Raw genomic sequence first — 72,089 nt, forward strand, 5'->3', positions numbered from 1 at the left:
CTGCTGCTGTTGCTCATATTCAGTAAATACTGAACTGTAATAAGCAGTGCACTGTAGGCCCTTCCGTTAAGTTGCTGCCCTGCAGTCTGAAAGGCATATTGATGAGTAACCAAACTGTTACATGTAAGCTGGCCATATCATTTCTGTCTCTGATGAGTCAAAAGATTTTAAAAGCACCTCTGGAAAGTTACTGTTAACAACAACATACTTTTACTTTTAGTTCAACAAATACTGGGAAGATGGTGGTAAAAATAAGCCACCATCAGAACTGTGGTCACGACCGTTTGTCAGCCATTTCCTGAGCAATTTGAAAACTGGTAGGATGTGAGTGAATCATGGTTTCTGTTAGTTACTGCTTCCCTTACAGTTGCAGTTTCACAAAGTACCGGTCCTCCTTACTTCTAACCAAACTTATTTGATTTGATCTTTGGAGAAATTTCCAGATCTTCCAAAACGTGTCGGTTAAAAAGTGCCTGCTCACTGCAGCAAAATAGATTTTCACCCACTTCTCCAGCTCATTTAACCGTACCATACAAAAACTGGCAGGGATGCAGCTGTCTTATCTTGTCTTTTATTACTTGGAGTTAAATGTACTGCAAGTGTAATGCACTGCTCAGCAGCTTTTGACAAATTGTGCAGTCATATGCAGGAAAACTCTGCAGTCCCGTGAAAAAATAAGTATCCCGTGATTTTATCGTTATAGAATCACATTTAACAGTAATAACATGAAGCAATCATTTTCTATATACACTGTGGAGAACTTTGGCCCACTCCTTTGTGCAGCGTTGCCTCAGTTCATTGAATTTGCAGGCATTTGTTCATGCACAGCTCTCTTAAGGCCCCACCATAGCATTTCAGTTGAGTTGAGGTTTGCAACACCTTGATTCAAATTCAAATTTCAAATTCAAATTTCCATCCATCCATCCATCTTCATCCGCTTTGTCCGGGGCCGGGTCGCGGGGACAGCAGCCTAAGCAAAGAGGCCCAGACCTCCCTCTCCCCAGCCACCTCCTCCAGCTTGTCCGGGGGAATACCAAGGCGTTCCCAGGCCAGCCGAGAGATATAATCTCTCCAGCGTGTCCTGGGTCTGCCCCAGGGCCTCCTCCCGGTGGGACATGCCTGGAACACCTCACCCAGGAGGCGCCCAGGGGGCATCCTTGTCAGATGCCCGAACCACCTCAGCTGGCTCCTTTCGATGTGGAGCAGCAGCTGCTCTACTCTGAGCCCCTCCCGGATGGCCGAACTTCTCACCCTATCTCTAAGGGAGAGGCCAGCCACCCTTCGGAGGAAGCTCATTTCTGCCGCTTGTATCCACGATCTCGTTCTTTCGGTCACTACCCACAGCTCGTGGCCATAGGTGAGGGTAGGGACGTAGATCGACCGGTAAATTGAGAGCTTCGCTTTTACACTCAGCTCCCTCTTCACCACGACGGACCGGTGCAGCGTCCGCATTACTGCAGCTGCAGCCCCAATCCGTCTGTCGATCTCCGGCTCCCTTCTCCCATCACTCGCGAACAAGACCCCGAGATACTTGAACTCCTCCACTTGGGGCAGGAACTCATCCCCGACCCGGAGTGGGCACTCCACCCTTTTCCGGCTGAGAACCCTGGCCTCAGATTTGGAGGTGCCGATCCTCATTCCCACTGCTTCACACTCGGCTGCGAACCGTTCCAGTGCGAGCTGGAGGCCCTCACCCGTGAAATTTCAAATTTCAAATTCAAATTTTATTTGTCACGTACACAGTCATACACAGTACGATATGCAGTGAAATGCTTAGACAACTGCTCGTGACCTAAAGAAAAAAAGAAAAGGCTATGAATAAGATAGGAAATAAATATGAAAATTAAAAAGGGTAAATTTAACTAGGAAGGAATAAAATAAAATATAAAAATTAAAGTTAAAAATGAAATAACTGTACAACACAAATTAGACTGAAGGGTACATTTAACTGGGAAAGAATAAGATAAAATATATAAATTAAAGTTGAAAATAAAATAACTGTACAACAAAATACACAATACACAGTATAGAAATATATAAGAATGTATGAAGAAATATAAATATTATATACACAATAACAGCAGCTGTACAAGTATTAACTGGAAATGAAGAATATAATGACCAGTGTTGTGCAATCCACATTATTTAGTGTCTTGTGCAGTGCAAATATGCTTAAAGTGATTCTTTTCTTTTTGAGCCATTCTGTTGTAGATTTGCTGCTGTGCTCATGATCAGTCAGACAGATTGCTTTAAATTTGATTCTTGAATACTCCGGTATGCATACAAGTCCACCACCGTGCTTGAAAGCTGGACGAAAAAATTTGTGCTGATATGCTGTGGTTAGTTTTCTCCAAACATGGCACTGTGGATCGTGGCGAAACATCTCCACTTGGATTTTTTTGCAGTTTGTCTGCACGCTCTAACCTCAGGTGAGGGTGAATACTGAATACTCCAGACCAGCAAACTGCCATGTCTACAGAGATGCTCACACTTTCTGATAACCAGTAAGTCATTATCAGCACCTGGCAGCTACTTATCCTGTTAATTCCAATGGAAGCAGTAAAAGTGCACTTAGTTTTACACATGGATGGATGAACTCCTCTTTTTCACATGACTGTGTATAGTTTGAATGTTTAAATCCACGAGGTTCAAATGTTATAAACCATTAAATTATTTTTTTGGTCACAGTGCTCGTTTCTTAACTTTTATGATGTCAAGTGGACTGACTTTATGGCAGCTTAGCTTCGCATGGTTATGATGACCTTTTGGGGAAAACCCTATTATAATGACATTACTATTACCAGAATGGGCAAGCTGGTCATCACATCAACTAAAGGTCAAAGTAAAACTTGCAAGTGCAACTTTTTTTTTTTTTTTTGACATGCTGTATACGTGTATAGCAGTCACACACTTAGCATCGTTTTAATAGTTTGACTAAATATAGTTTCAAACTAAACATTTGATGAGTATTAAAATATGACAACATGCCACAGAGGGACTCCTGGCAAGAAGATGAGCCTGGCAGATGACCCAGTCGATCATGACAATGAATGGATTTCCTTCAGGATTAATAGAGTTTTATTAAATGAAAATGAAATCAAAATATAAACAGGAGACCTTTCTTTTGCTGTAACTTGTTCTGATCAGACACTTTAACCGTTACTTAAAATGTACTTGTGAAATCAGATAAAACACCCAGGGCACCAGTGCTTTTTTCTGTTAAATACATCGCAGACATTGAAATCACGGAGATATGCCATGGTACTGGTGGTCAGGTACGCACTAACCTCATCCGGCTCACAATCTGTCACACCTCACAGGTTAGTGCACATGAAAAACCGCACACTTTGGCTGTAGACCAACTTGGTGATCAGTGTGTTTAAGTTTGATTAAAGTCTGACCGACGCTTCAGGAGGAGGAGTGATTCTCACCGTGGCATAACCTTGTCGGTCCTTCAGGTGGATGAGCTAAAAATCGTGCTGCACAAAAGATTTCGTCTTTCAGAGGTGACACTTGAAAAAGGTCTAAAACTGATTTGTTTGTAGTTTTAAACTGAGCTTTAATGTGTTTTTCAGCCTTAAATTTCTAATGTACATATCAGTATTTATGAACTTATGATGGCTTAAAAATGCAAATTCACCCCACCCCTGTGGACTTCCCTGTAAGTCAAACAATTTTCATATGAAGGTAAATAAAGTATCAGCTGATTGTCAGAGGATCAAGTTGGAGCACCTCGTTGTTTGGATAAAATTTAGAAGAATAGATGAAAAAATGCCATAATCGCTCTCGCTGTTTATTAATGCTGGCCAGATTTTCTCAACACACTTGAATAAAAAGCTCAAGCTTTCAGGTTTTAGCTCCCAGTAGCATTAATGACAAACCTGCCACTTTCTTCAAAGTATGTGTTGAACTTGTGAGAAGTCACACAGCGGTGCTGCTGATCGCGCTGCAGCTGGTGACTGCAGCTCACGAGGTGTGAATGAGACGCAGCTCCTGGTGTGGAACTGAAACAATGGCCACTGCCCGGTCAGAGTGAGGGAATTAGCAGGAGGCAGTTTGCTGAATGGGAGAGAGCAGACTGCTGGCGCTGGTGAACAAACAGAGCAGCCACATCAAAAGACGCAGGGCGTGAACATACAGATAAGGTCAGACTGCCAGATATTTCCTGACCTGAAACACTCTGGATGTGGAGAATAAGGAAACTTGTTATCATGTAGGATAACATTTGTGCAGATTTAAACAAAAATATCTCTGAGAAGATAAGAAGGTCCTGATAAAGACAAAGGTGATTCTGTGTCTTTCATTCATTCACTGGTTTGCTTGTTCTAGATCTAAAGCAGTGGTTAATGTGTGGTTCCTGATGGGTTACAGCATGAAAGTGAGTGGCTGCAAGATGTTAACTGGGAATACTTGGGAATTCACTCTATTTTATAATCAATTTTAAATAAATGTAATTTCCTCAAGACTCTCAAAAATGTTCAGTTCAAAGAAGGAAAACGTTTTTGTAGACATATTCGTCCTTTAGCCAAGAGCCACAAGCACTATCTTTAGAGCCCTTGAAAAATGGAAAGAATGCATGCTTTTGTTGAAGGTATAGAAAGCAAGAAGTCATTGATTTAACTATGTACGTCTCTTTTCTGTATGATTTAAGTCATGCCTTGGGAAGGTTTTAGGGAAGAAAAATCATGGATTTACAAAGATTTTGTGTTGTATGAAGTAGAGATGGCACGATACCACTTTTTTTTATGTCCGATACCGATATGAATCCGATATAGTGTGTTTTTTAATCAATAAAAATCTTTTTTTTACATATCTTGCTGCTTTTTGTATAAGTTCATGCTCAAGTTACAAAAAAAACCCCAAACACTAAAGCTATTCTGTTATACCTGTATGCAAAAAATATACTGCACCCAAAATATTTCATAGTTCAGCAACACTGATCAATCTAATGAACTTAAACCTACTCCATCCTCCCTATTCTGGTATTTTAAAGGGTAAGCAACCTAACTAATAGGGCTCTAAAACTCCCAGCAAAAATAATAATAATAATAGGGAACCACCCCCCACCTCATGATGCTTAATCGACATAATCAACTTTAATTTGATGCAGTGTGGGGAAAAATGCACAGAACTCATTTATTTTTCAAGAATAATTAAATAGATTCAGCATCTTTCTTCAAAAGTAGTATAGCTTACTAGGGTATATATTAGACTTAATAGTTACTATATACAGTAATTGACTTCTATTCATTTTACATCAGATTAAAACTTTGGGTGTAAGATTCAGATAATTATTTAATAAAAGCTAGACATTTTAAATGAGAATAAGAAAGAAAAGTATGTCTTTGTGCCCCCTTTTCCCTGTTCATGCCCTATCGGCCCCCCTGGCTAAACTTTGCTAGATCCGCCCCTGCACAGTTACCAGCCGTCAGCTACGTAGAAAAAGATCCTGGTCTAGAAAGTAATATTAAATAAATTCTAACAACAGATTTTCAAGCTTAAACGTGCTGCTGTTATTCAGCCGCTGGTTTCCTCTGTCTGGTGCAAAGTGGGAGATAAACAAACAAGAGAGACGGACTCGCGACAGAAAAGCCGATCAGCTGATCATTGATCAGTTTCATGATTGAAGTAGCAGCAGGAGAGGGAGGGGGAGAGAAGAGGCAGTCGCTCCATATATCGGTTGTTAAGCTTAATGCGGGAATGCTTTACAAACATTCAGAGATGGACTTACACACTTGCTTTACTTCTCTCGGGATAACTTTGTCGGAGATGAAATGCGGGGTTGGTAGCGAGGCTACAAATGCTCAACCAGACCACTGACAGGTCTCTCACGCCACAGCCGCTCTATCACGTGACACATACTGCTCCGACGTGCTACGGTTATGAGGCGAGTTATGGCGTGTCGCAAGTTTTGTGAGGTGCTTTTTTGATATTTAACGGATCGGATTACATTTTTTATTTCTCTCCGATATCTGATCCAGTAATTTAGGTCAGTATCGGACCAATACCGATACGTAATATCGGATCGGTCCATCTCTAGTATGAAGGTATCGTCTTGTCAGTTCGGTGATAAAATGGACAAATTCCTGAAAGCTTAATTGTGGTTGAATGAACTGCCAACAGGCTAAAGAACAAGGACTGGGGTTTTTATAAGGTTTTAAAAAAGAGGAAACTTGCAGTGTATTGTCAGAGAGCAGAAAAGCTGCGAGGTCCAGATACTCAGAATGAAAAATACTTACCGTAATTGTCGGGCTATAAGCCGCTACTTTTTGCACAAGCTTTGAACCCTGCGGCTTTTAGTCAGGTGCGGCTTTTCTATGGATTTTCCATGATTTTTGTGATATCGTAAGACGATTTGTTTTGTTTGTTCCGCTGTTGTACGGCACTACGTTGCCTGGCGGAAGGATCGGGGTTCAAGAGTGGTATGTTAGTCACATGTCCGTCCGCCAGGCAACGTAGCGCGAAAAACAAACTTCAAAGTAGCGGTACGCGTTCAGCGGGAGGCGTGGATGATGAGCGGCGATAAACTTGCGAAAAGCAAGTTATGCTCAACTCCACCGGTGGATTCTGACAGCGTGGAAAAGTGTGAAAACATCCACGATCACCAACGGATTTTGAAGGGCTGGACTGCTGCATGATGGAGAGGAGGACACCGCCACGGCCCTTCTGAGGGTGTTCGACTCCGACACTGACAACGAGGATTTCTTTGGTTTTGAAAGTGACAACGAAGGAGAGAAGCGGAGAGTGGATGACGAAGCCATCCTGAGCCTGTTTGTATCCGACACTGGAGGAGAGGACTTTGGTGGTTTTAGTGCGCAGAAAGATGGTGGTGAATGACTGACTTTTCTTCTTGTTAAAGCCGTGTCACTCCACCTGAGCCTAAAAGGTAGGCCGAATCTATTTTTCTGGTGTGCTGTAGGCTACTGTTATGTACTACATGTGCAAATATGTACCCATAACTTGTTTTTCAAAATATTAATAAAAGTGATGTCTCCAAACAGCCATCTCTTTCCTGACAATTCCCTTTGTGCATATTCTCTTACATATGATAAGTCAACATTGAAACACCTGCGGCTTTTAGTCAGGTGCAGCTAATGTATGTACAAAACAGGATTTTCCCCTGATTTTAGCTTGTGCGGCTAATATTCAGGTGCGCTTTGTAGTCCGGGAAATACGGTAAATAGCAAAGATCAAAGATAATGGTGCACACCAGCTGATTTCTTAGGCAAACCTGTTCAACCGCTTGTTAAGACGAATATATAATCAACCAATCACACTGCACCAACTCAGTGCATTTAGGCGTGTGGACATGTTCAAGACAGCCTGCTGAAGTTCAAACTGAGCATCAGAGTGGAGAAGAGAATTGATTTTACCAACTTTGATCGCAACATGGTTGTTCGTGACAGACGTGCTGGTCTGAGTATTTCAGAAACTGCTGATCTGCTGGGATTTTCCCATACAACCATCTCTAGATTAATTCAAAAAACCACATGCAGACGAGCTACAACAGTAGGAGACAACACCTCCTGTCAGCTATGAACAAGATACTGAGGCAACACTTAAAACAAGCTCACCGAAACTGGACAACAGAAGACTGATAAACGTTGTCTGGTTTGATGACTCTTGATTTCTGTCTGGCTGCTGGTTTAATGCTGTAGGGGATATTAGTGTGCATCACTCTATGACAAAAGGAGGATAACGCACTATGTGACAAAACTCAAATAATCTAAAAATGGATGCCTGAGCATGACAGTGAGGTTTGCTTTACTCAAATGACCTCCACAGTCACCAGATCTCAGTCCAATAGAGCACCGTTGAGATGTGGTGGAACAGGAGAGAGTTCATCCCAAATAAAGTGTCCAGCAAGTGTACAAAGGAGTTTTTACACAGGATGCTGGGATCGCTGTGGGAGTTGAGAAAAGTGGGCACACAGGATTTGTTTTCTGTACCTTCATCATTACCTCAAGAACTGTAATAAGTCTGATGAGCTACTCGTAGGTTACTTATAACAAATCTGAGATGATTACACATGTTGCTGACCTTTAGTGTTCAAACACACGCCTTACATATATACTTACACAGAAACGTGTTTCCAAGAAACAGCTTTGCTCCACCCGTCTCAATATATACTCATGTTGAATAAATCATTCAGTTCAGGCGTGTGATGTTGACTTTTCTCTCATTTTGCCACCCGTCTCTACAGGGTGTCTGTTCCTACTGGCTGCCGGGTGGCAAGACTTTCTCCAAGAAGGACTTTTGGTTTTAAAGAGACACGTTAAAACATGTAGATGAGCTTTTAGAGGGAACGGTAGGGCTGTCGCATTATGTCCAACTATTCACATTTCTGAGACCGTCGTTCTGTCCTTTACTTCACCTTGCTCCCTTATTGCGACCTAGTTAAAAAATAATAATCACATGTTAAGCAGGTTTCCATTAAAGTTTAGTGGACTGTAAAACAAGTGCATAAAATGCCACTGCAGCTACTACCCATCATTTAGATTTCATATTAAATGATCCCGAATACTTCACATCACACCATAACCATTTTTAAGCAATCATTATTAGACAACCTGTACTCACAAATTTATTTTAGATACTTTTTCAGTTAGAAAAAATTTTTATTTTAAAATTTAAGGGATAAATTTCACTATTTAATGATTAAATCAATCAGTATAGATCTCCACACTGAAGATGAATAACGGGCAGTAAACATGCTGACAAATGACACGGTGAGGTTACACGGTGATGGGAAACTCAGTCATCCTTTACCAGTCTGGGAGTGAGTGTGCCCACTTTTCTTTGTTTGGTGGTTGCTGGGTGGGCATCCCCTGTTCATTCATTACCTGAAGGCCTGCAGCAATTCTGCGTGGGATGTGAAGCGCAACAACAGCGCATTCCTATACTCAGAAACAGGGAGTGGGAGTTGACAGAGGTTTATTTCAATGAACTTTGAGTTTGTTTAACCTCCTCGCTTTTCTTCTAGATCCAACACCTTGACAAGAAGAAAAAGAAAAATCAGACAACTTGACCCAGCACAGTTTATGGCGGCAATCGCGCATAACAGTCGACTTAGAACGACCAAAGCTGCTTCGGAGCGGTTCAAGTGAAAGCTGAAGTAGGGAGGTCTTCATGCAAAACAGGGGTTCGGTTACAAGATAAAAGTAAAAAGTGATGGTGACAGAAGGATATACAGTCTACTGAGCATGACTCATTACTTAGCTGACCACATCCAAAGATTTCTGAAGGGCAGAGAGAAGAGAAAAGGATGTTTTGCTAAGATGATCTGAGCCTGACGTACCTGCTCTCCAGTCAAACCTGGAGAAGGAACTGGAAGTGCTGGCCATTCAAACGAACGTGGCACTTCACCTCCAGCTGTGCGGTTTAAAGGAATAGCTCAACACATACCGGAAATAAAAGCCAGTGTGTGCTTTGATTCTGACGGTAAAATGAGGAGATCAAAGCCAGCGCTCAAGTCTGTACAGTAATTGTGACGCGACAGCCATTAAACTGTTAGCTTAGCTTAGCTTAGCGTTAAGAACAAAAGCAAAAGGAAAGTAGTGGTAATCATTTCCTTTTCAAAATGAAAGGTTTAAATAAACATAACACATGGTGATTAATTTTATGTTAAGCTTCAGTTGTTCAGTTTGTTATGAACTACTAAAAGGGGAATTCCCCCTCGGTTTTTCCCATTTTAATCCTACTAAAAGATTTCTTTTTGTTTTTTGGGGAGGAAGTTCCTTTATTCAAGTGAGTTAATATACTACAGACATTGTAATGTGCTAATTTTGGGCAATAAATATAAAACTGTGCAACAGTCTGAATCCTTTATTTTGTAAAATATTTTTACTCCAAGGATTTAAATTACAAAAAAGTACTCTTTCTTAAGGTCTTTTAAAGGGTTTTTTTTTTTTTTTTTTTTTTTAACATTTGCTGCCTTTTCACCCATTTTCAGTCCAGTCCTTGTACCTGACCATTTTCAGAGGAATGCTTTTTTTGTTGTTGTGAAGCCACTTATATCTGACCTATGATGACTCATTGAAGCATTAAAAAGCCATAAAACTCAAGTAATGAATCATTGTTCTTTCTGTGCATAACTTAGCAAAGAGACAGTTTTTTTCCCCTATCTTTAGGAACTTTGTTACTAGCCGCCTGTCAGAAAACACACTGCTTCTTTACTTGAATCTAATACCAAACAAATAGCAGTTTGACAAACATAAAATAGTATTTTTGACAAACACGGTAATTCCTAAAGAGATAGCAGAAAATGGGCCATGTTGCTTAGTCTGTCCTTAAAGTTGAGGAAACTAGACAAGTGGAGAACAAAGGAATAGGTAGCACAACTAAAAAACATATCTACAGCAGATTAACAGCATGTGAAAGTCTTATCCTTAAGAAACAGAAAAAAATCCAGCAAAAACCTGAGAGATGCATCTGGCCCTTCATTTGATCCATCACGGGGAGAACATGCAAACTCTGCACAGAAAGATCCCCACCTGATGGTGGGATTGAACTCAGGACCTTCTTGCTGTGAGGCTAACCACCATGCCACTGTACTGATCCATCTACTGTTTGCTAAAAACTCATCATAAATGGTCTCAGTGGTAGGGTGGCTGTCAGGATGCCATTCCTAAGGGTAAGAAATGTGGGAGAAGACTGAGGTATGCCAAATTCTAACAGGTCTTACTGAGTAACTAACTCCAATCTGAAAATGTATCTATAACCATCTGTAAAGCATGGTGGAGGGGAAGTCATGGTTTGGGGCTGTGGTGTTGGAGATCTCGTAATCGATTGGCTTATGAACACAGAAGCATATCATCAGATTTTGATCCACCATTTCACCATCCACCACCAGTTGGCAGTGGTTTCACTGTTCAGCATGACAGTGATCCCAAACACACTGGCAGTTACAAGCATAAAACACACACAGGAGCTCTATCAATCATCTGGGCCTCCCCAGATCCCAGACCTCAACATTACTGAAGCAATGTGGGATCGACTTGAGAACAAAAGGCAGAAAAATCCAAAGAAGAGCTTTGAATGTCCTTCAAGAATGAGAACAGGCTGTGCTGAAGAATAAAGGTGAAAAAACAATGTGCATGTTTGCACGTTTCAATAAGCTGCTGTACCAATTTGTCATTTTCCTAGTAGCATATTTTAAAGATTGAGGTATCTCGAGACTTTTGCACAGTACAGGACTCTTTTCTTACCAACGTCTAGGTGCTTCCCATTCAGATGTTTAAAGTCTGTCCTACTTATCTTAAGCATGTTATTGATGACAGTAATTTTCTCTTGTTTTTTTTTTTGTAGCGTTCAAAATGATTGTCTTGTAGCGTAAGACAATCACACAGACTGAAAACACATTTAGCCAGATAATTATCGCTCCACTTAAGAGGCTGAAACTGAAAGTGAGAGTGGTTGTAATGTTTAATAATCACTTGCAGCATGAAATCTAAACATGGCTTCGACAATTGGTGCTCGGTAAACTCTATGTTCTTTAAACTGGAAAAAAATGTTCAAATAGACTTTGAGTCACAGTTTTACCATCGCTATCAAACTGGTTTAAAAGAAACCTTCAGAATTTCATAAATGTGGTGTCGTGTGGATTCAAGAGGCAAAGCTATCATGGATCATCTGTGGTGTACCGAGTCAGACACATTCTTTGCTGCTACTCTGTAAGCACAGACCAAGCATGTAGCTTGCAAAATATTTTTTTAAAAAGGAAAAGAAATAGGCATTTGTATGGTACAGTGGCAACAATCTGCAACATTTATCGCGTTTTCCTGAAGCACCGTTCATGCTTCGTACTTTTAATAGGAATGACCACCCCCGACTTAAAAGCAGCCATAGAGGAGAAGCAGCACCATTTGGTGTCATTTTTGGGGTTTACTCCATCAGAGATGATGAGCATTTGCTCTTTTTATACTATACTACTATCAGGAGATGTGTTATCTATTAGGTGCCAAGTCTTTAACACAGGAACTGTTTCTGGCCAGGTCCGTGTGTATCGTTTAGGATTTTGTAGTAAGTGCTGTCACAGTGCCCGGTGTCCATTGTGTGTAAATGACCCTCATGGTGAAGTTCAGAGAGTTCATGTACAGATTAAGTACTTTCACTCTCTGCAGCTGTAAACAGAGGGCAGTGATGCAGAACACCCAGGACGGGCATCAATGTAATGAGCGCACTCAACTCGCTTTTATGGACTCTGCCTTCATAAACGCTGAGAAATGTATTCAGACAAAGTGTGCAGCTTTTTCCTACCATTCAACAGTGTGAAGTGCCAGAAAACACTTGGAAAACACATATTTGTGATTTTAGAAATGATTGCATGGTAGATTCCTTTTCACCTCAGAATGGTTGGATTTCATTAAGAGTTCAAAACAAATCCACTATGCATTAAGACTAAAAAGAACCTGTAGAGCTGTGAGTCTTCTCTCTTTCGTTTTTCAAAAGCAGGAAACTCTCACACCCCATTCAATTCAACTTTTTATTAAAGACATTCTTTTAACAAATATCAATCAGTATTTTTATGCAGTGCTTGATGCAGAAAACGGCTCTTCTGACTGCACATTCCTCACACATCAGGTGACGACTCAAACATCCATGTGACCCCCTTGTTAGGGTGACTAAAAGACCCCTCAATATGTGCTTCGAATTGATCAGCACTGTCCCTTTAAGCAGGCCAGCATGACAGTTGTAAAACTAGGTACTTCCCAGCCACAATGTAGAGCACTACAGGGGCCCAGTCAGGGTGTATCCGTGTCCTCTCAAACAAAAAAAAAGAAAAAAAAAGGGGGAAGTAGATACTACTGAAAACCTTGCAGTATGTTGTGTGTGTTTGCTCCAGTAAGATGCTGTGAAACTGAATCCAGCACGGTCTGCTTCCACCTTTGCATCCTTCCTAGTCAGATCATGTGTCGGTGCAGAAGCTGCAGAAAGATCTGGCCGGCATGGGGGGTCTGCAACACCACCATCACAGCAGCAGCAGAAGCCTGCAAAACACAGGGCAGACAGGAGCGAGTCAGAGTCCCGATGTGACTGTTTGTGGACAAACCTTAGTTTCATAATGCAAGTTATCAAAAAAAAACTTTCAACTCTGTAAATGAGCTGTCCTTTCATTATGACTCGGGAGTCAGTGCTAAATTTGCTGTGAAATTCAGATGAGAGCGGGGAAAGTTTAACACTCACACATTTACCCAAAGCTCAGTTTATCTATCAAACAGTACACAAGATTAAGATCGAAGCTTTAAGGTTTCCAGTTAGCACAAGTAAATGATCTAAATAAAGTTAAGCTCTACTCTTCTTTTTGGGAACTATTAAAGCTGCATTGAGCTCAAAGGTGGGGTCACAAAACTGCCAGAATTTGAAAATAAATAGCCTCCTTTTGCAGGTGTCACCTCTTTGTTTTGAGCGGGTTCTTCACACAGGTTAAAAATACATCAGTTCTGACTTCTGGTGAACCCAAATCACCCTGATATGCTTCCTGCAATTAACCTGTCGCACCGCCACATCTTACATTTTATGTCCACAGTGCCCCCTCATGAGTTTGACCCTCCAAAGCCTGGATCTAGCTCATTACACTGTAATGCATTACATACAGGATTGCAGTGTGCTGACAGATTGCTGATGTTTCTGTCCAGACGAGCCAAAACCCACATTAATCAAATCGTACCTGCAATAAAAATGCATAGAAGCAAGTAAGCAGAGATAATCGGCCAATCAAATGACTCAATTATGTCAGCTGACATCAATTAAACAGCGCCAAACTTGAGTTTAGCTTCAATCCCAGACATAAGGAAGTTTCAGTGGCTGAATGTAATCAGTTGTTGTTAAATCTAGGCCCTTTAAAATTAAAAACAAGTTAAAAGTAATATAGATCTATGACATGCAGGACTTGGGTCTCTAGCGTGACCTGCTACACCACCGTGGATATGAATCAGTACAGACGAGAGATAAAAACTAATTTGTGTTCAAGGACATGCAAATAGGGTGGGAAATTCACGTCTTGACACTCAAATCAGTAGATCAGAGGCTGTGACTACTTCACAAACTACCTTGAGACTGTGTTGAAATGATTGTATAATGCTCTTGAATCATAATTTAACCAATACACTGAGATCTGCTTTTTATTGGCCGGTTATTATGAACATCAAGCTCAAACTAATCCAGTCTAAACAATTTCAAGCCCCTAAACACAGCATTTTCTATACGTTTTGGCCTTTACTTCACATGTAAGGGCATGGAAAATGGAGCTTTTTAAAAAATTCCTGCATTCACAGTGGGTCTTGCAATGTCAACGGTACACTACTTTATCGCCTTTTTGACGTCAGACTGTCCTCTGTGTTATTGTTTGATTTCTTCTGATTGGCCAGCGTCTTAAAATGGTTAAGGTTGCTTTGGCATCAGATACATTAGTACAGTACAGTCAACGGCGGTTATGGACCACAACCACTCGTGAATACTTGACATCCTCTCTAAAAACGCGTAGAACCCAGTGGCGCCAGTGTCCAGCAGCCTCGCCTCTGTCAGTGCGCCCCAGGGCGGCTGTGGCTACAATGTACCTTGCCATCACCAGTGTGTGAATGTGTGTGTGAATGGGTGGATGATTGTGTATAGTGTAAAGCGCTTTGGGGTCCTTAGGACCAAGTAAAATGCTATACAAATACAGACCATTTACCATAGAACTAATTAAATTTTCCTGGGAGCTCTGTGTTTGGAATTTGCAAATTGGCGAAGGTTTTAAAGAAAAATAAAATACATTTTATTTCTATTTTGCTGTGTTTACATTAATATTAATATTTGATCATCAGTAAATACATCAGTGCATGTTTGAGGTATAGTTTTAATTCCTCCCCCAAATTATTAATTTATTACAGTTCATCTGGCTACCTACAGAACTTAAGCCCCTTTTCTATTAGTACCTACTCGGATTGACTCTGCACGGTTCACCACGGTTTTAAGGATTTTCCGTTAGGTCACAGTACCTGGTATCAGGTACTTTTTAGTACCTTCACAATCTGGGGTTCCAAGCGATTCAAGCAGGTACTAAAATGTGAGATTCGGTCAATGACGTCACTTGATGAGTCATGAGAGCGTCTCGTTCATGAAAATAAAAACTGTGGTCCTCCGAGTCTGACGAAAAGCCACAGACCGAGCAGCAGGTATATCTCTACGTCCAACTTTGTTGTAGCGTTTGTGTTGCATACATCACGGGACGCTCAGCAGGATTGCCATGATGACATCCACGCACATGAGGTAGTACTAGATTATAACGGAAAACCAGCCGTGGCGAGTCGATCCAAGTAGGAGTAGATGCTAATGGAAATCGTCTCTAGAGGATAGAAACAAAGTATTGTGATAGTATTGATCCAGTACCTTTACCAGCGCTGGTATCGATCTTATAAATATTTGGATCAATCCGCCCATTTTTTTTTCTTATCATGAAAGTGTAAAATCCCTGCTTAAAAAAAAACACCTGTAGACAAAGGTTTATTGATTAGACTGTGCACTCCTTTGGAGGCTTTCATCTTTGGTATTACTAGACAAAATTACATTAGGTCCCTAAAAAAAACATCTGCTTTCAAGATTTTGTCATTATAAGATCATTTAATGCACGATTTAATCAAATGTGATAGTTTAAATGGCATTTGCATCATTTTAAATGCATTTCTTTAAAGTTCAAAACACGTTTGCGACTTTTACGAGTTCAAGGATCAAGTGAAACCGAAGCTCTTTGTGTTTGGACAAAGCTTCTAATAAAGTTTCTCCAGCTGTAACTAAATAAACTAATGAATTTGGCGAACAAGCACTCAGGCAGGCAGTTTAGTGTAGCTTCTAGGTATAAAGCTGAAGGCAACATTATAAAAGAAGCAGCACAGTGTTGCTGGGACTGCCACAGTCTTCCTCCACTTCCTGTCACTGCCCCTGATGGGGCATTTACTCAGGAATCTAAATCTGCCAATCACATGATGAAAGCGTTGAGTCACCTTAAGCTTGAGTAGGTTGCTTAAAAGAAAAACAAACCTCCAACAACAACAGTCTGGGACATCACCTTTTTTCTTTCGAATGGAAAAAGTAACAATAAACGGTTTTGCTTGTCCATAGAGGGTGTTTCACGAAAACAACTGGTGTAAATATGTCTCACACATCAGAAAACCTTAAAATAATAAAACCGACACCACCACATGATTGGTTGGTGTTAGACGTCAACGCGGCACAACACTGGTGTAATCATCAAAGGTCTGGCTCTAACCTGCCTAACCACTTTCATCACTACAGCCCACAGACACCTGCCAAATTAGTTTTTTTTTAATAAGCAGAAAGGAAATCAAAAAAGATGCAACCAAACTCTAGGTTGCATTTTCCCCTTATCTTTTTAGTTTTATCTGAAATGATAAGCGAGTGAATGTGTGGTGACATCAGATTAAACTTATAGCTATGCCTTAAAAGCACTTAAATAACAGAGGATCTTGTCACTCTGACATATTTGGTGCTTCCATCATTGCCCTGTTATAGAAGCGTTACACGGTTCACACAGTGGTTGGCTCCCCAGGCAGCTGAGCGGTTGCTAAAGCAGGAAAGCCACGTGTCTGTGAAAATGTATTTCCAGCGGGTGACTGAGTGTTAAAAGGAATGTGGGCGAGGTTGTAACCAACACGACCCGGCTGGCACCGTGCCCCACTGCCTATTCACGTGATCTCACCCCTATTTGCAGTTTGGTATCTGAGTGCAGCTGAGTGATCCCACCAGCAGAGTGTCATATGTACCTTTATAGTAAGCGTTATGGAGAGGCTGGCGCTGCGTGCTCATATCTGGCTCTGATGGTGTACGGCACTTTCATTTATGCTCTGACGCTATTTATACTTTATAAGCAGCGAACTAACCGCAGGTATAACACTGAGGCATGCAGCCCGAATGACATTTCCCACAGTGACTTTGTTGCACTGCGGGAAATCCCATTCATCTGATGTTGAATAAACCAGGTCAGTCATTTGATAACAGTGGCGCTGGAAGGGAGTCACGTCTACAATAGGTCACAGAGAGAACTAGTTGGCTGAGGTCCACCAAAAGTCAAATTCTGCGCTATGAATTCTCAGCAGGGGCAGCACGGTGGCGCAGTGGTTATCACTGCTGCCTCACAGCAACAAGGTCCTGAGTTTGACTCCACCATATGTGTGGAGTTTGCATGTTCTCCCTGTGTTTATGTGGGTTCCCTCCGGGAACTCCAGCTTCCTCCTACAGTACAAAGACATTTACCTCAGTCTTATACGTGGGGTTAGTTTGCTGCTTATAAAGTATAAATTGTCTAAGAGCATAAATGAAAGTGCCGTACAATTTGCAATTCTAAATTGTGTTGTCTGTCTCTCTGTGTTAGCCCGATGGATGGATGGACTAGTCAGCGCTACAAGCTGCACATTAGCTGTCAAATCTAACCGATCTTTTAAAAACATTCATTCATTCACAAGCTTCCAGCCTCACCGTGCAATGGAATTCCAATATGTTCTTCCAATATGCGCACTGCTTCTCTACCTTAAATAAATAAACTAATTAGCAGAAAGTTATTAGAAGGTTTTACTTGTATGTGTTATTTTCATCTTTCATGTATAAATGAAGGTCGTTTAGAAGACAGATTAATTCTCTATAATCAAATTTTAAGCCATTAAGGAGGCTTACGTTTGGTTGCGTGATGCCATAAGCTAGATAACTTACTCTTCAGACCCTCGCATTTTCAAAAATGTGAGATTAGGACTCGCTACAATTGATTTCTTTGTCGCCATGTCAGAGATAATTTCTTTACCTTGTGACTCTGCTTTTAAAGGATTTACAAAAGCTAGAATAGATCTCAGTCTAATAATTAAGAATCATTGCGTGCAGAGTCTTGTCACTCAGCAGACATCTGTCAGCGTAGCAACATTATATGTTCCTCTGCTGATTGTCTCTTTTGGGCGAGGACACCTCAAAGAGACATTATGCAACTCTCCCATAGTTTTCTGTTAAGGACTGTTTTAATAATAATAATGGTTTGGATTTATATAGCACTTTTCAAGGCACCTTACAATGCCACTATTCGTTCACTCTCGCATTCACACACTAGTGGAGGCAGCTACGGTTGTAGCCACAGCTGCCCTGGGGCAGACTGACAGAAGCGAGGCTGCCATATCGCACCATCGGCCCCTCTGGCCAACACCAGTAGGCGGTAGGGTAAAGTGTCTTGCCCAAGGACACAATGACCAGGACAGAGAGCCCGGGGATCAAACCGGCGACCTTCCGGTTACAGATACGCTTCCCAACCCCCTGAGCCACGGTTTCATCCACCCTAACCATCAAAACATTATCAGAAACGGTCTTAGTGGAAGGGTGGCTGTCAAGAACCTATTCTTAAGAACAGGGAGCTCAAAATCAGTGGCAACAGGTCTTATGGACTGATGAATCCAACTTTGAAAAATTGAAATTGTCGCCAGTATGGTTGGAGGTCATGAGAGGTACGACAGTGAGTGTCTACAGCTATCTGTATGCATGGTTTGGAGCTGCATTTAAGGCAGTGGTGTCGGAGAACTTGTCAGAATTAGTGGAATTAGAGAAAACTACCATCACATTTTGAGATCCCATGCAACAACACTGATCACAAACACAGTGCCAATTCGGTAAAAGCATACATGGGTAGAAGAAGTGTGTTGGAGCACTGTGGGATCACCGTGACAGAGAACAGAGCAAAAAGAGCTTTGAATGTCCTTCAAGAAGCCGGGAGAAATATTTCTAAACACTATTTAAAGAAGTTACAAGAAAGTTCTCCTAAGAGAACAAAGGTGGTCTTACAAAATATCGACTTTTGAGTTCATCAGAACTGTACAAACTCTGCCTGATATCCTGTATTTGCAGATGCTTCAATAAATTGCGGCTCCAATTTCCCATTTTCCAAACAACATATCAAGAAATAAGAGGTGTCTCAAAACATTTGCACAGTACTGCATACCTACATAAAACAAAATACATAAAAAAAAATCATGTAAATTGCTTCTTCTTTGCTACCTTTAAAGATAGTAAACAACAAAACTGTATCACAGCCAACATCTGGTGACAAACAGCTTTAATTCTGAGGTGATTCTGGTCCAGTCAGAGTCTGAAGTTGTGTTTTAATCCCTAATCTTTCCATAATTACGGATTATGAATTTGCCTCTGTTTTGACTCATGTCTTCAGTTGTCTCAATAGGAACAGCTACTCATGTTTATCCACCTACACAGCTGCTTGGATCTCGCCCATCTCACTGGAGGATATTCAGATTCTAACACACTTCACAAATTGGTTGTCAGTAATTTGGATTTATGTTGATTTATGTTGATTTTCTTATGTTGCGTACATACTTGGCTACACAGATAATTAAAACGAAAAATCACAGACAAATCGAAGGCAACTGAATTTTCTTCCCTCGCATTCACCTAAGTTCATCTGCTTCACACTACCTGAACGAAGCGTCTGCCCCTTAAAACTCATCCCACTCCAGCTGCTTAATGTCTCTGTTGTAACTTGAACCGACAGGAATGTAAAAGAGTGCCGATGCCAGCGCGATCTGCGACCTATCCATCACCGACAACAAGCTCATTACCCAAAAACCTCTTGAGCGGAGCTGCGAAACAGGAGGGCACTGGGGGAGGTGAAAGGTCTGACCTGGACTTTCCTGGGTTTGCAGGACCACCCCGAGCACAGCGAGATCTCAAAGCCAGACGAGAGCACCCGTCTCCTGATTCGACGTGACATATATAATATTTACGTTTCAGATGCATAAGCCTCCCCGGGTGCAGCAGGGGATCCTCGTCACTTAGCACCGTGTGATGCTGAGTTCAGGGCCAGGCAGTCCTCGAGAGCTCCAGCCTCATTAGCGATCTGTGTTTCCGAGATTCACCAACTGACGCTGACCGACAGCTGCTCCAGAGGAAAGCCAGCGGGCTGAGAGAGCGCTTCCTAAAAAGAAAAAAGAAAAAAAAAATCACCCTTTCACAAAGCAGAGGCTTCATCTCACACTGTGACGCTCTAATTTCAGTGGAAGTGTGCTACACTATCCTTTCTCTGCCAAACCAGAAATAAATTGGCTCAGACTTTTCAGCTGCTCTTTGTAATGAGTCAGCGTTGCTAATGTTTCCCTTCTCACAGAAAAAAAGAAAAGGGGGACCACACATATGAAAAACTGTGGGCATTTCACTTAGCTCTTCCTGCCTCTCTTTGACTCTTATGAATGGGTACAAATGAGACCACAGGGAGGAATGAATGCGCCTTTTTCATATCTTTGAAATCAGCTCAATCAGATAGATACTAACAGCTGATGGAGGCAGTGTGTGTCATATCGAGCTGCTATGAAGTTCAAGGTGTAAGAAGAGAACCCCCAACACCCGCCTTCAGCATCTTTTTTTCTTTACACGAGGAGCCAGTGAAGTCACCACAGCTGCTGCCTCTCTGCCACAGAGGCCGAGTGAAAGGTCGTCCCTCCAGCTGAAGGTTGTAAATTCAAGACGTAAAACGGGAAAGACGCGCCACTAAACAGGTGCAGGAGCAGAATGAATGGTCACCCGGGTTTTTTCCCCCCCCCCAATCTCAGAACGAGCAAGGACAAAGAGGGGGTGAAGCGGGCGTGTTCAGACTCAAGCAGCGATAGTCCTTCATGAAACCTTGGATTGTCTCATTTTGGAGCAGTACTTTAAAAAAGAAAAAAAAATCATCATAATAAAACAAAACCAAACATCCCTATCTGGCACATACAGGAAACATGAGGTGTTCGGTGAAACCTTAGCTGAGTGATTTAAACCAAAAGGAAAAACCGTGGTGAGATATGACACCAGAGCTACATCTAATGAAAGTGATCACTAGTGTATATGGTAGTGATCGCGGTTGTATATTCCAGTGTGGACTGGAGCACATGAATAATGCATGAATGCGTATTTTGTTGTCGGGTGGGATTTTCTATCATTAATCTGCCTGCTGATCCACATTTATTTCCACGTTACTCGACAGCTCAGCGTCGTTACTCAAAGTCGGCCGGCGCAGTCTGAGATATTAGTTTGAGCTGTCCTTTGAAAATAACTTTGCACTGATAGAGATTTGTGTGGATAAACTGTAGCGTCTCTCCTTAAGGTGACATCTCAAACCACATCTATCTTGTGTGAATATTAAGCACAAGGGTCTGCTGCGATCAGCCTGGATTCACTTTGATTAAAGTTTATTTTTTCTTCTTTTGCAGTTCATACGTTATTCAAAAGCCCCCAATTAGACGTTTGTGTCTCATGTACGATCACAAGTTTACAGCGTGTGTTTACTGCGATGCCCACCAACAGATCTGTCGTAACACCTCTACCTTAACTGCCTTCCATCTCCTCCCTTGACTGATTACCAGGTTGCGTTCAGGTGGAGTATTAGCTGAAGCAACACTAAAACATGGCGTGCAACTGCGGTTGTGACGTCACCGTTGGCGCGAAAACAAGCTGCTGCCCAGCTTCTCCCCACAGATGACACAGTCCGGTTGAGGTTGCTTGCACAATAATCTCTACTCACTATTTTCCGCTTTTCTTTAGGTGATGGGCCATCATTCATGTGCCAAGCTGCAACTGCGAATACAGAAAAAAAAATGCATTCTCATCCAGGAGTGTCACACAGTGCCGATGTGACGTGTCTCATCGTTACGAAAAAGCCGTCTAATGGCAGTGTTGACAGCTGAGACAGAACTACTGTTTTTTAGAGAATGGCAGAGTTTGTGAGGTGGGTGGAGAAGCCAGGAGACGTTTCACTTCTCCTTTTATCCACATGCCCATCTGTTCCTTCATGTGACTATTTTCTAAAACTCTTGCCATCTTTCAGTAATAATGTATGTTGTCACAAAGCCCACAACACACTGGCGTAGGGGTTAATAAGCCGTGCGCACTCCATACAAATTCAGGCGTCTGAATTTTCCTTTAAAAGTTCAGGACTAGAACTCATAAACAGAAGGTTTATTCTTTATCACCTGATTCGGGTCTCCATCTCTTCTCTAATTGCCAAAATTACTTTAAGTCTGCATTTCTTTTGAAAGGATTAATGCTCGAGTCAAGGTGCCCCTTCTCCAGACCAGCAGAATACCTGCAAAAGCTGCTTTAACATGCATAAACTGAGATAGCAGCAAACTAAAAATCAAATCTATTACTTCCGGTGAGTGCTTCACATGATGCTGGGATCAAATGAGGACCCTTTTATGCTTCAGGAAATGTTTTATTAACCTATTTTTATTGTGAAGGTTAACTGAACATACGCGGATAATGCAGCAAACATCCGAGAATCTTTAAAGCCAAACTACCAATTTGGGGTCACCTAGAGGACGCCAGGTCATAATCTAACTTGACAAACCACTGGCTTTGTCCACATTGTGCTTTGTTTTACTGACTTCCTCTGCTAATGAGTACATTTGCGTGAAATTGTTCTATGACACAGTAGAAATAGTTGTAAGAGGGATATAATTCATATGGTCACGCTGATACTGTTCCCGGTGACATTCGTGGAATTTCTTCCTGTTTATTCTCCTTTCATCTCCACATCCAGTCATTAAGAAACATCCTACACAAATCCAATAAAGGAACAACCAGCCCTCACATTAGCATGCTGATGCAACAGTGCTTATTTCCTGCCTTAAGAATGACACCATTATCATCCTCAGATAACCAGCAATAAAATTAAGTTTGGGTCTTTCCACTGCTTTTAGGCCCCTAATTTCCCCTAATGTCCTAACGTAAGAGAAACATGCTTAAAGAGTTCAAACTTTAGAAAACGTTTTCATGAAAACTCTCCTTCTCACCGTCAGCTCTGACATTTTCCATGATGTCAGTTCTTCTGATTGACCCAACCGTGAACCATGTGATGCTGTAGATAATGAAGCTGCACCGTGTCTGATTTTTCCCAACGTCACGAGGAATTTCATGTATTTTTGTGCCCAGAGGGCAAAAGCAGCAGCAGCAGCTTCAGCCGGGCATGTTCAGGAAGACACGGGAATAAAGCGGAAGCAGTCAAGGCATGAATTTCATACCAATGTGACACATGACAAATGAACTTCACAAGAGATGAAAGATCTGATTACTCAGATTTTAATAACGAAGGATCGCTGCGGTAGCCAAAGGGGAGAAAAAAAAGCATCTAAAGAAGCCACATGTGTCCTGATGTGAAATTTATGAATTGATAAAGCAGTAAAAATGTTAAGTTTAGCTGCACAACTTCCTCTAATGTAGTTCCAGTGTTTTTTAAGGGTCATGACCTTCTGACCGCACCGTCCGATAAGTCAATCAGTGGACTGCGTGACAGACTTTAGATAAAATGTGGAACATGCAAACCAAAAGCACACAAGCAAACAAATGATTATTCATTCATTGATTTTATCGGCCACACATATGTGCAACGTATGTCTGCATACAGATTTACAATTAAAATTTTCCCGATGGCAACGGTATCAAACCACCCATCTTCTAATGAAATGAATGAAAAAGCGTTTTTTAAAAGAAGACAGTTTCGTTTTTTCTCTAAGTGTGTAAACGATCGAATAATTTTCAAAACATTTGTACATGTGAATTTCCCCAGAGTGCGAATAATAGAGTTTGCATCTATTGGGAGAAATTCACCTTTTCTTGGTTTCATTGTGTTAACCAGTAGGTTCAAACCTCCACCCAGGATTGGAGCCTCTGTTTGCCCCTCCTGACGTCTCCTCCTCACTGCCGTTTCTGCCAAATGAAAAGAAGCAGCTCGGCAGTCAGAGTGAATCTGATTCAGTGTGAGCAGCCTGCTGCCATCACTTTTGGTGCTGTGCGTTCACTAGTTTCACTGTACCTTGTGTGTCTTGTGATGCTACTTTGACTGTGTGCAGTTAACCGTGCACACATCTAATTGGTCTTGAGGCAATCGATTTACTAATTTGTCTACTAGTTTCAGGAGACTGGGGCCAGGGATATATTTTCCCACCGTTTGTGTTACCACCTGGCTCAAAAGACCCAACATAATGTGGATAGCTCAAATAAAACATGGGTTTTATTTGAAATGACTTCATAATCTCCACTCACAAATGTTTTTGGTTAGGTAAGGCAGGTGAGTTGAAGACCGTTACAGCAGTTAAAGAAAATGGCTGAGATTATAGCTATTTCTGGTTTATTCCTGTTTCGAGCATCATTTATTGGCCTTTAGTTCTCCTGTTTGCTGTAGGATGTAACAGTGGTGGTGTTGGAGAGAAATCTACTCAAACCATGCTTCTGCTTTTTTAAATTCTTGTTCATTTTAAGATGCTGCTTGACGTGCTCTGAAAATAATGTGAAATTTCAGGCATGATTTTTTCTTTCGGGTTCATTGGAGGCGTGACCACATGCAGATTACTTTTCTCATTAATATACGAATGCATGTTTGTCTTACGTTTGCAGTGATGCGTCACAAATGCATAGATAACTACCCCAGCTGTCTTTTATCTTTCAGTTACGTCACACCCTCTATACTTGAAAGGTGTGGTCATGTTATCTCCACCTAAAAATGCTTCTACGTCACTTTTGAAATGCCGACCTTTGGTTGATTGTGAAAAACAGAAAATGTATTCAGGTTCACCTCATAAACTCAGAAATCTATGTCGAACTTTCACTAAAACATTTTTTTAATGATCACACTGCAAAACGTCCAGTCTTCAAAACTCCTTAAGAGTCAAACACAACAGATGAGGCGGATTGATGCTAAATGTATCCCATTTGATACTTCTACATCATTAATTTTTCCTATTTTGTCACCTGAAAAATCGCAAATAACCTAAAAAATTATATAGATTTTAAGCAATGAATAACAAAAACAACAGCTGGATGAAGAAAATATCCCAAATTAAAACTCAGGCAAATTAATATTTTATTTCTTTTTTTAAATTTGTTAGGTTCAATAGACACAAAAGAATTCATGACTCGGTCTTTAAACTGTTAAATTGGTGACATTTTGCTATTAAAACCATGATTTATTACGATATTAATGCTCAAAGTTGGTCAAAAAAAATTGTTAGATTGTGGAAAATTGTGGCAAATGCACACTTTGATGCAACTGGAAAAATGTTCACGATATGGAGATAAAATGTTAACTTTTAACTGAAATTTGCTCAATTTTATATAGATTTTTTTTTTAAATTTAGATGGGTTTTGTCTTTGTTGACAGATTTGAAGTAAAAACAAGACAGGAAACGAGGGGAGGATACGCAGCAAAGGGCCACAGGTTGGACTCGAACTCGGGCCTCTGCATTTAAGCCATGGGGCGAATGTCACCCTGCTCGACCAGTTAGCTAAACTGGCACCAAAAAAATAAATAAATCATAATTTATTCAAATCATCTCACTGTCACCAACAAACTGATCCAAACATTAAAGCAGTTATAGCAAGCATCCGCTGGCGGTCACTCAAAGACCCTCATTCTGCTGCAAGCCTGCTGCTTTAAGCAACAACCAATAACTAACCTGGCTTCACATGATGCTGGAGGCACTGCATTAATCAACAACTCAAGAGACATGTGAAACAGGAAGCTCTGTGTCCTCTGTTCAACAATAAGGACACAGAGCTGTGATTAATTGCTGCCTCTTGACCACCGCGCTGCAGGTTTAACGGACACGTTACTTCAGCTTCTTTTATCCGACTTGCAGAAGTAGGAGCGTGTCCTCTCATTCACTTCTTCGGCCTCTTTTGAACTCTCTCGAACATGCAAGGCTAAATATTTACAAGTCGGCCTTTGCTTGTTTAATGTTAAAGGCACACTCACACTGCAGAGTAAATGAATGAAAAAGCTGTAGACAAAACACCTCCAGCAGCTGATGAGTACCAGGCCACTTTACAGTTACCCACAGGCTCCCCACAGGTTCAACCTCCTTTTCAGGACATGAGAGACGGCGACCCCCGGGGAGGGGGAGTTTGCTCGGTTGGGGGGGCTCAGCGGAGAGGCGGGGCCCTGCTGACGCTGCTGTCTCTGTGAAAGGAGGCAATCTGTGCATTTAGAGTTGGGTCAGGGCCAAAGGGATTAAACCGAGGTGGGCTAGACTGCCATCCGAGGGCATTACACACAAAGACGACGAGCTATATGATGAGCTGCGAGCATGGCGTTCGTCAGGACGCAAGAATGAAGGCACGCAGCATTGAGGTTTCTGGATTTTCTTTCTTAATTGGCTCTTTCCTAAACCCCTCCCCCAAACTATCCAATCATAGATTTTCACAATATATACAGTAAGTGGACACAGCAACTCTGCCAAGCATTTTATTAGCAGACTCACACTCAACATTTAGAGGTTCAAGGACGTCGTCTATTTCTACATTTTTGAAAACTCAAAAGAAAAAGTGTAAGAAAGTGATTAAAACTTTTTTTCTCTGCTCTGTTACCATAATCTGCTCAGCTAAGTAGCTTACTGTCCACAAAGCACACACTTTTAAGTCCTCAGGAACAGAGCTGGTATACGCTGAGTTTGGAAAAGTGGCTAAAAAAGTGGCGATGCAAACTGAACCCCCTCACTTAAAAAAGGCTGAAAAACTGTGAAATCTTTTTGAGGGTTGCTAACTCCATCCAGTGAGTCCTTTGCTGATCAGAAGTTGCTCCATTTGGTTCTAAAATTTGGAAAGTCTAGATGATTCATATTATTTGTCCTTATTTGAGTTTGTGGCAGTAGCAGCACAGCAATAAACTAAAAAAGCTATTTCCCCTGAACTCCACTGAGCTGAACAGCAGGAAATGACAGCAGTCCTTGTTCTGCTATGCAGCCTCAGAGAGCTCGGCACAGCAGCAAGTGAACCACTTCTCACCTCCTGCAGGTTCTGGTTAGAGATTTCCAAAGCAGAACAAGGACTTCTGTAGATAAGAGGGGAGAGACTCTCTGCAGTGACATGCAGGACAACCGTAACAGTCACCAGGTCAGCTGAATAGTAGTGAAACATGATGCAAGAATATACCTGGGAAGCCCATCCAGGTAAAGTGAGAAGCACCACAATCATGTTGGTCAGAACCCAACAGAAACGATACTGAACGTGCTCTACGTAACCAAAGTGCAGAGAAACGTGAAGCATGCGGGTACTCCAGGGTGGGTTTTGTTTCCTGGCCATCATAAAATTTTATTCAAATGAATCAGGAAGGAAGTATAAACCAGCTTTAAGTCAGTAAATCCAGCTTTCGTTCAATGTTGTTCACATTTCATTCTGCAACAGCAAGAGAGTAAAAGATGGTCCTGGAGTTTAAGCAAGTGCCTTGAATTTTGTTTAATTGTATTCAACTTTAAGTTCCTTTAACACCAAATAATTAAAGTTTTTATAACCACAGGTGTAGTTTACAGCAGGCATATGTCTCTACCACTAATCTGATACCTGTGCATGCATTTATGTATGTAATACAAGTTCCACCTCTTAAAAAACAAAAGAATGGTGAATATGTTAAGCTGCAGGAGATCAGGCGCCCTCTCTACTCTTAGGATCCTTTTAGATATCCTCCTGAGACCCGAGCTCTTGTTTGGGTTTTTGATTAGTTGGACTTGATAAGTTTAAAAAATAAACATCATGTTTGAATAAAAAGTTGTTGTTGTTGTTTTTAATATTATGCCCTAATATGGGCACAAAGGCTAAAAGAACACAATGAAGTTTGAGGTACGGAAAAGCCCAAATATAATGTCCCCAAATGAGAATGCAGGCTCTATAAAACTCATAGCTAGGGCTGGATCAGGTGACCCTGAACAATCCCTCAGTTATGCTGCGTCTCAGGTTCCTGGGGGGACTTCCCATGATGCACTGAGCACTTCATTTCCATGCATCTCTTCTCACCCTGTACTGCTCGTCGTTAACTTTTTTTTATACTCATTCCTGTAGCGTGTATGTCTTGCTGTCCTTTTTTCCCCTCATCTCTAGAGCCTGGTAAAGTTTCTTCCTGTTAAAAGGGAATTCTTCCTTCCCACCTTCACTAAATTCCTGATCAGTGGATTGTATATTGCTACAGAGTCTTTATCTTCTAATATAAAGTGCCCTGAGGCTGCTGTGGTTTGGCAATAAACAAATAAAACTGAATCAAGCTGAATATGACAAGCTTGGACATTGTTTTGTTTTGTTTTTTGGCTAATGTGTGAAACTTTAATGTTACAAAATTGACTGATACCAACATCTGGACTAAATGACTACAGACCCGTGGCTCTGACATCTGTGGTCATGAAGTCATTTGAGCACCTAGTTCTCTCCCATCTCAAGACCCTCACGGCCCCCCTCCTGGACCCCCTGCAGTTTGCATACAGAGCCAACAGGTCTGTAGATGACGCCATCAACATGGCCCTACACTTCATCCTGCAGCATCTGGACTCCCCAGGAACCTACGCCAGGATCCTGTTTGTGGACTTCAGCTCTGCCTTCAACACCATCCTTCCAGACCATCTCCGAGGCAAGCTTTCCCAGATGACTGTGCCTGATCCCATCTGCCGGTGGATCACTGACTTCCTGACGGACAGGAAGCAGCACGTGAGGCTGGGAAAGAATGTCTCGGACTCCCGGACCATCAGCACCGGCTCCCCTCAGGGCTGTGTTCTTTCTCCTCTGCTCTTCTCCCTGTACACCAACTGCTGCACCTCCACCCACCAGTCTGTCAAGCTAATCAAGTTCGCAGATGACACCACCGTTATTGGACTCATCTCGGACGGGGATGAGTCTGCCTACAGGAGGGAGGTTGAACGTCTGGTGTCCTGGTGCAGCCACAACAACCTGGTGCTGAATGCCCAGAAGACAGTGGAGATTATTGTGGACTTCAGGAAGCACACAGCCCCACTCCCCCCCATCATCCTGACTGACACCCCCATCACCTCTGTGGACTCATTCCGCTTCCTGGGTACCACCATCACCCAGGACCTGAAGTGGGAGCCCACCATCACCTCCGTCATCAAGAAAGCCCAGCAGAGGATGTACTTCCTGAGGCAGCTGAAGAAATTCAACCTGCCAACACGGACGATGATGCAATTCTACACTGCAATCATCGAGTCCATCCTCACCTCCTCCATCACCGTGTGGTACGCTGGAGCCACTATCAGGGACAAACAGAGACTGCAGCGTGTTGTGCGCTCTGCTGAGAAGGTGATTGGCTGCAGACTCCCATCTCTGCAGGACCTGTACACCTCCAGGACACTGCGGCGTGCAGCCCGGATCTCAGCTGACCCTTCTCACCCTGGACACAGTCTGTTTGACCTGCTCCCCTCAGGCAGGAGGCTCCGGTCCATTCGCACCAGAACCTCTCGCCACAAGAACAGTTTCTTCCCCTCTGCTGTCGGACACATGAACAATAACCACATGACTGTCCCCGCCACTAACACATGACCCTACGCTGTGTCACTGCATCATTTCATGTTTGGCACTGATCACCACCTGCACTCATGTATATATCTTTCTACGTAGCACTCATAATTCTTATTCTCATGTATATATCTCATGTATATCTCATGCACATATCTTTCTTTCTACATAGCACTTTAATTCTTATTGTCTGCACTGAAGCACCGCAGCAATTTCCTAATGTTGTAAACCTCAACATCTGGCAATAAACCCATTCTGATTCTGATTCTGATCTGAGGACAAGATGAAGAAATTATTGGCAAAAGGTCTTTTTAAAGAGAATTTTTAAACAAAAAGGTATTTTTGTTAAAATATGTTTAAAAACATAAAAATTCCACATTTCATGAGTGTGGAAGAAGAAAAGTAGTGTTTGTTTTCAACATAATATAAGAAATAAAAGCAGGGAGAGGGATTTCCCTGGATGTTTTTTGTCTATCTTTGACTCACAGTTTTTTTTTATATAAATATGAAGACTTTGGTGTTCTTGCAACTGAAATAACAACTGAAAAGCAACACAGCTAAATAGCACTTCTGTGAAAATCTGACTGCATTTGAAGCGTTTAAGCTGCTTCCTTCTGCAATAAAGCAACAAAACTGCCTCCGTGACAGTTTTTATCTCAATCATTTGGCAGCTTAAATAGTTGCTAAAATGGGTGAGAATTTGAGAATTTTGGTGATATTTAGAATGCATGCTGCAGGAAAGAAAAACGGGGGAGGGGGGTAAGACTGAGAGGACAAAAGCATCTGAGCAGTGAAGGGACTCTACTCGCTTGTTTTTTAATCCTTTATCAGTTAACATTTGGAGATGCTGCTAATTCTCCATAAATGAAGCATCTGTTTCTCTTGCCAGTAAGTCGAAAAAGTGCCAAGATCAGTCAGAGAGTAGCAAGAGTTTAACCTCGGGGGTAAATGATCGATGGAAGTAAGCTACTAAACATCAGCTGTTGGGGTTTCACCAAATCTGTCACGAATGCTTTGGACACGGCTTATCAAAGTAAACCAACACATCAAAGAGTCTTTTTCTTTATGTGCTGCTGTTAAAACAGCTATAAAAAAAGAGAACTTCCTTTACACCTCGGGGCTTCGTGTAATGTTACAGTGCAACTGAGCAATCTCACACATAAGAACAGCAATCTAATCTGTGGTGAATCAGCAGCAACTGAAAAAAGTCCCAGCCTGCTTCTCTACGATAGTGAAAAGAACAACAGCCATCAGCAGGAAGAGGAAACAATGTCCAATGTCACCACGGGAGGATGAGGCCCGCTCAATTCTCCAAATCCGAGTGTGAAACAAAAGATTCCATTTGTGCATTTACAACAATTAATGGGGAGTTTTAAACCGTCGCCTTGATCCGAGATGTGCACAATTTCTCGTGAATCTTAGACAAGCGCGGACAATCTGCTGTGTGAATGAAAGGCTCACGAGACGTGGCAGAGCACAGACGAGGCATTTTTCCAGCCTGGTGCTGAATTTGTCTCATTTGGCAGAACCCGATGATTAGATTCACAAGTCCATAAATGTAATCAGACAAAAAAAAATCTGGCACACATTAAAAATACTAAATGCATTGAAAACTGTGAGAGTTGGATGGCTGATGGAGCAACTTACTACTTTCAGTGCACCTGCAACACAGCCAAATTCTATTCATTAATTAATCCTCGGGGACAGAAAGTGTCAGTCTTTACAAAGAAAACTGCAAGCATGTTTGGATTACATACATTAAAAGCTGTTTACTTGTCACCATGTAGGAAATAAATGTATGTCTTTATATGGTGTCTGTAAACACACAGTTGTGAGTTTAGTACACTCCATCATGGTCATGAATGTGATTGTTTGAATTTATTTTGTGTTTTCTGTTATCCACACATGGACAAAAGTATGCATGCAGGCTCCAATACATAAAAACACCCTGACTAATACTGTCCCTTAGCAAGTTGATCCTCAACCAGACGCTTTGACAGTCTACTATAATGCTGGATATTTGACCACTCTTCTTGGCAGAATTGGAAAAGTTCCTTTTAACTGGTTTAGTTTCCTGGCACAGACTCGGCATTTAAGAGTAGTCTTAGCTTGCTTTATTCATTCCTAAACCTGTTCTGATATATGTTTGGGAACATCCAGCTGTGTCCAAGTGTTAACAATCTAGCTGTTGATTTGAGGTGATGAAGAATTTGGAGGTGGTTTCACCAAATTTGCCCTTCGTTATTCCATCCACTTTGTGAAATTTATCAGTACCACTGGCAGCAAAGCAGCCCAAGAGCATCATGCTACCACCACCATGCCTGAAGCTGGTACAGTGCTCTACGGTTTGAAAGCTTCAACATTATTTCTCCACATATGCCTCATTGTGGCCAATTACCTCCATTTTCATCTTGTGCTATAAAACACTTCTCCAGAAAGCATTTGGCTTGTCGGTGTGAGCAGTTTCAGTCAACCACGAGGGTGTCGACTTTGGAGCAGGGGCGTCTTTCTTGGTTCTTGGTCGGCTCCTGGCTTCACTGTGTGGACAGTGATGCTGGTGTGGACTGTGTTTCAAAGCTGTGTCGGTCCCAGGAAATCAACACATCTAAATGAACTCTACCAATTCTGTCATGAAGAGTGGTCAAAAATCCAGCCAGAATTAGGCTGGAAGCTTGTTGGTGGCTACCAAAAGGGTCTGGCTGAGGTGTAACTTGCTAAGGGACGTTGAATGAAACATTTATGGGAATGCTTGTATACATCTATACTTTTGACACTGTGTGGATTAGAGAAAATATTTAATAAATTAATAAATTCAAACATGCACCCTGTTGTTTTTTAAACAATGACTCTACCCTGGAAAAGCAGTTCAAAGAAATCACAAAAAGCCCCAGTTTACCACACGATGAGTGTATAAACGTCTAAACAGCTGCATTTGCATATGACTATGTAGAAACTGCACCAGAAAAAAAATTTGGTAACAGAAATTTTCTGGTTTCTGTTTGAAGTCTCAGTTCATTTTGCGAATGGTGCTAATCAGGGCTTGGTTGAATGCAGCAAAATGGTAACTATGGAGTGTGGCAGGCTACGGTGCCATCGTAATTTAATTTTCAAATCAGGACTTTTCTTCTTGCTGAATTTACAAGTGATGATCAAAGAAAACACACAGAAATCGTGGATATTTGATGCTTGCATGAGAAAATCCTCAAAACGGTCCATGAGCAGACGAGGGGACGGATTCCCTGAATTAAACGAACCCCTTCTAAGTTTCAATCAGTAATTTGAGAACAAACAAAAACTGTTTGTTTCAGATTCCCACATGTGAATATTTGCTCTTCCTTTGAGCTTTGAGTCTCATTTTAAATATTTTATTTATTACCTGAAAGCAAATATTAAAAAATGTGTAATTTGTGGCCTTTATTTTCATAACCCATTATTAACCCCACTCAGGCTATGTGATATCATTAGATAGCTTATTGTGATCCAAACATAATCAGTTTACCAGCATATGTGATGGAAGCGGCAGTAAATCCTTCTTTTTAATGAGCAGGAGTCAATGATTTTTATATTCATATTCAGGGTGAGCGCTTGACTATTCTGTGCCCAAGGCACAACTAGGATTTATCCATTTTTTTTCCCCCACTTACCCAATTCAGGGTCGCAGGGGGGTTGAAGCCTGTCTCAGCTGTCATAGGGTGAGAGCAGAGTACACACTGGACATGCTGCCAGCCAATCGCAGCACTACACTAGGATTTAATATGTCTTAATTAATGTGTTAAAGTGTTCCCCATTATGAGGGATTTTATTGTTTGTCTATTTTGTGCTCTACAAGTGTAAGATATGCAGTGCCTGCTATTTCAGTGTTAACTGATACTTTAAATAAGATAAATACTTTACTGATACTTTAAATATCTTATTGTTTATCATTTCATGTAGAACATGATAAGGCAGTCATGATGATGGTGGTTATAAGCAGAGCTGGCAGATCATCACTGAACCTCTGAATGTTAATATGACATTCATCGATCACTTCCAGTAACTAAAAGGCATCAGTGGTAACTGAATGGCATTTCAGATCAGTGCACCCCGACAATCAGTCAAGCCAGTATTAGCAGCTGGCAGTTCAATTCATTTTTATTTACGTAGCGCCAAATCACAACCGAAGGTGCTTTATATTGTAAGGTAAAGAAACCCAGACAATCAGACAACCACATTTAACCACATTTAACCTCCTAAGACCCAAACTCTTCCACGGCATTTTAATTTCTCTTTGATATTTGGCCATATTGGGGCCCGATGAATGTAAAAACAAAGAATTACAAGATTTATTTTTTTTACCTTATTTTTGTTTTTAAGAAAAATGAGAGCCACATATGAGGATATTCGTTTAAAATTTTGATAGAACAGTAGCAGTATGATGTCCTCGTAAGTGAATATCAGGCCGTTGTAGAGCAACATTGAGTATTTTGGTCTAAATAACCCAAAATGTGATGTCCACATATGTGGACGGCAGGTCCTAGGAGGTTAAGGAAAAACTTGGTGACAGTGGGAAGGAAAAACTCCACTTTAACAGGAAGAAACCTCCAGCAGGACAATAGCAAACTATCATCTTTTCAAACTACTGGAACTTCTGAGCTTCTTCAGTTATAGAAAAGTGGTAAAAACAGACACAATCGAACACTCGTGTCTTCGTCACAGCTGCGGCACCAACAGCAAAACATGCCATTTTACAACAAATGAGATTTGCACAACCTCCAGAAACAGCAGCAAGCAACAAAGGACATGAACACATTGGTCAAATGACACTACTTGCGGGAAGAGACGGTCACTTGAAGAACTCCATTATAAATAAATGTGATATGGGAAAATACTTTAACATCAAATGTGGCAGGTACATGACATATTTCCTGCATCCATCTCCAGTAACAAAACTGCCTTTATAAAAGTTTCCTCTCATGTTTTTCAGAGTAGAGGTGTAACCTGTGGGGGAAGATAAGCTTTCCAAACCTTATGCTGAGGACAAAGTCAAAAAGCTTAAAAATTTTCTTTTGGTTTTGTTTCACTATTAATTCAACAAATGCAGTTTTTACATTTCGGTGACCTTTAAAACTGCAGATTTGACTCTCTTCCCATTCATTCAGACAGGCAGCTGTACATAACACTGTATTATAAGAACTAAAAGCATATGGACTTATATATTCCCTCTATGTTACTCATTATAAATGAGTGCTGCACCCGAAGTCTAACCTTGGCATAAAAAAACCCTGCATTCGAGGGTCTGTTTAACAACAAGACACCAGCAGATATGTCATTCTGTCTGTGCGTCATGCTCCAGCAGAGTGAAGGCTGAAAAGGGAAAGAGGAAAACCTGCTGCAGTCAGACCCGAGGATATCGGACTAATGAGCCGTTGTTTTTAAGAGTATCTAGTATCTTCGTGAAGGTGGACAGGTTACAGAGGTCACCTGTAGGTTAGGTGGCTCTGCGCAGGAACCTGTTCACTGATTAAGATGAAGGATGCTGAGGACATAATACAGGAGAGGTGTAAACGAGCCAGGGGCCCTGGGGGGCCCATCTGTTGTGGGCAAATAAACAGGGAATGGGAAAACAGCGCTGTTCTTCCCCCCTTCGAGGCTCAGCAGACAGCTCCATTAATCAGGAGCAGGATGAGCCTGCTGTGAGCTCCAGTGACAAGTCAGCAGCAGCACAAAATCCCCTCCTGCTCCTCTCGCTGTATCTCCATTAGAGACGGGAGGTGTCAGCTGGCTGCCACTCCTGTTCCTCTGTAGTCACTATCAGTGTTTTCACAACTGTCCTCCAAGAATAACAGAAAAAAAAGCTAACCATGAGGAGCGTAACAATTTACAGGCTGTCATTAATCCCAACTAAAAATAAACATTTGTTTAAGGAGCTTCTTCCAATCCAGCCAAACAAATGACTGCAAACCCCACATTTATATAAGGTTTGACAGTGCTACAGTAACAAGTATGCATACACAAGAAATCAATTGACTGTAGTGTGATGTCCAGAAATTTTTCTATTAGTTTTTCTATTAATTACTGGAGCAAGATGAGTGTTGGTTCAGCTAGTTTCTACGAGTCATGCAGATGCACTTTAGGCCTGCTAGTAACAATTACTCATTTTTCCTATGAGATTTCATATTATTGTGAGAAATGTCAAACTATTGTTTCTCAGATACTTACAGCCTCAATTTAAATGGAGAACCAATGGTCAACAGTCCAAACCCCAACTATAATAAACATGTGACTAGAAACAGAAGCAAATGATACTGAGATGTGGCAGAATTTGGCATTTTTAGTTCACCGTAATAACATGAAAACATTGCAACAAGCTAGTTTGTGGAATATCTACAAGGAAAGAAATTTCACAATCAACTTTGTGGGGATAGGTTAATTGGTTAATCTAAATTGCCCATAGGTGTGAATGCGGGAGTGAGTGTGAATGGTTGTCTGTCTGTGGCTACGTCCACACTAATGCAAATTCAAATTCAAATTCAAATTCAAATTTTATTTGTCACGTACACAGTCATACACAGTACGATATGTAGTGAAATGCTTGGACAACTGCTCGTGACCTAAAGAAAACAAAAAAGGAAAGGCTATGAATAAGATAGGAAATAAATATGAAAAATTAAAAAGGGTAAATTTAACTAGGAAGGAATAAAATATAAATTAAGGTTAAAAATGAAATAACTGTACAACACAAATTAGAATGAAGGGTAAATTTAACTGGGAAAGAATAAGATAAAATATATCAATTAAAGTTGAAAATAAAATAACTGTACAACAAAATACACAATATAGAACTATATAAGAATGTATGAAGAAATCTAAATATAAATAAATATATACACAATAACAGCAGCTGTACAAGTATTAACTGGAAATGAAGAATATAGTGACCAGTGTTGTGCAAAAACAATGTCCAGAAAGTCCAGTGTGTGTGTAAGAACTGTATGTGTGGGTCAGTACTGTGTGGTGGTGTGATTGAGAGACCGTATCGCCTGCGGGAAGAAGCTCCTCCTCAGTCTCTCTGTGTTGGTCTTCAGGGAGCGGAATCGCTTTCCTGACCTCAACAGAGAGAACAGTCTGTTGTTGGGATGGCTGAGGTCCTTCACGATCTTCCTGGCCTTGGTCCAGCACCGCCTGCTGTAGATTGAGTGCAGGTCAGGGAGCTCGGAGCGGATGGTGTGCTCAGCTGACCGCACAACCCTCTGTAGAGCTCGTCTGTCCTGCATGGTGCTGTTCCCGAACCAGGTTAAGATGTTTCCCGCCAGGATGCTCTCTATGGTGCACGAGTAAAAGTTCCTGAGCACCTTGGAGGGCAGTTGGAAGTCTCTCAAGCGTCTGAGGTGGTAGAGACGCTGTCGGGCCTTTTTCACCACGGTGTTGATGTGACAGGACCATGACAGGTCCTGCGTGATGTGAACTCCAAGGTATTTGAAGCTGTCCACTCTCTCCACTGGGCACTCGTTGATGACGGGGGTCTGGTAGTTCCTCTCCTGCTTAGTGCTGAAGTCCACTATCAACTCCTTTGTCTTACTGACGTTTAGAAGGAGGTTGTTCCTCTGGCACCAGTTCTCCAGATTCCTAATCTCCTTCAGGTAGGCCGTCTCGTTGTTATCAGAGATCAGGCCCACCACGACGGTGTCGTCAGCAAACTTGATGATGGTGGTGGAGCTGGTAGTGCGCATCGTTTTCTCTTCGTTTTGGCCTCCCGTCTACACTGAGACGGCGTTTTCCTCAAGGAAAAAAGCTGCGTTTTGGAAACACTCTTGAAAACGAATACATTTCTGTCCCGTCGCAGTGTGGGTGCTCAAAATGCAGACTTTCTAAAACGATGACGCATTTGATGCAGTCATGTGACCAATTAAACAAAGATAGCGGAGGGCATTATACAGCAGTTGTTTGTTTGCTCTCAATTTTGACAGCCCTAAAAATGATTAATATCAGTTTGTACATGCTCCAGATAGCTTTTCTTCAAATTCTTTAATTCTCACTCGCTTTTGCGCATGCACAGGACTGGAACGTAAGCGTTTTGGGCCGTTTCAATGTGGACGCACAACTCTGTGAAAACGACTGAAAACGCTAGTGTGGATGCGGAGCGTTTTCAGACGAAAACGCCGTTTTCAAATCTATCCAGGCACCATGTCAGGTTATTTTCAGTGAGACCACTAAAAGGTAGTTTGGAAATACACCAATCAAATTCATAAGAATGTGTTACAAGCATTTCTTTTTTTTCCTGGCTTTGCAGTCATTAAAGCCGAGACAGCAAGGATTTCCCCGTCTCCGCTACAATCCTGTCACATTAGGGAATGCTGTGCAGCATTCTGGCATCCGAGAGGCCTTTAAATGATTATTCAAATCTGACTCGTTAGTATTTCATCTTCTCACCGCCACCACTAACGCTCAGACTTCTGTAACGCTGTGCTATTTCCAGCTTGAACACGGCCTTGGCCCCAGTTGGCAAACACGTCTCCTGCATCTCTAGAAGTAAGATAAGACGTGTCCCCTCAACACAGCTTCAGTAGGGAGAGGGGGAGGGGAAGAGAGGGGTGAGAGGGTGCAGGCGGAGATAGTGGAAAGATGGAGGTGCACTTTAATAGTATGATTCAGCAGAGGTATCAATTCCCACAGATGGCAGGCTGGCTCCTATTGACTTACATAGGAGGGGAGTAAAGAGGCAATCAAAACCACCCCAGGGACGGACAGTCAGCACATCAAAAGGGAGCCGGATCACAGTGCCTGAGGCTCCCCATCAGACCTGAGTGGGAAATAAGGTGAATGTGCTTGAAAATACCACAAAATTCAGTCTACAGGTTTCATTTAAAGGCCATGCTTATTGATAAAACCTTTAAATGTCACGGAAAACACTAACTTCGACGGAAGTTAGCTACTACCTTGCCTCAAGCCTTCACCAACTCCGAGTGATCGTCCAGACTGACAGCTGGAGATCCTGAGCGACAACCTGTCTCGAAAGGTAGTGAAGACGAGGTGTCAGAGTCCTGTCACACCTAAGCGCAGTGTGCGAGCCCCAGACGTGCTCGTGCTTGTTACTGGAGACTGGCAGCTTTCACCCTGGCTTTAAAAAAACACCAGCGTGTGAGAAAGGTGTTTCCACGTAAAGCTAAAAAGCCTGCCGCTCCTCTCACCTCTTTACTAAAACAACTTTTCATTTGGCGAAGCACACGTTGACAGTACGCAGGCTAGCGACACTGCGGGAGTGAAACTACATTAACCTTCTGCGAGGACTTTTAATCAGTCTAATGAGTGTTGCCAGGCAGACAGCAGCTGACCTCCAACCCCTGATGAGCAAGTGATGGAGAGAGTTGGCACTGGCAAGACACCATAAATATTTCATTAGCAGTGCTTTAATGATCATTAAACTGCACCGTGAACTCAACACGTGTTACACCGCCCGTTCCTCTGTGTCATAAATGGATGTCAAAGCTGGATGCTGTAATCTGATTGGCTTTTCATTGCTGTGGGAAATAAAACATCTGTACAGCATGAGGATGTTTAAGTTGCAAAGGGCATGGATCAGCATATAAAACTGCATTTTGGTATTTTTTCGCCTTTCAGTAAGACAACAGAGAGAAATAGAGCACAGTGATGTTTTACACCAACTGCTTACCACATGATTATCCAGAAAATACTTCATATAGAATAAATAAGCTGAAACCACAACGAGCGTAGCTATTACGTTCTTTTATGTTAATTTGCAGGAAAAAAACTCTACAGTCATTCATCTGGTCTGAGTTCTTTCCACATGCAAATGTATATTGACCGCAATCATTACCCAGCCTAGGTGCATTTAATGTTTTTCCGTGTGCCAGACGGCATAAGCTGCTGTTCCTCTAAGGCTTATAACACCTGCAAAGCAAAGCCATGCATTCTGGCCATCTCATGGAAATGTCTCAGGAAGATCTGCTCTGACAGTGAGCACCAAAGCCACCTACTTTAATATCAAAGATGAAAGAAAGAAAATTGAATGTGCGGGCTGCTATTAACAAGTTTACAATAATGTGAGTAAATGATAATGCTGTTGAGATGTACAGTGCAACCATCAGTGAGCTTTATGATGGTCAATAATGAGGCTACAGGCAGTCATTTTACTGAAAAATAAGGTTATAAGTCCCTGACTATTCCAACCTGAGAGACAACACACCATTGTTCAGCTGCAATGCTGTCATATTATGTGATAATATGCAACTGCACATTTGTGGCTTTCTATATTGTGGTATTTTTGCACTTGTTACCTTTTAACACCATCTGCTTCTGCTTGTGATCCCTTGAAGTGTATTATTTTAAGCTCATTTCAGACACTGGGCACATACCATTCCTGTCTCCATAAGTGTGTTTAAATTTCTGTCATAAATTTACATTTACTTTAATGTTCTTCATGTCTTCAATTGCAAACCCACTAAAGTAATTGAGAAAGCCAATTCATCTGCAGGTATTTGCCAAAAATAAAAAGACTGTTAACAATGGTTCAAGCGGTGCTTGATGTTTAGTTCTCTTTGGCACTTTCACTATGAGCACGCAGTTAAAGACAGTGTTTGGTCATAATGGCTTGCACCACAATATTGGCACAAACACCTCATACCAACTGTCAGGCACGGTGGTGGAGGGGTGATAATTTTGGCTTGTTTTATAGCCACAGGACACCTTGCAGTCATTGAGTTGAACATGAACTCCTCTGTATCCCAAAGTATTTTAGAGTCATATCTGAAGCCACCCGTCTGACAGCTGAATCTTAGCAGTAACAGATCCAAAGCACAGTGAAAAATCTCCAACATAATTGCTGAAAAAGAAACGACTCAAGGCACTGCAATGGGCAGACCGCAACCTGACGGACGTCCATGTTAAAAGAGCTGTCCATAAATGAATGCCTGCAAACCTCAATGAACTGAAGCAACGCTGTGAAGAAGTGGGCCAAAATTCCCCCAAAGTGATGTGAGAAAGTCATGAAGTCATATAGAAAGCCATTACTTCAACTCACTGCTGCTAAATGTGCTCCTAACAAGTTACTGAAAACGGAGGTGTACTTAGTTTTTCACAGGGAGTCCTGTGAAAGGCTTCTTTATCACAGGTCTCTGTGTGGGCTGGAGTCAGTGATAAGTACCCCCTCTCCTTCCACACAGACTCAAAGAAAGACCTATCTTCTGCACTGTAAAAAAAAGTGAATATGATTTTAAACAAATGTGTTAGTCTTACTACACAATAGCAGCAAAATTGTTAAAGTAAAATGGTTTTGTGCCTTTTATTGTTGTTTAGGGCACTCTTACAAACCTTCAAGGTGAACCAAGGAATTTGCATGAGAAACATGCGACATGGTAATTTTGTCTTTGCCTACATGTTAATGGAACCATTTGATATGTAAATATTACTGGATCCCCCAGAAACTACAGCTGGATTCATGAGGTGGCGTGTTCGCTGTCCGCTCCAATCTGGGGATGGCCCGTTTGCCTGCAGTGAGCTCTGGTGCCAGATGGAGGGGGTCTACAAAGTATGTAGTACGGTGGGTCTGTGGGCCACTCTTTGGGTCTCAGTGCTTTTGTTGGCCTGAATGCAAAGTTACACCATACAAAGAGCTGAGGTGAAACCAAATGCTAAAAACAATGAAAAGTGAGCACTGGAGTCCCCGAGTGCTTTTCATGCTTTATTTTTGATCTGTTCCGGCCCACTTGCCAACCACCCTCCAAACGCTCACGTAATCTGCTTCTAGCAAAACACAGTCAGGATTTTGTACGACTGCACCGGAGCGTTTCTGTCCAACCATAATTGTGTATGTGAACAGACACATTTGAGAGACAATAAAACCGTTTTACTTAAAAGCAACCCGGAAGCCGAGGTGTTCAGGTACTGTGCTGAGTGGCTCAGCTTGTTTCTTTTCTGAAGTGATAAAATACTTTACAACAAAATAAATAAGCTTTAAATAATCTGGGACTGAAGCTTTTAAGAACTTGGGTTAAGGCCACCAACAGCGGCTCCTTGTGCTTATGACAATACTGCTAAGACATGCCCGATTACTCATTTTATTTGACACGAGCGTCACCAGAACGCATGTGGACTTCAGCTTTAAATACTACAAGCAAACAAAAGGTGTCTATTCGTCTCCCGCTCCACCTCGCCTCTGTCAGCTCAACAAAGGAATTCTGAAAGCGGCTCATTAAATGTGTAGGCATGTTTCCTTTCAAACACAAGACCTTCCACAGCACAGTGGCAGGACACATAAACACAGAATGTAGGTCAGTCAAACAGTTTGCGTCTGTTCTCTCCCTCCACGCCTGAGGTAAGCTGACAGCAAAACCAAACACATTGTTTGCCGAGTGTGACTCATCTCTCCAGGAGAACCTGGGAAAGTGGAACAAGGTTCACCTCCTGCTCCCTGAAGTTGCTCCCCGCACTACAGTTGCTGAACGTCTACCTGTCGATGTGACTGACAGCAGCCAAGGTTCCCAGGACCTCCTGGGTGTGTTTACATCCGTGTATCATTTAGGGGCATAAACGATGTCGGGTGCTAGCGTTGAGAGGAGAAATCAGAAAGAGAGGTGTGTCATGGGGGGAAAAAAACATTCAGTGACTCACACACATTAAAAAAAAGCAGTAAGTTGAGTTTTCTGTTTGATATAAAAGCTGCAGCTGCAAGAGTCTGGCGTCTGTGCCAAAGCTTCAATGAAACTCTGAAATGTGTAGAAAACAAAAAAACTTTTCAGTCTTTTAAGGGACTTTTTAAATAAACTCCTGGAATTCATGGTGGAGTTCAAGAGTTGAAAGATGAAGTAGGTCCTAACTGGATATGCTGCTTTAATACTAGAAAGTATTTAAAAAATTTGAAGCCCTTTATTTAAACATTTAAATATGAGTGGGCAGAAGCTGAAAGCAATTGCTTTAAAGTAAGAAGTGTTTCCGGAGGCAAGAGCGTTAAGCAGTTTTCTCAAATATTTTCACATGACATGGACTAATTATGCTGAGGAATAAGTATTGTTCTGGTGGGAAGAAATGTTGATAATAAAAGATACATATGTGTACATAAGTGAATACTGTAAACAGAGTTGACACAAAGAATAAAGCCTAGATTAAAGTATAAAAAAACAGGCGTAGCCACTAGTGTGAGAACTTAGTTAACAAGCTACGTGCATAGACTTTATGAGGGCATGCACAGACACACATATAAATAAAAGAAATACACAAATAAATGTAAAAAACAAACAAACAAACACTTTCACTCACCGAAACTGGACCACACACTATATGAATAAACATTTAGCATAACTAACTGTTAGCAGTCAAAAAAGGCAGAAGGCACCAAAAGCTGTATTAGTTCAGGAGCAGAGCAGGAAGGTAGGTGGTTCCATCCGCACCTCACTCAATCTGCACATCAGAGTGCTTTTGGAAGCATCTGAACCTCGTGCAATCCATCAGAGTTTAACAGTGTGTGTGCTATCATTAGAAAGCATGTATTTATGTGTATGGATAATGAGGCGTGTAGTAAAAACAATGCTTTGACTGTTTAGTTGGAGTAGAAAAGCTCCATATAAGTACCAGTGGCTCAGTGCTGCAGAAAACAGACGTTCTGATGGTGGAGATCTTAATAATTAATAATAATTCAGTGTCCAGACTAAAACTCCCATATTTTTTTTAAATATTACTACAATTTAAATAATGTATTTATATTTACATTAATCTAATCTACATTAATCTACTAAAGCCTTTAAATAAATATGGTGTGGTGCACCCCATGCCCCCCCTTTAGACTCGGCCCTGCTTTTTGCAGGTATCACTGCAGTAGAAAAAGTGTGACGGCTTTCAGAAAACTGCCAAACTACATTGACGGTTCTGCATATATACATCTTTATTTTAACTTCTATAGCTTTACTGAAAGTGTAAAACAAACGGTGGTGGATGGGAGCACGTGAAAAGTAATTTTTCCTTCACGTTGGAGCTCGTTGTACAGGTGGTGGATTGTTGAAGGCCTGCTGTCAGCCTTTTCCCAATGCAAGTTTTGATGGCAATTACAGTAACGAACGCATCCCTGGATGCTAGAAAAAACATTTTCTTTTACTCCACCTGAGCTCACCTTCCCAGTAACAGCTCCACCTTTTAGCTCTTTACTACATATGTGCAGACGCCACTGTTGCTCTTCTGTTATCAGTCTTTTTGTGGAGACATGTGGTGGCTCCTAAATACGCTTATTGCAGGTCTGTTTTTTAGTCAAAAAATTTGGGTGAAGCGGTCATGTTTACATGGTGACAACTGAATGCTACAGAGTCGTGGATTAAACGCAGCGTCAGAGCAAAGAATTTGCATCGAGGATTTTGTGTAATTGAGTTATTCGGTGAATCGTTGCAACCGTAGAGGACTGACTCAGTTTTAGAACCAGCCTTAAACCTTTTTCTTGCCCAAAATGGAATAAATTTCTACTTTTGCAGCCAATTATTTAAAAAGTAAAAAAGTGTATGGGACAGTTTTAAAACCAGAGGTCAGATGTGAGTTTCTTTAACTGTGGATGAAACGGCTCATCAGTGTGACTGATTGCAACACAGGGTCTGAATGCAGGGAGATTTTAACGCATCTGAACACTGATTGGTGAGTCCTTGGACTTTCCATTGAGGATAATTCCTCTTAAACATAAGAAACACAGATACAACTTTAAATCAGTCCTACATAAGTAAGCGTCTCCTCTGTCATGTCACTGGTATTTTTGGTATCTAGGTTACAACTCTGCAGCCAGGGTCATTAATCAAAACTCCGGCACCAAGAAATCCAGGTTGATGCCCCCGTTAACAAAAGATTATCAACACCAGTATTCAGGAGCACAAGATGGCATCTTCAAATTGCTTATTTTGGTATTCCAAAAGCCAAACCCCCCACAGATTTAACGTTAAAGACAAAATAAAACAGCACATATGCAACATTTTTAAATCAGACTAGCTGAAATCACTGAATATTTGCTTGGTTTATTAAAATATCCTCATAAGGAACATCCATAAGCTTCCATGCTTAATATTATATTCAGATCTCATGTAATCATCCATCCAGGTCACAGGAGGGCTGCAGTCCATCCCAACTACCTACTAGTCCACACAGAGCTATCAGATCTATGGTGTGACATGTTAGAAATGGGAGCACAGCTAACAACCAGAGATAATAAGATCAGCAAGTAAAGTATATAGTTGTATGTTCTGTGTCTATAAAGCCAGTAGACTTAACTTTAAATCCTGCCCTCTTCTTGGCCCCCTGTGTGGAACATCGAACTCTTGTGGGAGAACGAGCTCTAATCCAGCCGGTCCGTCCTGCTTTGATGAGGACTGCTGTAAACAAAGCAGCGCATGACAATACTCGCCGCACTCTGCTACAGCATGCATTCATGTCCTCTGCGTGTAGAAATACAAAGGCTGACCGGCTACGGTATTCAGCAGCTTGTTTTCCATCTGAATGTGGGTTGAAGAGCAGCTCGAAAAGCTACACTGTGACAAAGGAAGACACTTTTGGTGAACTGAGAGGAGGCTGGAATCTGTTTGACTTGGATCATGTTGCGTTCTAAAACTTTTCATTTTAGAAATGTATATTTTACAAGCATAGTCGATGACATCACTTCCTAGAGTGACCAATACTGTTACATAACAGCCAGACACAGCAGAAAGCACCCCACAACACTCCTTTCTAAGGACACTGACCTCAAATCTGCCAGCAACAGTAAAATTATTAAGAAGATGACCAATAAACTACTATCGATGTGGTAAAACTTTGTACTTATCTGGATAAAACTGTAGTGACCCTGGTGGATCTATGTTTTGTATATATTATGTTGTGTCATGGCTCAAATCACAGAAGAATGTGCAGAGCACGGACGTAAGAGTACGTTTTCTGTATGTTTGCTATAAGTTTTCAGTCTGGTCAGTTCAGCATGACTAAAACCGGACCTCCTTTTTACTATAACGTCTCAGTCACAGAGTATGTGTCAGCGTAAAGACAGGAAAGCTGTGTCCTTGTCATTTGCAAGAATTAACGGTGTAATTGTTGAAACCAGCTCCCGGTTTGGATTTCAGACACAGACACTCTCTGCTTTTAAAATTAGGCTTAAAACTTTCCTTATTGAGAAGGCTTATAGTTAGGGCTGGATCAGGTGACCCTCAATCCTTCCGGAGTTATGCTGCAATAGATTTAGGCTCCTGAGGGACTTCCCATGAACCTTTATATCTTTAAGACATTTCTGCAGCTTAACTAATTGGTGTGTGTTATCTGACTTCATGGACAGATAACTGGGTATAATCTGCATAGTAATGAAAATGTATGCTATAACTTCGAATGATTACTGCCTAAGGGAAACATCTATAATATAAACAGAAAAGGTCCTAGCATGGAACCCTGTGGAACTCCATAATTAACCTTAGTGTGTGAAGAAGACTCCATTTACCACTGCAACACTGTACTTTTAATTCAGTGAGCTAATGACCATACTCTGAAGAATCCAGCTGTCTTTAATTTGATAATTTACAAAATGGACTTTATGTTTATTTAGAAAGACCTAAAACTAGTAACTGAATCCATAAAGTAATCATGAAAGTATTCACTGAGGTCACAGAGAAAGGGAGCCACAATGGCCATTTCCCATAAACGTCTATACAAGAGCAACTCTCCTTCTTGCAATCTGAGGAGTGGCCCTTCTGTTTGACATTAAAATAACTCGGTTTAAAGAACTTCTATGTTGGCTTCATTTTCCCCGGATGCCACTTCCATCTTTTATATACAGAGAAGGATAGTGTGTCAATGTGTCAGTGCGCCCCAGGGCAGCTGTGGCTACAATGTAGCTTGCTATTGCCAGTGTGTGAATGGGTGAATGACTGAATGTAGTGTAAAGCGCTTTGGGGTCCTATGGACTAGAAAAGCGCTATACAAATGCAGGCCATTTGCCATTTAAGGATAAGCTGCAACGCAGTAAAAAACACAGAAATGAAATGATATTATAATGATAGCTTAGCCACCTCAACTATGCTGACAAATATTAAAAATAGGTGCAACAAATACCAATGAGGCATCATTGTTCATTGAGAAGTCCATGTGAACACACAATTAATATCACCAAGCAATAACTAACAACTAATGGAAGGAGACTCATGCTATCTCATTACATTTGGATGAGTAATGGCTCCACATTACTGAAAAAATGTGGTCTGAAAATACTGTTCTTGGCACCACTGATAACGTCAGTAAGATGGCTAAATTGCTTACTATTTTACAGTTAGATGGATGCTGCATCTAGTGCCTGACTCATATTTCTCATCAACATATTTCTAAACAGTCTCTGTGCCTATCAAAACACACTGACAACACAGAAAGAGAAAATGCAAACAGGGCTGCACACTCCCAAAGAGGAAGGTGATGTCATCTGATAATAACCATGCCGTTAAGTGAGAGAAAAGCCGAATCTGGCAGCAAAGTAAAGTTTTCAGGAGAATCAGCTGCTTTACTTTAATCTGTTCCAGTTTCCAAGACTGAAAAACACAGATTACATAACAGCAGACCTCTGTGCATCCCTGGGCCTCTAAGTATGTGTGCAGTTGCTGCAGTGGAGTTTGGCTCACTTTGAATTTGGCTGGAAATCACACAGGTCTCCAAGTTACAGTCCAACACACACACCGTTTACTGCAAAACAGCTCCAGTGAGAGGTACAAGGTCTCAGTGTGTCAGACAAGCCAAGAGCTGATGTAATTATAGCAATGCAAATGAAATTCCATTCCTTACTCGAGGAATAGGAAATATTTTTGAATCTGACTTCCTCAGGGTGATACTCATATTCGACAGAAATCACATCTTTTAAAACAAATGTCAGCAGCTACGTTTCATGTTTCTGAGGCTGGATCTTTATATATATATATTACAGCAGATACATTTCCTAGACAGTTCATTAGGTACGACTTGCTAGTAGCAGGTTGGACCCACTTTTGCTGTCAGAACTGCCTTCTTCATCCAAAAAGCTTCGTCAGATTCTGGTCCATGTTGACATGATGGCATCACAAAGTTGCAACAGATTTGTCGGCTGCACATTCATGATGCAAATCTCCTGCTGCACCACATACCAAAGGTGGTGTAATGGATTGAGATCTGGTGACTATGGAGGTTATTTGAGGACAGTGAACTCACTGTAATGTTCAAGAAAGCAACTTTACTCAGTGTGTCAAGAAAATATCTCCCACACCATTACACCAGCAGCAGCAACGTGAACTGTTGATACAAGTCAGGGTAGATCCATGATTTTATGTGATTTACATTAAATTCTGACCCTCCCATCCTAACACTGCAGCATCATTTTTCCAGTCTTTTATTGTCCCATTTTGAGCCCTTGTTAAATCTAAACTCTTAGCTGACAGTGGCATCTATTGTGGTCTTCTGCTGCTGTAGCCCATCTGCTTCAATGATCGACATTTTCTGCATTCAGAGATGCTCTTCTGCAGCTCCAATCAGTCTGCCCATTCTCCTCATGGAGATTGTCTCTTTAGATGTTTGTCTTAACAAGGAGCTTGGAAAGAAAAGCGGCTGGACTTTTTTAAGTTTCCTGAAGATGTTTCACCGCTCATCTGAGAAGCTTCTTCAGTTCTAAGATCAAATGGTGGAGAGTTCCAGATATTTGAGCAATAGTGGGAGTTGCCCCTTAAGAGGGTCTTTGGCTCATTATTAATCATGTGCCTCATCGCATGAGTTTTGGGTGAAACCAGTGTGAGACCTTGCCTCACCCCATCATATGACTGATCATGCTGATGCAAGATGTGAGTGGATCTAAAAACTGGGCTGTAGATGGCAGACAGCTGGTGTCATAAGCAACCTGTTCAAGGCTGATTGTTCACAGTGGACATAGATGACTTCTTTCAACCTTCTTTTAGGCCATCTTACTTCTCTTGGTCTTATAACTAAAGAGGTTTCTCAGATGAGAGGTCAAACTTCTTCAGGAAACTTAAGCCCCTTTTCCATTAGTACCTACTCAGATCGACTCGTTTTCCATTACAATCTAGTACCACCTAATGTGCGTGGTCGGCAACGCGGCCGAGCGTCCCGTGACTTAATTAGTATGCAACATGAATGCTAGAACAAAGGTGGACATCGAGGGGACGATATACCTGCTGTTCAGTCTGCGGCATTTCGTCAAACCTCGCTGCTGTTTTTTGTAGACATTTCCTCGCTGCCCGGTTTAAAAAATGGCAGTTTTTATTTTTGTGAACTCATTGAGGGCTGCTACTGACCAGCCAATCTGTGGCTTGCAATTGGCATTGGTGGTAGTCTGATGACGTCATATTTTAGTACCTGCTCACAACGCTGTGCAGGTATTAATTTAGTACCTGGTACCCAGTAATATGACCTAATGGAAAAACCCTAAAAACTGTGTGTTAAGAGATATATTCTAAAACACTTCTTCAGCAGAGAATCAGAGAGGAGAAACACACAGATTTTCTTGCTAGCCCCATAAACGACTTCCCTTAACCTGCTGGTCTGGAAAATCCAACAGTTCATCTATATGTAAAAAAGCACTTAGACTAAAACTGACATAGCTACGTTAATCCTACCGTAAAACAATAAGACAAGGTACGACCTTTTCCATGCTCCTAGGATGTGGGGGTGAACGCCAGAACACCCTGGAATGTTACAGACCTCCTAGGATGAGACATTCTTTCAATATGCCACCAACTATATACTTCTAAACACAAGTGATTACATGCAGTATTCTACCATATGCAAACTTATATCATTAAAAGATTATACTGACTACTAAGTACAATTTTCCATTGACACTGTAGCAAGTCAATCTGAGTAGGTTCTAATAGAAAAGGGGCTTTAAACAAGTCCCACCACTTTTCTTTCCATGTTGCTTGGATTACCATGACTTGGATGGCTGAGAACCCAGACAGACACAAGCAGCTGAACCGGTGTGGCTTATTATATACAGCCCACTCCCACCCAGGTATGAATGATTGGTTGACTATTCGAAACATAAATGCTAATGTTTGGGGTTTTTTTACTCCCACTACTTTATTACTATCTATTCTTAAACATTAGTACTCTCTGAGCTTTATTACACTATAACTTCACAATCTTTATCATTATTAGGCAGGTTAGAGAATACAAGACTTTGTGATGAAACTGAGTTAAGGAAGGCCTTTTTTTCCTGTTAAACCTACTGTGTTGTATTTTAAAGGAAAATAAAATCTCAGTAGTGCTTTAAATAATGGATTTCTACAGATAGAGGACAGTCAGAAAGTTCAGGCAGCAGCCCCTCGGTAGGCAGCCCCTAAGTTGGCCAATCAGAAAACTGTTGGATTTTAAGGAGTTTGTTTCAGATGGAGCGTTCAGTGATGAGCTTGTAAAGGGCTAATAGGAGATAGACAAGGGTTTTTCTGAACTGAAAATAAAAAGTGACTCTTTGTGACTCCAAAGAATGAAAATGAGTGCAACAGGTGTCCTTTAAGACAAGTGTAGCCTTATTACAAACGTTTAAGAGTCATATTCTTTAACTCAAGGATAGACTGTTGCAGAGTTAAGCCAGCAGTGTTGTGAAATTTCTGAAACACCACATCTGTGTGATCCAGTTTAAACACTGTGAGCCATTTGAATCCTCACACACCCACTAGGCATCATTTTTGTGATACGCAGGTGAAAAGGCATCAGGGTTTTAATAAAACTGGGCTAAACCTCAACGTCTGTGCGTGTGGCAGATTCGAACTGCACGCTGAAATACAGCCACAGGAACGTGGCTTAAAATGGCCGTTATTTTTAACCAAGGCAGGACAAATACTCATGAAATCTAGCCTACTTTTACCCCGTTTCACACCAAAACCACGCCATGGGCGCCGATTCCCAAAGCATAACACACAGAAATTATACGAGGACCTTTATTCTAACAGGGATGTGGTGTTTTTCTGGACAGCAGCAGGGTGAGTGCATGAGATCTTCAACACCCCAACACACAGCCCTGCCCACTCAGGAAAGCCCACACAATGAATCCACACTAATCCCATCTTTTGTGGTCCTCCCTATGTCTCAGCGTGGCTGCACCTCATGCCTCAGACATGCTGCTCCACCATCACAGCCTAAAACTGCCTTTATGTGCAGTCACAAACAGGAACATAAACAATACGGCTCAGAAACTTCTCCACTTGATGCACAAAACAGCCCCTAAATCCAGGACCCCCCACGCCTATATACATGAAGCAATCACAGACGCCTTTTGTTGTCCTTCATAACAACTGTACCATCAAACTGACAGCAAACATAAAGCCACGCAGGAAGCAAGCACTCCATGGAGAATAAAGGCTCACAAGTACAAAACCTGAGCTGAAGCAAACAAGGTAAACAAAGCATGTGATCAGTGTGGTCACCTGAAACAACAATAGACTCACAGAACACGTGCTTCAAACATCCCACAGCCCCAAAACTGCAGGAGTTGGACAGATAATAGAAAAACCAGACGAAAATAACACTTGTGCAGAGAACAATAGTTTTTGTTTTTGTCCCATTAATAGCAAATTAAAACCTCCAGAAATCCCGTTCGCCTTTAAATTAAGTTTTCACAAGACAGGCTGAACCATGAATGACATTTACTTTCTTCTATTATCACACCTAAATTCAAAAAATAACAATAAGCATTTAATATATAAAAGCAGAGATGGACGCAGGGCGCGGGGAGCTCTTACCGGGCTGCTCGGGCTGCTTCTTTAATTCACTTTATATTCCGTTTTCCCGACAGTCGCTCGCGCGTCTCTCAGACACAAATCTCAAACCTCACTTCCATGTGCTCGCGACCAGGACCACGCGCTCAGAGGTGGAGGGGGGGGGGGGGGGGGGAGCGCTCGGGATACGGCGTGTGTGACGTCACGTCGAGTCTGGAAAGCCGCTCGAGACAACAGTGGAACAGGTGGGGTTTTACCACGGTCTAACTAGATAAATTTCACCTCGTTATTCATTTATTCCAACGTAGACAGTTCATATTACATTTAAATATAAAGATATAACGTATATTTATATCTATATATTAATTATCTGTGGTTTTAGATTATAAACGAGCTTTCGAGTTCCCGTGCTACACTTTTATTAGTGTGCTACTTTAAGAAATGTGATCGCAGATGCGCTGTTTAATGCACCAGCCCTCATCTAAAAGACAGCTTCACTATACCTGCGTTTAAACATGACATGCAGCTTCCCACCTTTCTGTGCACTTCCACAAGCATCCAGGACTCGTATTAAGGAGCTGAGGTGGCTTCGTCTAAGTATGAAGAGGAATTCCCTCTTTTCTGCACAAAACACGTGATCAACGTTTTTTTTTTAAAAAACCATTTATGCAGATTTCACTTAAAATTCACTGCAGCAGGACTTTTACACAGCGTGTACTCTTATTTAGGTTTTGACCCTTACCTTCCATCAGTCAGAGGAAGAGGAGTGACTCAAAGTTTTATAACACTCAGATAAGTTTTCTACCCAACCACTCACTTTCTAATGTATTCATGTGGACGCCCCCTACTCAGGTGTGACTGAGTGGCTAGTCATGGTGGTGAAGAATGAGAGACAAGCTCAAGAAACAGGTTTTTGTTTTATATTTGAAAAAGAATCTATGAACATAATGAAAAAAAACAAAAACAGTGGGTCTGAACATCCAGACAATCGCAATCCAAAAATACATTTTCTTAGGAAATATTAATTATGTACAAAAAAAAAAACAAGAAAAAAAACAACAACATAAAAATCCATATTTTAAGTTCAGGCTTTCAACAGTGTGAGCCACATTTTTAAACATTTTATTAATAAAATAAAACTTTTAAATATCTTCATCAGATGAGGCAGTTTTTTTCTTCTTACATTGTAATCAAACCAGATTCCAAAACAACTTAATCCGTTTTGCATCTGCATGCAGCAACAACTGTACACACCCAACCCCCCCCAACCCCCAAGTAATGAACTTTTATTTTGAGAAAAAAATTAAAAAAAAGTTTATGATTCAAAGTTTAAGCACGGCAACCCTGCAGGTGTGCGAGTCTCTGCTTTAACTGTTCGCTTCTCCTCCTCAGCTGCTCTTTCAGAGAGAGGAGTCTCTGTTCGTCCGACTGCATGCTGTAGATGCACTCCGTGGCCTTCTTCAGGATGACCACCTTGGCCGCCTTCTCGTTGTTGGCCACCTCGGGGATCTCGTCCCGCAGAGCGAAGAAGCTCAGCTTCAGCTCGTTCCTCCTTTGGCGCTCCAGCACGTTATGAGTCCTTCTCTTGTCGTAGTCCTCCGTGTCCGACGTTCGCGGGCTGGAACACTTGCGGTTGCTGCTGATCTGTTTGAGGACCCTGCTGTGGCTGCTGGCACCTCCACCGCTGCTCTCCAGCTTCAGCCTCTTGACAGCCGGCTGCTCGTGCCTCATGGATGGATGGGCGGCGTAATTATGCTGGTGGGTGGAGACGTGGCACCTCTTCAGCACGAGTGGGCTGGGGTGCCTGGTCTCCAGCGGGCTGGAGTCGCACCGTTTCACCACCTGCCTCTTTTCCACAGTGACCACGTCGATTTCCTCCTCTTCCTCCTGTTCGTCCTCTTCTTCTTCTTCCTCCTCCTCCTCCTCCTCCTCCTCATCATCACCTTCATCCTCTTCCTCTGCAAAAGAGCAAAAACAACATAGTCACACACTCTGCTGCCACATCCTCCTCTAAAAGCACCTCTGCAGTCCGTTCAGGCTTTCCCTCTCTGCCACATCAGTTGATTGCTTAACATGCAGCCATTCCCTCCAGCTAATCTCACAGCAGTCTACTGCATGACATGGGGTGGAAGTGGCAGCAGGATCCACCTTCCTGCCTGCAATTCGTGTGAATGAAAAGCAAGAATGTGCCTCATTTCAGTCATGTCATGCATGTCCCCGCCAACAGAAAGAAAATCCCTAATTGCACTGAGGGGTGTGCCTCCCCAGGCATATATATATATATAAGAGCTCACCTGAATCGCTACAACTGCTGCTGCTCCCGCTGCTGTTAGGCGGCGTGTCTAGTCCCAAATCCTTGCTAGGCGGGGTCCCTGCGCTCTGCTTGGGCGTCTCGGCTACGGGATACGGGAAAACCACCGAGGGGTCGATGCACTCCGACGCAGACGTGTTCAGGTCTTGCAGGTAGCTGCTGTTCAGCTTCCACGCAGGAAGAGCCGCAGTAGCGGCGGCGGCAGCCGCGGCGGCAGCAGCCGCGGGGCCGGCGAGCTCTGCGCCGTCACCGGCCGCAGACTCCTTCCGGGCGGCGTGCAGGGAGGCGAGCCGCTCGGACACCACCTTCTTCAGCTTGGCGGCGGCGGAAAAGCCGCTCCACATGCAGTCCTGGATGATGATGGACTTGAGGAAGGTCTGGGAGTAGTCGGAGTCGCAGATGATGCTCTGGTTGACCACGTCATCCCCGAGGAACTCTGTCACCATCTCCAGCTGATCCGCGATGGAAAGGTCGAGGCTGGACAGGGACGGCCGGCGGCTCGGGGAGAGGGGAGGGGTCGGCAGCAGTTCAAATTTCTTCCAGATGTCTTCGCTGGGTGCCGGAGGCTGAAACTGCTGAGGGTAGAAATCCTCCTCCTCGTCGTCGTAGTAGAAATAGGGCTGCAGGTAGTCGTAGTCGTAGTTCTTACTCGCCAAACTTGGATTCCGCGGCATGGTGCGTTTGGTTTCGTCTCTCCTCACGGCGAGGCTGGCGAAAACAGAACGGAGCGATTAGTCGATTCACAGCAGAGAGCAGACAGCGTGACCCTGCCCGCAACACCGAGTGTAAGCAACCGCTTCATGGTCAACTCCCTCCAAAAAAAAAAAAAAAAAGACAACATCGACACCTCCCCCCCCCCTCTCTCTCTCTCTCTCTGTGCACGCCTTGCATGCATGCATGCACCACTGCTGCAGGTGCTTAACCGGGATTGTAATTTAAATAATGCAAGAGACGGAGTGAGGAAAAAAATTAATAAATCACACTTTCACTGAACTGTTCCAGTCATCATACTCATACCGAAGCTCCACAAACCCACTCCCCACCCTTACCTTTCAGATTTTCAACTGTAGGCGAAAGACGGGAGCAAAAAAAAGCGAGACGAGTGGCGCAAAAAGAGGAGGAAAATGTAAAAAAACGAGGGAGCAGCAAAGTTATTCCAGTGCGGCAGTGACAGTAAATCCTTCCACAGAGGCGGTACGGCGGCTGTCTGTCAGCCTGCGGGTGAAGCATGCATGTGAAGTTAAAAGGCTGCAGAGGCGAGCCGGCAAGAGCGACGCGCACTCTGTCATCAGCACAGTCAGAATCGCAGCTGAGAGTTGAGCACCGCGCGATAAAGTAAACCGCATCTCGCACTCTCTCTGTCTGTATCCATCCGCGAGAGCGTTCCTACTACAACACAACACACAGCACCCCCGATATCAGCCTCTGCCCATCAGCGCAATTATTCAGCCGTTTGCGTCAAGTAAAAATCGCGTGCGTCCAAAGTACGCCGTGGATGCATCTTTGCATATTTTCTGCCCTCTTTCTCTGAGATGGGTCTATTTTTTTTTGCAAGTGGGAGGGGTCAGAGTGGAGTAGAGTAGTGCTTTCATTGACTGCATAGAGAAAATACTAATGCATGTAGTAGTGGCAGATAATTGGGCTGAGTTATTTTACTACTACTGCGCCAGAAATATACGCAAACACTGAGCGTCATAGCGCACACACGGCAATCCCTAAATAATCACTACACAGATCCGGATTACGGCCTTACACTATATTATATTGTTTAAAAAACAAAACAATACATAACAGCAGGAATCCTTTTTTAAACTGTAAATGTGCAATAATGTGTAAAAATGAGGCAAGTGCCGCGTACTTTTGCGCAGTTTGTGCCTTTTGATTTCGCAATAAAAGCTCACAGGTGCAGCAGGAGCCGCAGACACTGACAGCTCTGAACCGGTTCAAACAGCTGATTACAACATGGACTCGGTGAAGAATTAAAATCTTGGAGTTCGAGTTAATACACACAGACTCACAGAGAAAATGTCCAATACAAATCCTGCAGACTGCGTAATGCAGCGCTGAGTTTGGACAGATTGGCACCAATTAACAACAGGAAGGAAGCAATTAAAGGAATCAGATGGATGGATCTATCCCGTTGTAACAGGAGCTGTCGATGGAGATTAACGGGCTTAGAGCGCCCTCTGCTGTTTGAAGCGTTGCAGGAGCAGACAGCAGCTAGGTGGGTGGAAGGTTACAGATTGAGACAGGTGACCACAAACCTCACAAATCCTGCAATCATGCGTGAACAAAGATTTTTTTTTTATGAATTGAAAGGGGGAAAAAACAGGGTCGAGTGAGTTAAACTATAAAAGGGTCAGGGACAAAATAGCCCAATTCAGTGGGTTGGTGCAGATCTTTATTGGGGTTAGTGGGTCACTTCATTAAAAAATAGAGTCGTGGAGAAGCAGTAAATGGCACATATAATTAGCAATGCACTGTGTTTGACGAAGTCGGTTGCAATTTGATATTTAATTTAACCAGCTCCTGCCATTCTGACAAAGTTAATTGGTTAAAAATGCTCAGTAGGCTTTTCCACCCTCTTTCTCTCTTACTGTTGTCAGACATCCTGCTAAACAAATTGCTAAAGCAATGAGTTGGACTCAAGCAGAGTGTGTATTTCATTACGCATGACAGACATTAAGAAGCATTTTAAAACACGAGGCTGTGGACACAAGCAGCAATTATAGGAAACGACAAAAGCATAAACGGTGAAGGAGTTTTGTGCTTGAAAATTCAATCATTTAAATTGAATTACATGGTGCAATTTGCACTTTTTAAAAACACACTTTTATCAATCCAGGACAGCAGCTCTGAGTGTGTTACTGCTGCAAACGGCCCTTTTACTCTTTTTTAAACACTTCTTATATAACAGAGTCCTGTTGGTTATAACATAAAAGACCTCTTTAATGAAAACGATCTGTGATTATGTGTTTAGTGACATCATCACTGCAGCTTTTTCCCCTTCATAACAAATTATTTTCAGTTTGTTTGAAATCAGTCGGGGCCGTGGAGCTGAAACGTCTGGACTGAATTCTGAGCGTTTCGTTTTGATCTAAGTTACGCTTAACTAATTAAACACTTCGCCATGGACGCTGTGTCACTGTGAGGCCTTACATTTAAATGAATAGATAACCCCGCAGCATCACTTACACGAGTATACTTTTTCCTTTTTCATTAAATAATGTATAAGAAACCACATAAGCAAAGACAAAGGAGACAAGAGGAGGGGGAAAGCAAAGAAAATCCCCAAGTTGAAACTACACCCTCCGTCCTTCCCTTCATACTCATTCCTTCATCCGTTCTCTCACGCCTCTCCTTTCCCCGCTGTGGGATGCTTGTGGAGGATAGCGATCATAACCACCAGGTTCAGGCGTTATGGTCGTGGCGTTTATCGGCTCCGGATGTTTCTTGTGTTACCGTGTTTGAGAGCGCCTGCATGGAGACACAGAGGGAAGCTTTGAGAGCGGCTGGAATGGTTTCCTGTGATAAGTGAAAGCTCAGGAGAGGTTTTGATTGTGTGTGTGTGCGTGTGTGTGTTTTCTTTCTGGTTAAACTTCCTCCATGGACTCTGACTGACATGGAATAACCTGCAGAGGATCGAGGGCAGAGAATCCAATCTAGTTTGGCTTTGGTAAACTGATAAACAGACTCAAACATCTGACATGAGTTTTTAGAGATATGCACAATTTTTCATTGTCTACTCTAAAAAATGAAATGGCAACTCACAAACTCAGCTGTTTAAATCTTAAAAGTAAAATACAATTAATTATAATTATATGTTTAAAAAAAAAAAGCCAACGCAGGTAGTCCCATTGCTTTAAGAGGACATGATTAAGTTCAGCTTAAACACAAACGAAGATTATGCAGAAGGTCATGTTCAATTGAAAATGTTTAAATTCACCTTATGTCATTCTTTTTTAAATATCCTTTTCTAAACCTGAATATCAGGTTTAAATATTAAACGCTTAAATCAGACACATAACTAAAATGGTAAATAGACCGATTCTTAAATAGCGTTTTTCTGCTCTACCTTAATTCCATCTATGCAACTTTTTTCTATGCCTAACTACTGCATCTCTAACATTCACACAAAACCACCAACCACTATCCTTCCCATTAGTAGATGACCTGCTCTACCTTCTGAGCTACACCTGAATCCCTTCAAACTAGCACAACTGGCAAGAACCTGCAACACAAGCGTTACGTGTTTCAAATAACCGAAAAGGTTGTCTGCCTAGGGGAAATTACAGTGAGGCTCTTAGCTATAGCTTACTCCAACACTTCAAGTCATTTACGGTCGTACTACCATTCTGCTACCTTAAATACAAAAACAATGCCTGACGGTTCTTGTTTATTATACCAATAAATACTACGCTTACAGCAATGCTGCTTAATGCTTTCTCATTGATATCGCATCAAAATCCTACCAACAGTAACATGACCAGGGGCTTTTATTGACACCATGTGAATTAAGCTAGCAGTAACTCATTTTTAAACTCAATCAAAGTATACAAAGAAACACATAAAAACTAATAAACTACTTCTTCATCATCTCCAGCTGCAAAAGGTTGATATAAAAAAAATCGCTTTTCCCCAAAAAGAGTCTGAATTTGAGGATGGCAGGTCTGCCAGGTCCAGGCCTAGTTTTCTGAAAGTGAGGTGGTTATGTTAATCTGAATCTGGAGTATTTTTTAGCCTTAACATCTCATACTATTACTTTAATACTAAGAAATCTGCCTATTTTTAGTATAAAAAACTAATAAGTTATTGTAATGTCACCATAAAACAAAATAGATGTAATGTAAACAACATCAGCCCATTTTGAGCTTAAGTGGACTAAACTGGTCAAACTGGTGACTATAACCTTAAGTGGCTTAAGGACAATAATGCATCTCAGTTTTTCTACGTTACAAAGAAACTAAACTTAAGGAAATGGAGCCATAACACTGCAGATGAAGTGCTAACAGCTCATCATCATCCCTGTGCCTGCACCGTTTGTCTCCAGCTTGCTCACACAGACCAAACACATGCACATTATGGTGACTGGCCATAGGTGTGGATGTGGGCCTGAATGCTTGCATGATTTATGCTGTAATAGTTTGTCACCTCACTTCACAGATATTACATAAATCCAAACCTAAATTCTCAGGTAAGCACTTTAGATGTGGTATAAATATGGGTTCTTTTGTGCATCTGTCTTTGTATAAATGTTGGTTTCTTGGGGTATCATCTCTGCAATATAATGGCTAATATCTGGGGAATCACTGCCTTTAGATCCTGAATTGTGTTTACTAGTATCTATTATCTGTGAGCAAACATCAAGCAGAATTTATAGTCGTCACCTTAAGCCAGGAAATACACTGCAACAGCACAGAAGTTGTACTCCTTTAGAAAAAAATCACAAAGTTCTCCCCAATAAAACAACAAATAAAAGATATCACAACAGTGTAAAGCAAAATGCTACTTAAACAACAATTTAATTAAACGCTTGTCTATAAAAAATGTCTTCAGCTGCTTTTTACAAGAGTCACTGGTGTCTTTACAGTGTGGAGACCGTGGAAGAGATGTCCACAAGCCCAATCCCCACGCGTTTTAAAGGTACGACCTTAGACGGTGTTACCTGATCTTAAAAATCTTAATAGCTTAATAAATATAGCAAAAAAAACCAAAAACCCAAAAAATAGAATAGCAAACATTAGATGGCATTAAGTGGCTCTCTATAAAACAGTGTGACGCGTAGTGGACAGTACAGTAAGGAATCATAATGTGTGTTCACATGTTGTGAGAGTGCAGGGCTGACATACAAGATGACTCTGTGTCGCATTATAGAGTTACTGCATGAGGTATGAAAGCTTTCCTCTATCTGTCCTCGTATCTGTTAGCCAAGGTGCTTTCTGGTGACCTGTCCAGTAAGTGGGACAGTGGGTGGTCAGGATTATCCATGATGGATGACAGTTTGTTCAGTAACCTCATCTCCAAAAGTGCCCGTTGTGCAGCCAGTCACAGAGCCAGCCTCCCTGATGAATTTATTCAGTCCAATGCTGCCCTCCCAGAAATTTCTCATATTTTCATATGATTTCTCTTTTATGTACTCAGAGTGAAAAAAAATATGCTTCTTCAATTCTTCCAGTGGCCAGGTTATTTATTTATTCATCTATCTGGTTATATTTGATCTATTGTATCAGAGTTAGCATAAAGCTAATTTGCACCTACAGTCCCTTGGGAGGTTACATGCAAAAGATCACAAAAATAACGCACGGAAAGTCAATGATAGAACAACCGCACGGCCATAAGCCTCGAACAACAAAAAACAGCCATCGATGTTTACGAGTCTGTGAGTCTTTGAGCAAATATTTCAGTCTGTTTTTAAAGCTGGGGAGCCCTGGGTCTATTAGATATACAGTCTAGTATAAGTGGAGGTGTCTGCGGCTCAGGTGCTAGCCACAGACGCCTCATTTACTCTAACTGTTGAATTAATCGTGAGAACTGGTCTCCTTCTTGTGACCCACATCCTGCTCTTCTGGGCTTACCTCATTTCTGATCTGCTCACTCTCACGTGCAGCGCGTTCAGCAGAGGCGGGGATGTTGACATCTGTGTGGAGTTTAAGCTTTGATGGAAACTTGGAGCATTTCCTTTAGTATAAACCTTTACCTGGACTTCACTTCACTTGCCTACATTTTACAGTTTTGGTTACATGATTCATGCTGAAAATCAATAAAAAAAATTTAATACAGCTAGCTCAGTTCAAAACGCTGGCACAGTAAATGGTTGTAAAGTTAATGAATGCAATTTGTTCATTATCCATCCATCCATCTTCTTCCATTTATCCAGTTTGGGATCACACAGACCGGAGCCTATTCCGGGCAGGTCATCAGTCTACTGCAGAGCTAACACAGAAAGCTACTCACACCATCGTACAATTTAAGGTCACTTGGTGTGTTTAACATTGGCTGTGAAGACATAGTCTAAAATGTCCACAATGTGGATCTAACAGCAGTTCTGTTCTCTCTTTTATATCGGATCTTGGGGTTGTGTGACGTAGTATAATACAGAAAAGTCATCGTCACTTTGCAGGAAACCAAAAATCCTGTATTCTACACTAAGGAAAATCCACAGATGTGAAACACCGATGGAGTCTGATCGGCGCGACGCATAAAACTGCACTAAGAGATTTAAAAAGAGACGGGCTGACACAAATAACTGGAGAAACCCAACAGCAGACGCGCTGATAAATCCAGCATGTGTTTCTCTTCTCGTGCAGCCGGGATGCCATTCAGCAGGATGATTCGGAACGAGGCGGGAAATCGATATCCGTGCAGCTTAGCTGGCGAGAGCAGGTTGCCAGCCAAGCAGTCAACAATGAGTTGACAGCAGATGTGTCAGACAGCTAGAGAGCTAATTGTGTCATCAATTATTAACAGTGACAGCGGATGGTTATTGACGTAGCTTGCGAGAGCTAAACCACAGTGTTTTTGTGGCTTAGTCGTTGTTTCTTTCTTTTGCACTGGAAAAAATGACGACCCAAACTCCTGTGCAGGTTCAGGTTACTTTATTTGTAACCTGAAGGTGGATTTGCTGTGCAGGTAGGTGAGCCATCCTTCCTCACATGGACATTTTCAAACAAACCCAGACAACAGATGAATACAAAGTAATCGAGAAGCAAATAAATAATAGATAAATCATACCACCATGTAGGATGGCAGTGTGTTTATCTGAGGGATTTTTATACATCCTGGTTCTGCTGAAGGTTTCTTCCTGTTAAAAGGGAGTTTTTCCTTCCCACTGTCGCCAAAGTGCTTGTTCGTAGGGGGACATGTGAATGCTGGGGTTTTCTCTGTGTTATTGTACAGCCTTTACCTTACAATAAAGCACCTTGAGGTGACTGTTGTTGGGATTTGGTGTTATCTAATTAAAATAGTGCTGTCAGCATTAATCTCGATTAAAATGACGTTAACGCCATAACCGCATTAACGCGGCAAATCTCCATTAGCGTTGATGCTAATGGAGGCATCGCAGTGGTTTCACTAGAAACTTATTGGCTCCCACCAGAGTTTAAATATCTGCGACTCTCAACCTTTTGGTTTTAGAACTGAGGAAGCCTCTTGGGGTGAGGCAACTTCACGAAACTTAAAGAAGTCCAGTTGCTTTCTTTCCAAGCTCCTTAGACTCCTGCTAAATGATCTAAAATCAAAACTGATGCCAGCGTTCTTTAATTATAGTGAGTGAAACACTAGTGAGCATTCATGACCGCTCACTCTCTTGTCTGACGAACAAGACTGGCGCCCGAAACCGGATTGTGCAAGTTGCACCTCAGTAACATTCTTGCAAATCATTGCAGCAGCTTTAGCTTTCTTGTGTGATAGGTTTTATAAAAGCATGACATTTTCTACAGCTATAAAGGTCTGAATAATGCAAGCTTCCCTGCTCTTTGCACTTTATGGCTTTTTTTTTTTTTTTACCTCTAGGCAAGGTGGATGCAGCATACATGACAATGGGTCATTTCTGCATTTCAGTGAGTGCGCAACCTTTAGTGACAACTGGGTCTGCTAGCTTGACAAAATTCCTCATATGGAGCTTTAAATTCTTCTCTGGAAGGAGGTGAAGTTGTTGTTCATGTGGCTGGTGAATAAAGGTGTGATAAAGATCCCAGCTATCACATTTTGCTTGTTCGGTTTAGTTTTCACACACACACAAAAGTCAGAATGTGATGAATTGCAAGAAAGATTAAAGGCATGTAAACACAGGGGAGGAGGAAGAGAGAGGTGAGTGATGAACCTTTATTTGACACTGTTTAGCCATTTCTCAGTTATCTTTGTCAAACATGTAGTTCCCCTCTGTGTATTTCAGTACATGACTAACATGCAGTGACGTTAATGACCGCTGTACATTCAACAGCAGCTGATTTTTTTCCATACTAAATTTAGATATTTTGGTGAAGTTGGATGAAGCTCAGGTTTCCATTGCCTCGCTTAGACTTTATCGTAGATTTGAAGCTACATTTTTCATGCTGTATACAGTACTGTGTAAAAGTCTTGAGCCACCCCTCTAAACCTCATTTATATTTTGCTGCTGTGAAGCTGGACTTTCTTGTTTGTTTTTTAAAGGTTGTTGTGAGAAATAGTTCTCTGGGCCTTCTTTTTCTTTGGACATTGGCTTCTTTTTCACTCATTTTCAGTCCAGTCCTTGTACCGGACATTTTCTGAGGAATGTTTTTCTTGTTTCAAAGTTTCAAACTGACTCTTTAGGCACTAAAAGAATTTCCTCACCAGCAAGGTGGTTCCCAAAAAGCTATTAGCTGAAAAACTATTTTAAAAAAACAACAACAACAGCTTGTGCTCATGTGTCTTTAAGTTTTAACAAAAGAGAGCAACACCAGTCTGTGTAACTTTTAATAAAGAGTAACAAGCACAGAGTCATTTACAGAGACCTGCCACAGTTACAGAATCACAATCAGAACATCACATGCACAAGATAGCTCATGTAGTTAAGGATATCTTGTATTAAAAGATTATATGGAGACAAAATACGATACTATGGATCTTTCCATTCAGCCAGGTCAGCATTAACACAGACAAAGGGACAATTTTACATGAAAAATTTGTCAAAATTGATGGAAATATGAAAGCAGAAAAGTATAATCAAGACAAGAAAGCTTATCTAAGCGAGTTCAAGCTGTGTTGAATAATATAGGTGGCCATAGCGAATTGCTGCACCCATTTCATATTTTCCTAGCAAATACCAAGGTACAGTAAGGTAGTTTAAACCCAATTACAGAGAGTTTAGCGAATTCAAAATAAGTTATAAAGACTAAAATAAAAGATAATAATAATAAATAATAAAAGTTATTAAACTAATATATGCAAAACAATAAAATAAGTTGAGTTTGGGACCAAGACTTAAACTATTTCAGTCAGGTCAGTGTTCAGAACTGTTCGTCTGCTCCAAATGTGGCCACTAGAGGGCGAACTTTAACTTTACCATCCATCCGTCCATTCATTTACTCCTCTTCCTAACTGATCTAAGCTCATTGGGAGGTTAAAACCCAGACACATCGATTCAATGCACCACAACTAAATTCGTTCCTGTAAATATACATTAAAATTCATCTTAGGTGACTTTGATTTGGTTTGATAGCAAAGAAATATAAGGTTTATGTGTGAAAAGAGCCCATAAAAGTGTATTAGTCACTTGTGCTTTGAGCGTCTCTAAACTGCAGCATCGTACTGCACAAAATCTCAAAAACCAATGAGTGTTAAGTATGGAAAATGCATTTCTTTTAATTCTTGCATAGTTCTATTATGTTTACAGTGCACCCATAATTTTACATTTATTTATTTTCCTTTGCACTTCCCATGCCTGCCTTTTTTAAACATGACTATGTACTTTGTTGCACTGTGTGTGGGTGTAAAGCTTTTTTATAATGTTTGTTTTGAAAAGTGCTATATAAATACATTTTATCACCCTTATATGTACCCAGGAGCTACCAAGTAACAGAATTAATGTCGCAGGAGGTACATAAATGTCAAAGGACTGTCTTCATGTCTATATCAGAGATCACATCAAAAGTCACCAAATTGTTCAGCAACAAACCACAGCCTGAACTAAATGAAACCAGGTCCAGTATTTTCATACACAGTAATGTGCAAAAGTCTCGAGTCACCCATTATTTATTTATAGTTCATTTTTCAGTGAGCCAGACTTTTAGTTCTCCAGCTTTCTGAAGATCCTTCAAAGGTTTTCTTTGGACAATGGTTGCTTTTTCACTCATTTTCAGCCCTTGTACTCGGCCAGTTTCACAGGAGTGTTTTTCTTGTTTGTAAAACCACTGCACACAGACCTCTGAATCATTCAAGCATAAAAAGAACCACCTAACTCAAGAGATGAACCAGTATTGTGTCAACACATAACAGGCAACTTAGGAAAGAACCTATTTATTGTGTATGTATGCATTGTCTCTTTAGGCACTTTGTTACTAACAGCCTGTCACGAAACACACAGTTTCTTCCATTTTCTTTAGTTGAATATATGGAAAAATGAAAAAGAAAACACAGTTTGACATGTTCTGCACCAACATGGTGATTCCCAAAAAGATACAGTATAAGTAAAAACTTAGCATATATCAGCATGTAGTGCAGTAAGTCCTTAAAAGGTTTGAGGAAACTAAACAAATGGAGGACAAGTGAAAAGGTGGCAGGCCTAATGAAAGTCAGTATATGAAAGGTATGTCTTTTAGAAATTGTTATCTGGCCCTTTATTTGATTATTCTACTGTTCAACAAAGCCTCATCACAAATGATCTCAATGGAAGAGCAATGACTCAGATAAAGTAAAAGAGGTCAAATGGTGAGTGTCTACGGCCATCTGTAAAACACAGTGGAGGCTCTGTCATGGTTTGGAGATCTGATCCAACACCAAGAATTATGAAAGCAAGAAAGTACCATCAGATTTTGAGCCACCATGCAAAACCATCTGGCAAACAGGCCTGGTTGCAGCATTCACAAAGTAACACTCAAACACATTCTCAGACTTACCTGGTGACCACTCTGTCCTTTGTTACCCCACCCACTTAATGAGTCAGAGTACAAAGTTGGGAATACATTTCTTTACTGTTTTATCAAATAAAAACCCACAGAGTTGTTTTATCATCATGAAGAATCACGTGGACACAACTGGACGTAATGACAATCCAAATACAAAGTGCACTTGCAGATATGAGCAAACATCTGACTCTAGTTACAGCTGCATGGGAATGGCATGTCTGCTTGTAAATGGCTGTGTCAACTCTTAGAACCACCGCAGAGCCTCCCTCAGGCACCAATCAAAGGCACAAACAACTTTTGTGTTCTTTGACTGAGGATTACTCAGGCAGGGCTGCAGTCACGAGTCTTGACATTACAGGTTAAACAAAGTAAGCAAGAAAACTGAGGAATTTAAAAAGACAATGAGAGCAAGTCTAATTAACTAAAGTTAAAGTGACCTCAAGGTTTGGTTCTGTTTCCATGCGGAAAAAAAAGCATCACATCGCACAGCCCTGTTCCTTTTAACTGCATATGTCCTGGACTAAAGTGGCAAAAATAGATTTTTTTTTTCTTTGTGTTACAGGTTTTCACAGTTAATTAAAGGACTGATTATAGTGAAGCTGAGTCTGTTAATATAAATACTAAGACACTGTGTTTAAATAAAAAGTAACCAAATTTGACAGCTTAATATGGAGTAATATATTAATATGATAAAATGAAATGTTTCCCCCTTATCAGGAGCCTTTAGTTTTAAAGGGATTGCAGAGACTGTCTGCCCTGTGTTTTTGTCACTGTCATCAATCCGTACATCATAGCACCTCTCACTATTGGATTAGGTTTAAAAAGAAAGATCACATGTGTGTGAACCACCAAAGCCTCCTGAAGAGTCAGCTGAATGGGAAGACCAAGCCCTGTCGGTGATTAGATGCCCTGCTGGGATAATAACCTGACCAAACGAGGAGATAGAAGCCGCTGACATCAAGACAAGGAAGCTCCTGACCATGCATGGAGGGTTTCAGCCCAAGTCCACCTCCCTGAGACTGTAAACTTAGCGGAAGTAAGGTGGCCAAGGATTAGTCAGTGTCAAAACGACCGTCCAGGATGAGACGAACACCCGAACATACTTGAGTACATCACGAAGATGGCCACAACAGACCGCCTGCTTAGAGAATACTTCAGGGAGCAGAAACCTGAGAAAGAAGAGGAACAATGAGAAGAACCATGATGGAAGGACAGGCCCCTGCACGGTATGTACCACTGGTAGATAGAGTAAGTGGCTGGCATCCAGAAATCCAACCAGTGGCTGGACAAAGCTGGACTGAAAAAAGACAGCTCAGAGGTACTAATCATGGCAGCACAGGAACATGCCCCGAGCACAAGATCAATAGAGGCTGAGGCCTATCACACAATTCAATTCAATTTTATTTATATGGCGCCAAATCACAACAGTCGCCTCAAGGCGCTTTATATTGTAAGGTGCACCCTACAATAATACACACAGAGAAAAACCCAACAATCATGTGACACCCCATGAGCAAGTACTTTGGCGACAGTGGGAAGGAAAAACTCCCTTTTAACAGAAAGAAACCTCCGGCAGAACCAGGCTCAGGGAGGGGCGGCCATCTGCTGCGACCGGTTGGGGCGACAGAAGGAAGACAGGATAAAGACAGGCTGTGGAAGAGAGACAGAGGTTAATAACAGATATGATTCAATGCAGAGAGGACTATTAACACATAGTGAGTGAGAAAGGTGACTGGAAAGGAAAAACTCAATGCATCATGGGAATCCCCCAGCAGCCTACATCTATTGCAGCATAACTAAGGGAGGATTCAGGGTCACCTGATCCAGCCCTAACTATATGCTTTAGCAAAAAGGAATTTTTTAAGCCTAATCTTAAAAGTACAGATAGTGTCTGTCTCCTAAATCCAAACTGGAAGATGGTTCCACTGAAAACTGAAGGCTCTCCCTCCCATTCTACTTTTAAATACTCTAGGAACAACAAGTAGGCTTGCAGTGTGAGAGCAAGGTGCTCTAATAGGGTGATATGGTACTACAAGGTCATTATGATAAGATGGGGCCTGATTATTTAAGACCTTGTATGTGAGGAGCAGGATTTTGAATTCAATTCTGGATTTAACAGGAAGCCAATGAAGGGAAGCCAAAACAGGAGAAATCTGCTCTCTCTTTCTAGTCCTTGTCAGCACTCTTGCTGCAGCATTTTGGATTAACTGAAGACTTTTCAGGGAGTTTTTAGGACATCCTGATAATAATGAATTGCAATAATCCAGCCTTGAAGTAATAAATGCATGAACTAGTTTTTCAGCATCACTCTGAGACAGGATTTTTCTAATTTTAGAGATGTTGCGCAAATGGAAGAAAGCAGTCCTACACATTTCTTTAATAGCTGCATTGAAGGACATATGCTGGTCAAAAATGACTCCAAGGTTCCTCACAGTGTTACTGAAGGCCAAGGTAATGCCATCCAGAGTAAGAATCTGGTTAGATACCATATTTCTAAGATTTTCAGGGCCGAATACAATAACCTCAGTTTTATCTGAGAGAGAGAGAGAGAGAGAGAGAGAGAGAGAGAGAGAGAGAGAGAGAGAGTGTGTGTAAAGGTATTCCTTACACAGAACCATATGCAGTATTTTACTGGATAACAAATATTGATTCATTCATATTTTTATTGCTTTAATCCTGCAGTGAGAGATTATTTTTTATTTAAAACTACAGATAAAATTCATGAAAGTTCATTGTTCAGACTGAGCAGAGAATATATATAGTTTTTGGTGTTATAAAGAAATAATCAGTTAATGACTTTGGTATAGTACGACTGGCATTCGAGACGGGTTCTTCTTCACATTTTCCAGAGCGATCCAGTGGGCTGGATTGGACCATTAGCTGAGTCTATTCTGGTCCCTGAGCCTTAAGTTTCACACCCCTGGTTTAGAGGAATGTTTCCCCTCTTATCAGTTTTGTCACAAATTGCTCATTAACTTGTCTGTAAAATTCTGCTGAACATGATCAAGCTTGGACTCACGTTTGGTAACTAAAGGGTCCACTCTGAAAGTGAGTGTATTATATTGAATTTATATGTGATTATTTGTTTTGAATCATATTTAGACACTACAACAGATCATACAACTAACAAATTGCTAATTAGCTACTGGATAGTGCATTAAATAGAATCAAATGTTGACTACGTTTGCAAACACCATATTCGATTAATATTATCATCCCATATATTACACAGTGAGCCAGTGGCACCCCATGAGAATGCTGTTGGTACACCCCTGTTCATCCAGTTGCACATTAAAATGTCTTTGTCCAGCAGGTGGCAGTGTATGTCTTTGTACGTTTACCCGTTTATGCTGCGTAAACCTAAGTGTCTTCAAAGCAGGTTTAATGTGCAACATAGAAGGATTTATGAGACCAAACTCTCCTCGTGGAGATACACCTGACATGCGTAGGTGTATATGATTGCTTTACTATGTGATTGCCCTCCAGAGCCCAGTTAGATTTACTTTCTTTTACGGTTGTGAACTGATTATTCATCTCTACCGAACCACCCCCTGCTGCTAGCTCTCCTGTGTGTCGCGTGCTCCGCTGTCATAAAAAGCCAGATTTATACTTGGCGGTGACGTCACGGCCGGGATGCCAGGCCCACGTGCGGGCAGCAGTGGGTTCCAGCCTCTGGGAGGGTCGAAAAGCAGCCGGACTGCCCCAGCTCAGGCGCAGTGAAATCAAACACGACGCTGTCGGAAACTGATAATCCAGCCGAGCTGCTCCGGATTATCGCGTGTCCTTCTTTTTAAAAAAAAAAAAAAAAAAAATCCGAATCTCCACCTCGGTTCGTCCCAGTCCCCTCCTTTTTTTGTTTGATGTCACCTCGCGTCTCCCCTCTCCTCTCCACCCCCTTGATGATGACGATTTGCAAGGAAGATGCGCCGGTGTGAGATTTCCATTGACCTTCGGATCCTCTTAGCAGCACCACAACCTCGTGAAGCGCAGCCGCTACCGGAGCGCCCCGGCTCCTCCCGCCGCCGCTGCCCCACTTAACCCCCCCTCCGACGGCAGAAACACAGGTGCTCCGACTGCCTCTCCTCGCCGCTAATCTTCTTCTTTTTCCTCCTCATCGACCGAGGCAGATGCCCCTCGCTCTGTCATCCCGGCTTGTACTATGGTGGAGTTTCCATCTCTCAGCCCTTACTGGCCTCTCATCCGCTTTTTGGTGCCTTTGGCTATCACCAATGTTGCCATCGACCTCGGAGAACAGGTAACGGCTCCGGCTGGCTTGTTTTCAGGTTACGGGAGGGGAGGGGGGTAGGAAGACTCACGGCACCGCAGCTTTGGCTTCGCTAGCGGCGGCTAACGGCCGTTTTATTACTCCGCCGCTGTGACGGGGAGAGTGCTTCGGTGTGTCAACTAGCATCTTTTATTTATTTAGCGTTTTTTTTAAATGGCCCCAGAAAACACCGACCGCTTCCCCGAGCTGACACCAGTCATTTCGAGTCTCGTTTAGTCCCCCTGGTTTGGGGCTTCAACTGCGGCTAGCTTAGCCGTGAGGGGTGTCGTGTATGTGACTGTCGAGACATCCATTAGGTTTATGTACATTATTTAGCAAAAGAGGCGGATCTCTCACCCACACGAAGGGCCTGATGTTTTTTTTCTTCTTCCTTTTTTTATTCTGGAAAAAAACAAACAATGTCGCCATTGCTGCCGTGAAACGCACTGAGCTGTCAGTGTTATTAACAGCACGCCTCTTTCCTGTCATTTATCAGTCAATCGGGGCGATCGTGGCTCAAGAGTTAGGAGTTCGCCTTGTAATCGGAAGGTTGCCGGTTCGAGCCCCGGCTTGGACAGTCTTCACCCGTTGCCTACTGGTGGTGGTCAGAGGGCCTGGTGGCGCCAGTGTCCGGCAGCCTCGTCTCTGTCAGTGCGCCCCAGGGTGGCTGTGGCTACAATGTAGCTTGCCATCACCAGTGTGTGAATGTGTGTGTGAATGGGTGGATGACTGGATATGTAAAGCGCTTTGGGGTCCTTAGGGACTAGTAAAGCGCTATATAAATACAGGCCATTTACCATTTACCAATCTGATCCACTTGCAGATGATAGAGAACGGATTAAAACGCACCCAACATTTTCCTTTAATTGTCATATTTCCTGTCTGGACATTTCCTGTCCTTTCTTAGCCAAATGAGTGATCTCATGGCTGCTTTTTACCCCAGAGAGCCTGTGCAGATAGTGTGAGAATTAAAAACACACACACACGCACATAGAGGCTTGGAGATGTCAGGATTAAGCTTATGTAATGGCTCTGTAAATAGCACAGAGTCCTGCAAAAAGAGAAAGCAGCTGTAGTTGTGTTTTCTCAGGGTGACTGTGTGTGATCGCTTGTAAAGGACAGGCACATATTCCTCTGTGTGTTTTACTTTTTAAAACAATTTTTTTTTTTTATTGAAGGACTGTTAAGGGCTGTGGTGCTGTCTGGCTAGAGATAAAGTTAGACCAAGTCACGCTCATGCGGGCTGGTCATGCCTCACGTGCTGTCTCACCTCTTCCTCTCCTCTCCCCTCCCTCCCTCCATGCCATATCTTTTCCAGGCCCTCAACAGGGGCATAGCCACAGTCAAAGAGGATGCAGTGGAAATGCTGGCCAGCTACGGTCTGGCCTACTCCCTGATGAAGTTCTTCACCGGCCCAATGAGCGACTTTAAGAATGTGGGCTTGGTGTTTGTCAACAGCAAGCGGGACCGGAGGAAGGCTGTGTTCTGCATGGTGGCGGCCGGGGCCATCGCATTCATCCTGCATATCTTGATAGGTGTGTTTAAGGGTTGTTTGTGAACGCCTGATGACAGTGTTTAAACCGCATCCTAAAAATGCAACGTTTTGGTGTTTGTGTGTCTGTACGCGCCAGACCTAAAGAGTTCATTACTGCAGCTTTCACAAAACAATCGAGCGTGGGAAGAAATCTTCTCATTAACCTCTTCTCACCCACCTGTGGCCCCCTTCCCCTTTTCTCCTGCAGCATACACAGATTTAGGATACTACATTATTAATAAGCTCCACCATGTGGATGAATCTGTGGGGCACAAGACAAGGAAGGCCTTCTTGTACCTGGCTGCGTTCCCTTTGTTGGATGCAATGGTAAGCATTGGTTTAAACGTACCAGGCGGGTTTTAATCAACTCTGTTTTGTTTTCTACAACACACCAATATACGATCAGGCTGCGATCAGAAAAATGGGCAAAATGCCGCTTTGCGTCTCGAGCTGACCTCTCTTTATTGTTTGAAGGCATGGATTCACGCAGGGATCCTTCTGAAGCACAAGTACAGCGTTATCGTCGGCTCTGCATCCATCTCTGACGTGGTGGCTCAGGTGACGAGACACACCCGCGTTCGCTTTCAATCAAACTTTAATTCACCCGTGAGCGTGTTACGTGATCGCTCTCCTCTCCCGCAGATCGTCTTCGTGGCCATTCTCCTGCACAGTAACCTGGAATGTGTGGAGCCCTTACTCATCCCGATACTTTCGCTGTATATGGGTGCTTTGGTTCGTTTCAGCATCGTCGGGCTGGGTTACTACTGCAACATCCACGACAACATCCCGGACTCCAGCGGGCTTGACGTGGGGGTATGTGCTGACTTTTTTTTTTTTTTTTTTTGCATGTTTCGTAATAACAAAACTAGTCTCAAGCACGTCTCCTCTCTCTGTCCCTGCAGGGCGACGCCACCATCAAAAAGATGCTGAGTTTCTGGTGGCCTCTCGCCCTCATCCTGGCCACTCAGCGCATCAGTCGACCCATCGTCAACCTCTTTGTGTCTCGTGACCTCAAGGGCACCAGTGATGCCACAGAGGTGAGCGTATCACTCGTGTTTATTGTATTTCTTTTAATTACGAACTTGCTGCAAACTGCTTCATATGCTATTCTATGCTAATTGTTGCGATGCTTTCACAGGATCGTAAAGAGAGACTTTCGCAGTCTAATCCCCCCCCCCCCCTCAAGTTACTGCAGATGTAAAGCTAACAAACTCCCTCTGGAGCTTTCTGGCTTACAGAGATCCCCAACTACTAGAGACAATACAAAGCTGTTTACCAGAATGAACTGGAAATCATTGACAACACTGGCTGCCAGTGGTTTGGGTGATTCACCATGTACATGTGAAACTGAGGGCTTCATAACACTGAGTGAAAACATTCCTCCATGGCTGTACTGTTCGCTGCCCATTGTTGT

General features: G+C 42.0%; 2 protein-coding genes and 1 long non-coding RNA gene across 5 annotated transcripts in view; 1 reads left to right on the forward strand and 2 right to left on the reverse strand.

Annotated features, from left to right (window-relative positions):
* Positions 1 to 12,345: 12,345 nt before the first annotated feature.
* Positions 12,346 to 51,139, reverse strand: LOC309714435. The gene is made up of 3 exons (XR_014278927.1): positions 51,006 to 51,139; positions 19,664 to 19,957; positions 12,346 to 12,989 (listed from the first exon to the last, which is right to left on the reverse strand). It is a non-coding gene; the product is annotated as an uncharacterized lncRNA (long non-coding RNA).
* Positions 51,140 to 51,879: 740 nt separating this feature from the next.
* On the reverse strand, positions 51,880 to 54,747 carry myca (MYC proto-oncogene, bHLH transcription factor a). 2 transcript variants are annotated; one of them, XM_082547414.1, is made up of 3 exons: positions 54,342 to 54,747; positions 53,276 to 54,000; positions 51,880 to 52,939 (listed from the first exon to the last, which is right to left on the reverse strand). In XM_082547414.1, the coding sequence occupies exons 2-3, from the start codon at positions 53,964 to 53,966 to the stop codon at positions 52,311 to 52,313; spliced, it is 1,320 nt and encodes a 439-aa protein (XP_082403540.1). In that variant the 5' UTR covers positions 53,967 to 54,000; positions 54,342 to 54,747; the 3' UTR covers positions 51,880 to 52,310. The 2 variants fall into 2 exon arrangements, with proteins under 2 accessions (XP_082403540.1, XP_082403541.1); XM_082547415.1 differs by lacking the exon at positions 54,342 to 54,747 and having other exon boundaries at positions 53,276 to 54,328.
* A 13,676-nt stretch (positions 54,748 to 68,423) lies between these two features.
* ankha (ANKH inorganic pyrophosphate transport regulator a) overlaps positions 68,424 to 72,089 on the forward strand; it is a 13,205-nt gene continuing 9,539 nt past the window's right edge. The window contains exons 1-6 of one of the 2 annotated variants that reach the window (XM_082546612.1): positions 68,439 to 69,132; positions 70,460 to 70,676; positions 70,884 to 71,002; positions 71,150 to 71,233; positions 71,318 to 71,488; positions 71,578 to 71,712. In XM_082546612.1, the coding sequence (XP_082402738.1) occupies positions 69,037 to 69,132; positions 70,460 to 70,676; positions 70,884 to 71,002; positions 71,150 to 71,233; positions 71,318 to 71,488; positions 71,578 to 71,712 (822 nt within the window). In that variant the 5' untranslated portion in view covers positions 68,439 to 69,036. Of the gene's footprint in view, positions 69,133 to 70,459; positions 70,677 to 70,883; positions 71,003 to 71,149; positions 71,489 to 71,577; positions 71,713 to 72,089 lie in introns of both variants that reach the window. The other variant, XM_082546611.1, reaches the window with a different exon arrangement.

The sequence above is a fragment of the Aulonocara stuartgranti genome (genome assembly GCF_965226115.1).
Source record: "Aulonocara stuartgranti genome assembly, chromosome: 9".
Lineage (NCBI taxonomy): Eukaryota > Metazoa > Chordata > Actinopteri > Cichliformes > Cichlidae > Aulonocara > Aulonocara stuartgranti.

Coding starts and splice junctions, on each gene's coding strand:
- myca (XM_082547414.1), bottom strand. CDS start 53,966: ATGCCGCGGAATCCAAGTTTGGCGAGTAAGAACTACGACTACGACTAC. Junction 52,940..53,275: donor CAGCAGTTGTAGCGATTCAG/GTGAGCTCTTAT, acceptor GCTCTTTTGCAG/AGGAAGAGGATGAAGGTGAT.